Genomic DNA, 71,424 nt, shown 5'->3' on the forward strand with positions numbered 1-71,424 from the left:
TACGGACTTGAGAGAATCTTTGAGGTTCCTGGGATCTGTGAAATCCAAAAGTAGCAGTAAATTTGGAAGCACAACAGTCATGGAAGTATTAAGCAAATTTGATCATGGGCACTCGTCAATTGTGTACATGTATTTATGATGTGGTAGAGGTTATTTTCCTTACATTTTCATCCCTTAATGTTGTCTTTTTTATGTTGGTAGGCAGAATATAGTCTTGTCCAAATGCTTATTCCTTATTGACAGTCTCTCATGCTATGTAACAACCATAGATACAAAGTCACAAATTAGGGAATATGTTTCTTAGATTAGCATATTCTTGGCTTTTTTGTGAAGGATGTGGGTTACATTAGTACCATATATTAACTGGGACTGGAATAATTCAAATACATGCGGCTGTCTCACAATAGGAACCATTGCCTTCAAAAAGAAGAAGAAAAAAAAGGTGTCATTCTTCATGAGCTAACCACAAAGTAGTCTTATATTGTCTTTGTGATTTACGAGTAAGATTGCCGTAGGCACAAATAAAATTTCACGAAGAGTTAATTGTAATAAATTCTAAGTGACTTTTTTCCCTGAATAACCATAACTCAACAAGCTACTCCCACCATGCGCCTTATTGTAATAGTTGATAGAACTGTGGGGGGTGGGAGTCTAACTTAACCAAGCTATAGGTAGAGATAAGTTACGCTAAGTTGACTTGATTGTTTTTTACTTACTCTAAGATGATACACATAAACATTTTATATTTTATTTACTAATCCCAAATGTGTAGGGTGAGGGTGGTGGGGCAAAGGTGTTCCCTGACAAATGGAAACCAAGCGATTTGCTGAAGAAAACAGGATTCGTAAGAATCACACATTGATTTCTGACAACCTTGATTATTGGGTGAGTATAGACTTCTGCGAATCCACTCATGTGGCTTCTTATATCTCTACTAATTTTTACTTTGCCAGTCTCTGGGTTTTTTTTTTTCCAATTTCTGCACTCATTCATAATTTTTATATTTGTTCAATCGTCCATTTTCTTCATTTAAAAATGGTACGAGTTGTTTGTTCTCTTCTCTACTGCATTGTGGATAATGCCTCAGTGTGTTTGTATATTTTCCTAATACTCCTAATATATGAACAAGTAATATACTTTATATCGGAATATTCTAGGAATGGCGACATTGACCATAACCTACAAAATAAAATCTTATGTTGATTCATGCATAAGGTTGCTATGGGGCACAAATACCCATGCAGATTACTTATAACTCAGTTGAATTGGCTGTTTTCACTGAATAACTATAACTCAACAAGCTACTCCAATCGTGCCCCTTGTTTTAGTATTTGAAGAAGGGATGTTGAATCTTGCTTAACCTAAGTGTAGGTAGGGACAAGGATGTAAAAAATAAAAAATATATAGTTTTATTTATAGTCTTTAGGTGGAATTTCCGTCTAATGGTACTTTTCCTGCCAACCGTGATGACACAATTTGCTGTAGAAATAAGTATCAGATTCTCAAAAATCTCTCAAACGTTGATTTATGACATCCTTGATTAGTGTATGAAGTGGCCTGCCTGCGAAAACTTGAGAAAGATTTCTTATTTTCAATATGCTATTTTATCCTACATTATACATCAGTCCCTTTCACATCCTCTCTCTTGATATTATTCATCCAATATTTTGCCTTACTATTTCCTGACTAATTTATACTGTCCCAGTCTCTGTTTTTATTTATTTGTTTGTTTTTATGCAACTCTATCACTTTAAGTTTTTGATCAACCTCCCATTTGTCTCTTCTTCCTTTAAGCTGCTTCTTTGATAAGAGTTGTTTGTTCCCTTCCTCTACTGTTTTTGCAATGCCCCATTATAACTGTATACGCCTGTGTTATTCGTATCACATGCTTTGATGTCGAATTTATTATATATTTTTTTTTTACAGGACGAGGGTAAATATCAACATTTTCAAGGAAAAGGTATCTGAAGATTTCGTATATCCATCATATAATAAAGAGAACCTAGTGCGGTGTCTGCATTACACCTAACGAGTCATCTTAAATAACACATAATGACCCACAATATAAAGAAACCTTTCCAATGTGACATATGTGATACATCTTTCGCACGAAAGAGTACTCTCAAAAATCATGTGATGACCCACACTGGAGAGAAGCCTTTTCAATGTGACCTGTGCGATGCAGCTTTCTCACAAAAGAGTACTCTCAAATATCACGTGATGACCCACACTGGAGAGAAACCTTTCCAGTGTGACTTGTGTGATGCAGCTTTCTCAGGGAAAGGTGCTCTCCAACAACACATAATGGCCCACACTGGGGAGAAGCCTTTCCCGTGTTACCTGTGCGATGCAGCTTTCTCACAAAAGGGTCATCTCAAACGACACATGATGACCCACACTGGAGAAAAACCCTTCAAATGTGACCTGTGTGATGCGGCTTTCTCATCAAAGAGTCATCGCAAAGAACACATAATGACCCACACTGGAGAGAAGTCCTTCAAGTGTGACTTGTGTGATGCTGCTTTCTCACGAAACAGTGATATCAAACGACACATGATGAGCCATACTGAAGAGAAACCCTTCAAGTGCAACCTATGTGATGCGGCTTTCTCACGAAAGAATGATGTCAAACGACACATAATGACCCATACTGGAGAGAAGCCCTTCAAGTGTGACCTATGCGATGCATCTTTCACAGGAAAGACTGCTCTCAAAAATCACGTGTTGACCCACACTGGAGAGAAGCCTTTCAAGTGTGACCTGTGCGACGCAGCTTTCTCACGGAAGAGTGTTCTTAGACGACACATTATGATCCACACTAGAGAGAAACCTTCAAGTACGACCTGTACGATGTAGCTTTCTTATCAAGTGTGATCTCAAACGACACATGATGGCCCATACTGGAGAGGCTTTCCAATGTGACCTCTGGGGTGCACAATTTTCTCAAATGACCCACATTAGAAAAAAAAAATTGTGACCTGTGCGATGAAACTCTCACAAAACTGCTCTCAAATATCTTGCGATGATCCACACTCATGTGATCTGTGTGAGCTTTCTGAGGGGGAAAATCTTAGATATCACGTGGTACCCCATACAGGAAAGAAGCCTTTTTCAGGTATATCACGAAGGACTTGTTTCAAATGTCACGTAGTGACTCCCATTTCCTCACGAAATGTTGATTTCATGTATTGTGTGATGACCCGCGCTGGTGAGTGGCCCCTCCAGTGCGACCTGATGGCACTTTCAGCTACTAATTAATTATTTATCCACAGTTGTTGACCTGTTTGGTCGAGGAGTCGGCGCATACACAAAGTTGGTTGTAAATATTCGTTAGATTACTTTCAATTGTGCTCTTACTTGAGTGCCCTTGTTTGAATGCCACATTGCAAAATTGCATTGTTGCTTGTTCCTCATTAAAGAAGCTTTAGCGTTCCATTAAATGCACGAATGTTCTTGTAATTACGAAAAACCGTGGAGAATAGCAGCGAGTGGAGTAACTGGTGGATATATCTGCACGTCATGACGAATAGTTCTGTTTACCTTAGCATTGTGCAAAGTTGTCCGGAGTAGATAGACAGACTTTATTTGGCAATGAATCAATGTATATGAAGTGCAAATAATGACAAGAACACATAGTTCGGAATAATAAATGTAAATTGCCGAGGATAACACAAAAAGCATGTACGCTTATTTCCATTGTGGTCCTCATCAGATTGTTATTCTACACTAAGTCACACTGACAACATACGTAGGGGGTTAAGGGGACCAGAGACAATCATGAGTAATACCAGTCAGAACACATATGACACATAAACATTGTTATAGTTTAGCTAATATTACTAAAATGTTTGTACGCATAGGAATATTGAGACCAAAAATTTGAGCATCACAAAAAGGAACATTGCAATAAGCAAAGGAACAACAAAATAATAATAAACTGTAACAAAACAGTATGAGTGAGTACTATATCAGAGTAGTACCATTAATGATATATTGCATTATTCTACAGCTGTATCAACATGTATGAGTGAGTACTTGTAATATGTGTTAATGTAAATATAACTACGATAATATATTCACCAGTGTTTATTGAATCCCAGGAGATATAGCACCCACAATTTAATTAAGTCTTTTCAAGATTGATATGAAATGACCTATGATGACTTGCTCATTGTTGTTGAAGAATAAATCCGAGATGTTAACTGATCGTGTTGGTTTTGTTATTATTTTGCTAAAAAGAATTTGTTTCATGGTGTCTAGTTGTGGTTTTGATTATACTTGTTCTTCTTTAGTACCTGCTGAGACAATTTCTGAAATATATCATGACGCCATCATGACTTCTAGTGTCTGCCGGTCTGTATAAAATGTAGTTGTTAATTATTTATTTTTCTGCACATAACGTCCTTTTTTAAGGTCTCTGTTAGGGCAATCTATGGGTAATGCTTTGACCTTACACGCACACACACACCCAACTCCCCGCCCACGAGAGTTGGAGTAATGACTAGAAGCGCGGTGATACTGAAATTATTTTCAGCCCTGGGCAGGATTCGAACCCGGACCGCCGTAGTGACAGTCCGGGACTCTGCCAACCACGCCACCGAGTCGTGTGTGTGTGTGTGTGTGTGTGTGTGTGTGTGTGTATATATATATATATATATATATATATATATATATATATATATATATATATGACAAGGCAGGAAGAGGAAGATGGGCAGATTATTTTAAGGCAATTGCTAAATGTGAAGGAGGATAGGGAGGGAAAGGTAGTTGCAATGGGAAGCGCTAACAAAATGACTGTGATGGGTGTGGAAAATGGAGGAGAAATAAAATGAAGTGATGGTAGTTGTTAAGATGATGAGAGCAGGTAAGGCACCTGGGTTGGATGGATACCATGCAGAATGTCTGAAAAAAAGTACAGTGATAGTGGACTGGCTGGTGAGGTTATTTAATGCTTGTTTAAGAGAAGGTAGAGTGCCGGAGGACTGGACGAGTGCCTGTATAGTTCCATTTTACAAGGGGAAAGAGGACAAGTGTGAGTGTAGTATTTTCAGAGGGATAAGTTTGTTAAGTGTGGTTGAGAAGGCTTATGGAAGGGTCTTGATTGAGAGGATTAGGAGAGGAACAGAATGAGTAATTGCTGAGGAACAGTGTGGGTTTAGGACAGGTAGGGGTTGCGTAAATCAGATTTTTTGTGGTAAGATATATGAGAAAGGTTTAGGAAAAGGTAACGATGTATTTTGGCTTTTATGGATCTGGAAAAGGCTTATGATAGGGTAGACAGGAAGGCACTGTGGGAGGTATTGGAGATATATGAGATAGGAGGAAAGCTTTTAAGAACAGTCAAGGGATTGGAGATGGTTAAAGTAAATGGAGAAAAGTGGGGCATAAGCCAGGTGTTTGCTGGCGACACTGCGCTTGTAGCAAGTCAGAGGAGGGTTTAAGAAAGTTAGTGACAGAGTTTGAGAGAGTCTGCGAAAGAAGAATGTTGAGGATGTATGTGGGTAAAAGTAAGGTGATGAGATGCACAAAGGGTGAAAGTGGCAGGAGCCTGGAAGTGAATATAAAGAGAGACTGGAGGAAGTGGATAGATTTAGATATTTGGGTGCGAATGTGGCAGGAAAGGGTAGAGTGGAGGTGGAGGTAGAATGTAGATTGAGAGAAGCGAGTAAATGTCTTGGGGGTTAAAAAAAAAAAGTGTAATGAGAAATTATTTTCAAGGACTTCCATGCCTTTCATGATTCTGTAAATGGCCAATAGATTGCGTTTTTCTCTTCTTTGTTCCAGGGTTGGTAGTTCCAATTTAGACAATCTTAGCTCGTATGTCAATTTTGAAAGTGTTGAGGCCATCTTTGTCGTTGCTCTTTGGGTTTCTATTTTCCTTATATATATATATATATATATATATATATTATATATATATATATATATATATATATATATATATATATATAATATGTATATGTACTGGGTGTCCATAGTGTCGACTCCAATCTTGGTCTTATCACTGTGTGTGTGTGTGTGTATGTGTGTGTGTGTGTGTGTGTGTGTGTGTGTGTGTGTGTATTAATTCTGTAAGTAGGTCGTCAAATAGGTTTAGAATTCTTTGTGATATGCCTTTGGTGTTTTGCTGGTCTTTTTCTGGGCATGGTTTGCTATTTCTGGATTTAGATAAGCCACGGTTTGTGGATGGTCAGCATTTTTTTTTTTTTTTTTTTTTTTTTTTTTTGTCCTATTCTTTTAGAAACGGCATATCCTATGTCGTCCCGGGCTGCCATTGATCCCATATTCATTATTATCAACCTCTTTCTCTTTGGTTAGTTTAATCGTAGGATTAAGTAAATGGTAGAACGGATAACCTGGTTTTGGGTTTTGCTGATTTTGTGTGTGTGTGTGTGTGTGGTGTGTGTGTGTGTGTGTGTGTGTGTGTGTGTGTGTGTGTGTGTGTGTGTGTGTGTGTGTGTGTGTGTGTGTGTGTGTGTGTGTGTGTGTGTGATTCGATGTGGTCAGCGTCTGTATGTTCACATATTTCTCTCGGTATTTGACATTTTTAATTAACTTCTGATTGCTTCCTTTGTGTTTTCAATAATGTTATTTTGTGCCATTTGATCCGTCGAGATGGACCCTTGCAGGCATTTTAGGAGTTTATTATTGTTTTCTTGTAATTGTCTCTGTGCATATCCTACGTCATCCTGTTTGGCTGCCATTGGTTCCATTATCATCATCAACCACTTTATGGTTTGTCCAGTCGTAGGATAGAAAAAAAAAATATATATATATATATATATATATATATATATATATATATATATATATATATATATATATATATATATATATATATATATATAACCTGGTAGGGTGGGGATTTAATGGAATATTTTTGTTCTTGTGTGTCTGGTGATTCGATTTGATCGGTGTCTGTATGTTGATATATTAATCTCGTGATTTGACATATTTTGATTAGCTTCTGATGGCGTCCATTTTGTTTTCAGTAATGTTATTTTGTGCTTCCTGTCGCTGTGCAGAGGTAGATGTGCTCACCCTGTTTGTTTGCATTCTTCTTAGCAGGCCGCCACTTCATCTTCCTCGGAACGAAAATCCAATGAAAGAAAAGTCGTTTTTAATGCAAGGGATGCGGGTTACAAGTACATTATACATTATTTGGGATTCGAATACTTCAAATAAATGCAATGTAATGTCTCACAAGAGGAATTGTTGCCTCAGGAAATATTAGTAAGTACATACATACATATACCAAGGCTTTTTCCCCCTTACAGGGGAGGTAGCCAAAAAGGAAAAGGCATAAAATCATTCCCACCCATTCCATCCCTGAATATACTCCACACCCCTCCACCCTCCCTCTTATCTTAGCACCTCCTGGATAAGTAATTCACTTTATATCGGATTCCAGAAATAGCGCCATTTCCATAACGTTACAAAGATGTCTTCTGTTGTATTCGTGACTTACTAGTAACATTGCTTGGGGTCCAAATAAAAATTCAGGAAATTTTAATTACAATTCATTTTAAGTGATTTGTTTTGACTGAATATCTATAACTCAAGAAGCTATCCCCATCATGGGCCTTATTTTACTAGAGGGGGGGGGGAGTCTAACCTAACCTAGCATTGAATATAGTTTTATTGATGGCCCACACTGGAGAGAAGCCTTTCCAATGTGACCTATGTGGTGCAACTTTCTCACAAGAGTCATCTCAATATTACTTGATGACCAACATTGAAGAAAACTCATTCCAGTGTGACCTGTCCGATGCAGCTTTCTCACAAAAGAGTGCTCTCTAATAGGACGTGAAGACCCACACTAGAGAGAAGTCTTTCAAGGGTAATCTGTGCGATTAGCTTTCTCACGAAAGAGTGCTCTCAAATATCACGTGATAACCCACACTGGAGAGAGGCCGTTCTAATGTGATACAGGGTTCTGAAAAATGTAATCATAGACTAATAATGAATATTGATATTTTTGTTTTATTAGAATATAAGGATTCATAATGTGCGCATGTGTTTGGTCTGCATACATATTGAATACAAGACAGCTTAATGAATATATATTTTTCATAGATAATGAATATATATTTTTCATAGATATTAGATTAAAGAAAAAATGTACACATTTCATTAGTCTGATATGAAAAAATATATATTTTATGTCTTTTATTCATTGTGAGCAGACGACAAACATTAAGGTCTATAGAGCTGATAAACATTCATTACGTTTATCAAATATATTCTCAAAACAGTATACCATTCACACATCGTGAATCTTCATAATTTGATAATTTACAATTATTCATAAAGCGATAGATAGTATAGGTTTAATCCAACATTCATTATACATGCAAACTAGAAAAATATTTAATGAATCTTCATGTTTTAATAATACATAAATATTCATTGTCTATTCTTCATTATGGTTGTAGACACAAAACAATTGTTATATACTAAAGTTAGATTTTCATTATTTGTATCATTCAACTATGATATAAATATTCCTACTATTCAACAATTATAAGCATTGCCTAATATTGGGTACATACTTAAAGGCTTTGCACATTTTACGGATATCCATAATGTCTAGTAGATTCGTTTTATGCCCGCCCAATTATGAATTCATTATTGGTGATGCACATTCTATAAAGGGTTACAAAAGAGCATGCCGACAGGAGACTTTTTGTTCTATAACCAAGTCGGATGCAGAAAAAAATAGATAAAATTAATCAAACAAATGGGTAATGAGAAATAGTAAACAGAAAATAGCAATATTTTATAACAAAAACATAATAAATGATAGACATTACACTATATTTCTTGGGTGTGTATCTAAATAAATATCAAAACTTCGAACTGTACTACATTGCACTTCCTCTGCAAGAAGTTTCATTAATTTACTACACTATTGCCGAAGTTGTTTCTATCTACCTCCAAAGTAAATCTACTTTCTGACATTTTGACACCGTTATTTCTTGACTGATTCTCATTCAGTGTGAAAATTTCGTCTCTTGATAGCAATTCCCTTTAGAAAATTAAAGACCTGTATCAAGTCACCCCTAAACCTACGCCATTTTAGGAGAAAGAGATTCATATATTTTAGTCGATTTTAGTTTTTGACATTTTGAATCAGTTTTGTGGCTTGCTGTTGTACTTTTCCAATTTGTCAATGTCTTTAATGAGATTCGGTGACCATACGGATACAGCATATTCCAAAGGATGGACTTTTGAAATCAAAAGACCGCACAATCAGTCCTAGAATCTGGTTTGTCTTCTCTGAGACGGAAATACACTACTAACGATTTGAGATCATCACTGATAATTATGCCGAGACCATTCTCCCTATCCACTTTTGTTAACAACTTTCCAAATAACTTGTTATCGTAGGCTACCTATTGTTCTTTTTACCTGTGTGTATAACCTTCCATTTACTTGTGTTAAAATTCATTAGCCACTTTCCAGATCGTTGCTGCAGTTTGTCTAAATATTCTTGAATATATGGATTAAGTGATCATTTGCCATTGCGCATAGTTTTGTATAATCGGCAAATTTGGAGACAATAGATTTCAGTCCATGATCTGTGGAGTTTATAAATACTATGAATAGAAGTGATCCAAGAATGGAACCCTGAAGAACTTCACTTGTAACATTTTTCCATCAAGAAGTTTTGCCATTTAGAACAACTCTCTGTTTACGATCGTTTAAACAATTACTAGTCCAACTTCATAGGCTACCACTTATTCTGTGTGAAGCTAATTTAGTAAATAGTCTTTCGTTCGGGTCGGTATCATGCATTTTATGAATATTCATGTGTGCAATTCTAATGGATTCATTATCTGTGCACCCAACTATGAATTTATTGTTGGTGTTGCAAATTTTTTTGATATTTGTAATATGTGCGGATTTGTAAAATATGCGTGACAGTTACTTATCGCCGGGCAAATTCTAATGAGTTTTCTATATCAAAGAAAACTCGGAATCATGTTTTATTTAGGAATGATATTTAATTTACTGCCCGCATAAACAATTGTTGGCAGACTTTTTTATTCCCAGAGGTGTGCAGAGAGGGGGATGAGACAAACAGATTGGATGTGTTCATCGTCAACAATAAACAATTCCTCACATGACAATTTATATCACTCTTGGAGGGAAAGACTTTATTGAAATGTCAGAGTTGTATCAAAGGATAAAAATAACCACGACTGAATATATTACCATGGATATATATATATATATATATATATATATATATATATATATATATATATATATATATATATATATATATATATATATATATATATATATATATATATATATACAGTATACAGCAACACAGATTACAAATAATGGCGTATACTCCAATTTTTTTTATATCAGATACACCATTCTCTAACATTCTTGACGATTTTTTGTGATTACCAAAAAAAAAAAAATGCAATTAATGGAACACTTAATAAATATAATTACGTAATAAGCCAATCAAAGGTCACTCAAATAATTGCACAACTGAGAGTAAAGCAACAAACATTTACAACTAAAATTTGAGATAAGGCCTTAGTGAGAAAGCTGAAAAGGCTTCTTTCCTCTATGGGTCACAACGTGACGTTTAAGATTGTTATTGGTAGTTTCAGAGGGATCAGTTTGTTAAGTGTAGTTGGGAAGGGTCTTGATTGAGAGAATTAGGTGAGGAACAGAGGGAGTAATTGCTGAGGAAAAGTGGGTTTAGGACAGGTAGGGGTTGGATGGATCAGATTTTTGTGGTAAGACAGATATGTGAGAAAGCTATAGGAAAAGATAACGATGTATTTTGGGGTTTTATGGATTTGAAAAAATCTTATGACAGGGTAGACAGAAAGGCACTGTGGGAGCTATTGCAGATATATGGGATAGGAGGAAAGATGTTAAGAGCAGTCAAGAGTTTTTACGAGAGTAGCTCGTGTTAGAATTGGGAATGGGGAGAGTGAGTGGGTTGAGGTAAAGGTGGGATTTCACCAGGGATGTGATATGTTTTATTGTCTGTTCAATTTATGCATGGATTGGATGGTGCGAGAGGTAAACACAAGGGTAATGGGTCTGGGATTGGAGATGGTTAAAGAAAACAGAAAAGTGGGAGATAAGCTAGTTGTTGTTTACTGACGACACTGCGCTTCTGGCAGGATTAGAGGAGGGTTTAAGGAAGTTAGTGACAAAGATTGAGAGGGTCTGCGAAAGAAGAAAGTTAAAGATATATGTGGGTAAAAGTAAGGTGATGAGATGTAGAAGGGGAGAATGTGGCAGCAGACTGGAAATGAGTATTAAGGGAGAGAGAACAGAGGAAGTGGATAGTTTTAGATACTTGGGTGTGAATGTGGCGGGAGAGAGAGGAGTGGAGGTGGAGGTAGAAGGTTGATTGAGAGAAGTAAGTAAATGTCTTAGGGGTTAAAAAGTGTAATGATAAATAGACATTTGGGAATGGATACTAAGAGAAGATTGTATGAAGGAGTAATTATGCCGACAGCACTGTATGGGGCAGAAACATGGAGCATAAGAAAGGAAGAGAAGAGGTGTTTGAATGCGTTTGAGATTAGGTGACTGAGAACTATGATAGGGGTTACCAGGCTGGATAGAGTGAGAAACGAGGAGGTGAGGAGGAGAACGGGGATGGAAAGGGAGGAGTTGGGAGATAGGGCTGATGAAAGAGTATTGGGATGATTTGGACACATGGGAAGAATGAGAGAAGTAAGATTAGTAAAAGAGGTGTGGAAAGCAGAGGTAGAAGGAGTGAACATGAGGGGGCGACCAAAGATGAGATGGATGGATGGGGTAAAAGGGGTATTGGGAAAGAGGGGAATGTCTGTTGAAGAAGGACGGGAGAAGATAGAGGCGAATGGGGAATGGTTGCGTATGAATAATGCTGTGATGCATGAACAGACCCCTTACATGCAGAAGTGCCGCCCCCTTAAATGTGACGGCTCAGGGAATATGCCCCCCCCCCTCTAGCGGTGACCATTAAAGGTTCTCTGTGACAGACGGCGTGAATCTGTCTGCAAAGATGCCTTCTGGGGATTTTCATGTTGTTTACATGATCCACCTCTCCTTCATATCTTTTTTCTTCCAAAACATCTTCTTATTACTTAAAAAAAAAATTCTGTCATTCTCTTCCCTCATTTCACATCTGCCCTCTTTTTTTATTTTTATTTTTTTTGGGGGGGGGGGTGAGTTATTATTTTTCATAATTTTTTTTTTTTTTTTTTTTTTTTTTTTTTTTTTTTTGTCAACAGGCTGAAGAAATGAGGCCTCCTTTTTGTGTCATTTTGCGAGAAGAAAACGGGGGTGAAGGGGACCTGCTCAAGGTTGTCTGTGACCTTGGGAACGGGAAGGCCAGCTACGCCGGGGAGTTTTGTCGTTGTGTGCTATAGTCAGTAGAGGGTGCCACTAATTTGGCACTCTTCCGGCACAATAGCTTAAGTACCGCCCCGGGGCAAAGTGCCGGCCCCCTAAATGTGCCGCCACAGGGCATATGCCCCCCCCCCCAAGTGAGGGCCTTGTGCATGAAAGTGGGGGGGGGAGGGAGTATGTGTGAAAAGAAAAAGAAAATTGATGCAGCCCGAAGGTATTTCTCCCCGTCTTCTCTTTTACCATAAGGGGACGGAGAGGGGGTCGCCGAATTAATGAAGCGGCCTTGCTGTGTCTTGCGACACTACTTCTGATCCAGGTCAGGGGGCGAGATGCAGGGATGACCCATCATCTGGGAGGAGCTAAGATAAGAGAGCGGGAGGGGGGTGGATGGGAAAGGAGTATGTATTGGATGGGAGTGTTTTTTATTTGTTTGTTTATTTATTTATTATTATTTCTTTGCTACCTCCCTTGTTGGGGGTATGGGGAGGGAGCCTTTGGTATATGTGTGTATATAGACATACAGTATATATATATATATATGTGTGTGTGTGTGTATTTACCTAGTTGTATTTTATGGGAAGGGGAGCTATGCCCATGGTGTCCCGTCTTCATATATCATTTTATCTAAACTATTTTTAAATTCATGTATTGTTTTTGCACACACCACTTTCTCATCTATGTGTGTGTGTGTGTTTGTGTGTATATATATATATATATATATATATATATAAAATATACATATTTATATAATATATATATATATATATATCTATATATTTATGTATTTATTTTATGTTCATAGTTCTTCTTATAGGCCTAAAATTGTGATCTTTGGGTGTCTTCCTTGCTCTTTTTCTGGGCACCCAGGGCTGCACCCTTTCTCTCTCTCTCTCTCTCTCTCTCTTTCTTTTATTTTCTTTTTCTTTTAGATGCGGCATTTCATACGCCGTCTTGTTTGGCTGCCATTGGGTCAATTTTCATCATCGACCTCTTCTTTCCTTTTGGTTGGTTCAGTCGTAGGAAAAAAAATGGTTGACCGGATAACTTGGATGGGGTAAGGATGGAGTGTTTTGGTTGTGTGCATTGCGATTGGGCTTGGTCTCCGTCTGTAGGTTGATATATTTTCCCCTTGATTTGACACATTTTTAATGAGCTTCTGATACCTCCCCTTTGTTATCAATAATGTTATTTTGTGCTTCCTGTTCCTTTGAGATGCACACTTGCAGGCTTTTTGGGAGTTCATTATAGTCTTCTTGTATTTATCTCTGTGCAGAGGTAATGTGTATCCTGCTTGTTTACATTCCTCTTGGCTGGCCGCCACTTCGTCCTCCTCGGTATAAAAATCAAATTAAGAAAGTTACCCATTAATCCCTCAATTCTTGCCAATCTATTTCTTTATATTTACTTCAGACATCCACTTCGAATTACTTGAATACAAACAAGTGCTTTATAGCAGGAACATTTGCATAGTCCAAGCTTGAAAAAATAATTGAGCTGGGACATTTGTGAGATCCTGTAGTGGCACAGAATCTGATAGCACAACAATCATGCAGGTAGTAAGCAAGTGTTATTATGGGCGCTCGTCACACGTGTACAAGTATTTATTGTGTGGTAGAAGTTATTTTCCTCATCAGTTCAGCACATTATATTGCCTTTTTTATAGACTTATGTAAATGCTTATTAATTATTTACAAGCTCTCATGCTATGCATGGAACGACCATAAATACAAAGCCACAAATTAGGGAGTACGTTTCTTAGGTTACTATATTCTTGGTAAGTTCTTAATGTAAAGGATGCGGATTACATTAGTATCATACATTGTTGGGGACTGGAATACTTCAAATAGCCTACATGCAGTTAAATGTCTCACAAGAGGAACCATTACCTTGAAAAAAAAAAAGTTTCCAGTAAAAGTAGTCTTATATTTTCATGATTTACGAGCAAGATTGCTATGGGCACTAATAAGATTTAACAAAAAATTATGGACAATTTATAGTTTCACCCAAAATTGTTTTTAATTAATTTTAAGTGTTTTGACTGAATAACAATAACTAGCCAATCCCACCATGCGGCTTATTTTAGTAGTTGATAAAATTGTGTGAGGTGGGGGAGTCTAACCTAACCTGGCTAAAGGTAGGGATAGGTTACGCTCAGTTGACTAGATTGTTTTTTACTCTAAGATGATAGACATAAAATTATTTATAGTTTATACACCACTTCTGTGTGTCTAGTAGTAGAACTGGGGCAAAGGTGTTCCCTGACAAATGGAAACAACATTATTTGCTGTACAAAACGGTAGAGGATTGGCAAGAGTCACACAAACATTGATTTCTGACATCCTTGATTATTGGGTGGGTATAGACCTCTGCGAATCCACTCTTGTGTCTTCTTATATCTATTAATTTTTACAATACCAATCTGTTGTTTTTTTCAGCTTCTGCACGTATTCATCCTTTTTATATTTGTTCAATCATCCATTTTCTACCTTTAAGCTTGTTTGGTATGATTTTATTATTATTATTTTTTTACCATGCTGCATTTTGGATAATGCCCCTGTGTATTTGTATATTTTCGTAATACTCCTAATATATGAGTAATTAATATACTTTATATCAACACATTCTAGAAATGGCGTCATTGACCATAACCTACAAAATTAAAGCTTATGTTGATTTATGTGTAAAGTTGCTATGGGGCACAAACACACTTGTAAATAACTTATAACTCAGTTTAAATTGCTGTTTTCACTGAATAGCTTCAGCTCGACAATGTACTCCAACCGTGCCCCTTGTGTTAGTATTGGATGGAAGGGAAGGTGACTCTAACCTAACCTAGGTGTAGGTAGGGACAAGTTAGGATAGGTTGACTGAATGTAATTTACTTCTGACCCTAGGATATAAAAAAATCATTATGTTAGATTTTTAATCATAGGTTTTTGTGGTATCTCTCAAATATTGATTTATAACAACCATGATTGGTGTATGTAGTGGTCTACAAAAAATTGAGAAAGATTTCTTACTTCTGACTATGCTGTTGTGTCCTATTACACTCTATATCTTTGAAGTATCTATTCATCCTTATAATTTCCAGACTAATACTGTCAGTCTTTTTTTTTTCGGCGCAACTCCATCACTTTGATCAACCTTTCAGTCCTTTTTTCCTCCTATAAGCTTCGTCTTTGATATGAGTTGTTTGTTCCCTTTCCTTATTGCATTTTGGTTAATGTCCAACTATATGAATGTGTACATCCATGTTACTCGTATCACATGCTCTCAACAAGTTAGAGTTTGAACTTGTTATATATTTTCTTTCAGGACGAGGGTAAATATCAACATTTTCAAGGAAAAGGTAACCGAAGATTCCGCATATTTGTCCTATTATAAAGAAAATCTGGTGTGCTGTCTCCATCACACCTATCTAACGAGTCATCTTAAATAACACGTGATGACCCACACTATAGAGAAACCTTTCCAATGTGACATATGTGATGCAGTTTTCTCACGAAAGACTAATCTCAAATATCATGTGATGACCCACACTGGAGAGAAACCTTTCCAATGTGACATATGTGATGCAGCTTTCTCACGAAAGAGTAATCTCAAATATCATGTGATGACCCACACTGGAGAGAAGCCTTTTCAATGTGACCTGTGTGATGCAGCTTTCTCACAAAAGATTCATCTCAAATATCACATGATGACCCACACTGGAGAGGAACCTTTTCAATGTGACCTGTGTGATGCAGCTTTCTCAGCAAAAAGTCGTCTCCAACAACACATAATGACCCACACTGGAGAGAAGCACTTCAAGTGTGACCTGTGTGATGCGGCTTTCTCACGAAAGAATGATCTCAAACGACACATGATGACCCACACTGGAGAGAAGCCCTTCAAGTGTGACCTGTGTGATGCGGCTTTCTCACGAAAAAATGATGTCAAAGGACACATGATGACCCACACTGGAGAGAAACCTTTCAAGTGTGACCTGTGCGATGCAGCTTTCACAGGAAAGACTGCTCTCAAAAATCACGTGTTGACCCACACTGGAGAGAAGCCTTTCAAATGTGACCTGTGCGATGCAGCTTTCAGAGGAAAGACTGCTATAAAAAATCATGTGTTGATCCACACTGGAGAGAAGCCTTTCAAGTGTGACCTGTGCGATGCAGCTTTCAGAGGAAAGACTGCTCTCAAAAATCACGTGTTGACCCACACTGGAGAGAAGCCTTTCAAGTGTGGCCTGTGCGATGCAGCTTTCACAGGAAAGACTGCTCTAAAAAATCACGTGTTGACCCACACTGGAGAGAAGCCTTTCAAGTGTGACCTGTGCGACGCAGCTTTCTCACGGAAGAGTGTTCTCAAACGACACATTATGATCCACACTAGAGAGAAACCCTCAAGTACGACCTGTACGATGTAGCTCTCTTACCAAGTGTGATCTCGAACGACACATGATGGCCCATACTGGAGAGGCTCTCCAATGTGACCTCTGGGGTGCACAATTTTCTCAAATGACCCACATTAGAAAAAAAAAATTGTGACCTGTGCGATGAAGCTTTCTCACAAAAGTGCTCTCAAATATCTTGCGATGATCCACACTGGAGAGAGGCCTTTCTAATGTGATGTAATGTGTGAGCTTTCTCAGGGGGAAAATCTTAGATATCACGTGGTACCCCTTACAGGAAAGGAGCCTTTTTCAGGTATATCACGAAGGACTTGTTTCAAATGTCACGTAGTGACTCCCATTTCCTCACGAAATGTTGATTCCATGCATTGTGTGATGACTCGCGCTGGTGAGGGGCCCCTCCAGTGTGACCTGATGGCACTTTCAGCTACTAATTATTGATCCACAGATGTTGACCTGTTTGGTTGAGGAGTCGGAGCATACACATAAAGTTGGTTGTAAATATTCATTAGTTTACTTTCAATTGTGCTCTTGAGTGCCCTTGTTTGAATGTCATATTGCAAAATTGCATTGTTGCTTGTTCCTTATTAAAGAAAATTTAGCGTTCCATTAAATGCACGAATGTTCTTGTAATTACGAAAAACCGTGGAGAATAGTAGCGAGTGGCATTATGACCTTAGCATTGTGCAAAGTTGTCCAGAGTAAATGCCATTGTTACTTGTAATTTGTGTCAATGTAAATACAACTATGATAATATGTTCAACAGTGTTTATTGAATCCCTGGAGATATAACACTCACAGTTAGATTAAGTCTTTTCAAGAGTGATATGAAATGGCATGTGATGACTTGCTCATTGTTGTTGAAGAATAAATCAGAGATGTTAGTTGATTGTGTTGATTTTGTTATTATTTGTGCCAAGAAGAATTTGTTTCATGGTGTCTAGTGGTATTTTTGATGGTACTTGTTCTTCTTTAGTACCTCCTGAGATAATTTCATGAGTTCTAGTGTCCTTGTCCACTCTGAATATTTAGAATCACGAGTTCATGTGATTTCTCATTTAAGGAGGACGGGAAGAATTAGAAGGAATGGTAGTGTGTGGTGGGATGATGAAGCAAAGAAGGTTGTGGAAAAGAAGCGAGCATTCACTGACTGATTAAAAAATAGGACGAGAGAATCATATGGGAAGTAAAGCATAAGATTTAGGAAGCAAAGAGAAGGGCAGATGTGAAATGGGATGTGAGTATGACAAAAAAATTTAAAGGTAAATATATTGTTCTGGAAGGAAGTTAAAAGAGGAAGAAGTGGCGAATCAAGTAGAGAAGCAAGTAACTGCCTTGGGGGATTAAAATGTGTAATGAGAAATAGACATTTGGGAATGTATAAGAGGAGATTATATGGAATGATTGTACTAACAGTACTGTATGGGGCAGACACATGGAATATAAGAGAGGAAGAAAGGAGGAGTTTGAATGTGCTTGAGATGAAATACCTGAGAAGTTTGGTAGGGGTTACTAGGTTGGATAGAGTGAGAAACGGGGATATGAGGAGGAGAGGGAGTTATGAAATAGGGTTGATGAAAGAGTATTAGGATGGTTTGGGCACATGGAAATAATGAGTGAAGAAAGATTAGTAAAAGAGGTGTGGAAGGAATGAACATGAGGGTGTGACCAAGAATGAGATGGATGGATGGGGGTAAAATGGGCATTGGGGAAGAGAGGAATGTCTAAGGACAGAAGATAGGGGTGAGTGGAGAATGGTTGTGTATGGATGACACCGTGATGCATAGAAGGGTGTGGGCAGGGGATGAGGGAGTAAGTGTGAATAATATTTCGACGGACTGGGTGGGTCGACAATTAAACGAAGCAGCCCTGGTGTGGATGTGCTGTGTTGTGCTACATTTCTTCTGACCCAGGGAGGGCAGTGGGCGAGTTGCAGGGATGGCCCATCATCTAAGAGGAGCCAAGATAAGAGGGAGGGAAAGGGGTGAATGGGAGTGGAGTATGTGGGAATGGAATGTGTGGTAGTGGATTCTATGCCTTTTTTTTGGGGGGGGGGGCTACCTTCCTTGTAAGGGGGAAAAGCCGTTGGTATATATATATATGGAGATTGGTATGTTATAACACATTTATAAAAGTTCACTGTAAACCCACTATCGGAGAAATAATAACAGAAATAAAGAGAAACTGTTTATTTCGACTACTATCTGTAGTCCTCTTCAGCAGAATGCTTACAGAAAGTTAAGATACAAGTTTATATAGGGTGGTGAGGTGGTACATAAAAGGGGGGGATGGGGCAAGGTGGGGGACTCAGGTTACATGCCCTTGAAATGGTTGGGTCAAGGAAGGACATTTAGGGCTATTTTGTCCGACCGCTCTTGACAATAATTTGTTTACCGCTAACTTCGTAATACAATCTGGGGGCCACTGTCCTTTTTAGGTATTAAAGTTAGGATGATGTTTTTATTAGGGAAGATTCTACAATTTTCCTTCGATAGCTACATTGTGATTTAAAAACAATTGATGCATTATCCCAATCTAATCTATGGTCTTTTTGGCTGGCATGAAGGAACACAGCGGAGTTAACTTGTCCATATTTTATGGAGTTTTTATGTTCCTTTAATCTTGTGGACAAATCCTTGCCAGTTTGGCCCTGGTAAACACTATCACAGTCTATATAAAGACTGTGATGATGATGTATTTCATACTATTGATACTTTTTTTTTTGCCAACACTGAGGTTACAATTAATTTGGTGTAGAAAGAAATATCAGCTCATATACTTCTCAAATGTTGATTTATAACATTCATTATTGATGTGTGTGTGTAGTGGTTCAAATTTCCAACTGTGCTGTTGTATCCTGCATTATACACTGGTCTCTATTCTCTGCATTATACACTGGTCTCATATTCTCTATCTCTTTCCAGTATATGTTCATCAGCTCTTTTGCCTTATTATTTCCTAATTTATACTGTCCCAGTCCCTGTTTTTTTTTTTTTCGGCGCAACTCTATCTTCTTTTAAGCGTCGTCTTAGATACGATTTGTTTGTTCCCTTCCATCATTGGATTTTGGTTAATGCCCCACTACATTTGTATATGTCCCTGTTGTTCCTATCACATGCTCTCAGGAAGTTAGATGTTGAACTTCTTATATCTTTTCTTTCAGGGCGAGGGCAAACATCAACATTTTCATGGAAAAAGTATCCGAAGATTCCGGATATTCGTCATATGATAAAGAGAATCTGGTGTGGTGACTGCGTCACACTTATCTAACGAGTCATCTTAAATATCACATCATGCCCCACACTGGAGAGAAACCTATCCAATGTGACCTGTGTGATGCACCTTTCTCACGAAAGAGTACTCTCAAACAACACATAATGACCCACACTGGGGAGAAGCCTTTCCGGTGTGACCTGTGTGATGCACCTTTCTCACGAAAGAATGGTCTCAAACTACACATAATGACGCACAGTAGGGAGAAGCCTTTCCAATGTGACCTGTGTGATTTGGCTTTCTCACGAAAGGCTGATCTCAAACAACACGTGATGACGCACACTGGGGAGAGGCCTTTCCGGTGTGACCTGTGCGATGCAGCTTTCTCACGAAAGAGTACTCTCAAATATCATGTGATGACCCACACTGGAGAGAAGCCCTTCAAGTGCGACCTGTGTGATGCGGCTTTCTCACAAAAGAATAGTCTCAAACGACACATGATGACTCACACTAGAGAGAAGCCCTTCAAGTGTGACCTGTGCGACGCAGCTTTCTCACACAAGCATACCCTCAAACGACACGTGATGACCCACACTGGAGATAAACCTTTTAAGTGTGACCTGTGCGATGCAGCTTTCTCAGATAAACATAATCTTATGCCTCACATGGTGGCCCACACTGGAGAGAAGCCCTTCAAGTGTGACCTGTGTGATGCAGCTTTTTCACACAAGCATATTCTCAAACGACATGTGATAACCCACACTGGAAAGAAATCTTTTAAGTGTGGCCTGTGCGATGCAGCCTTCTTAGATAAAAGTCATATTAGACGTCACATAATGACCCACACTGGAGAGAAGCCTTTCAAGTGTAACCTGTGCGATGCCGTTTTCTCATCAAAGTATCATCTCAAAGAACACATAATAACCCACACTGGAGAGAAGCCTTTCAAATGTGACCTATGTGATTCGGCTTTCTCACGAAAGAATGATCTCAAACAACACATGATGACCCACACTGGAGAGAAGCCCTTCAAGTGTGACTTGTGTGATGCGGCTTTCTCACGAAAGAATGATCTCAAACGACACATAATGACCCATACAGGAGGAGGAGTAGAAGGAGGTAATCACTTGGGTCAATCGGCACACTGGGCTATAAGTTAACGGAAGCCGTCGGAGCTGGAACACATGCTCACCATCCGTATCGCTACATTATCACCAACATGAGTTCGTTCTTCTGACATCGGCCAACGGAAATTTAACCAATTGCTTCATCTCATCGTTCGGCCTTATGCAGGACCCCCCGCCCCCCGCAACCATTCCAGTATTAAGTATCGCTGGTACTAAATCAACGAATGGTATGTATTCGTGGCTGGAAGAGCCTGTGAAGCATTGACTCTTACAAATTTATATCTCCCAGTGTGTAACTGTGTGACTAAGTGTATGATCAAGTGTGTAACTAAATGTGTGACAAAAATGAGTATTCTGTGAAAAGTTGGGATCATTCTTTGTTAAATGCCATGTTGGCGCAGAGTTAAAGTTTCCAATTACTGTCGTTTCCACTTGTGAGGTTCTGTCCTGAGCAGTCAAGTAACTCCAGATAATTAAACTCGTTACTCATAAGATAATTTATCATATGTGTGCATGTATATATATGATATTAATTTATATTATGAGTATTGTTAATGTGAATGCCTGACTGTGTTTAAATAATAGTTAAGATTATTTAAAAATAGTTTGATTAGGCCCTTACTCTACTAATGTTCATATATGACGCTGTGCAGAAGGAAGTACCCATACATATGAAATTAAATAATGCAGAACCCTCGTAGGCTAGTGAAGCTACCGGAGTAAGTTAAAATATGTTGACCTTCAGTAAAGTTAATCTAGTCCTGCTGAGATATAGAGGGTTCTGACACACGTCATGACACTAAGAATATGACAGTGATGAGTGCGGAAAATGGAGGAGATATAAAGAAAGATGAAGTGAAGGCAGTTCTAAAGATGATGAGAGCAGGTAAGGCACATGGGCTGGATAGATGCCATGCAGAATCCCCCCCCCCCCAAATAAAAAGGAGATACAGTGATGGTGGGCTGGTTAGTGAGATTATTTAATGTTTAAGAAAGGGAAGAGTGTCGGAGGACTGGAGTAGTGCCTGTATAGCTCCACTTTACAAGGGAAAAGGGGACAAGTGTGAGTGTCGTAGTTTCAGAGGGATCAGTTTGTAAAGTGTAGTTGGGAAGGTTTATGGGAGGGTTTTGATTGAGAGGATTAGGAGAGGAACAGAGAGAGTACTAATGAGGAACAGTGTGGATTTAGAACAGGAAGGGTTGCGTGGATCATATTTTTATGGTAAGACATATGAGTGAGAAAGCTTTATGAAAATGTAAGGATTTTTGGGGACCCATGTGGATTTGGAAAAGGCTTGTGGCAGGGTAAAGAGAGGTATTGCAGACATATGAGATAGGAAAAAACCTGTTGAGAGCAGCCAAGAGTTTTTTACGAAAGTAGTAGAGCTTGTGTTAGAATCAGAAATGGAGAGAGTGAGTGGTTTGAGCTAGAGGTGGGACTTCGTCAGGAATGTTTCAAGTCGCCTTGGCTGTTCACTTTATATATGGACGGGGTGGTGCGAGAGATAGATGCAAGGGTAATGGACCAGGGATTGGAGATGGTTAAACAAAATGGAATGGAGAAAAGTGAGAGATAGGCCAGTTTTTGTTTACTGATGACACTGTGCTTGTAGTAGGATCAGAGGAAGGATTGAGAAAGTTAGTGACAGAATTTGGGAAGATGTGCGAAAGAAGAAAGTTGAAGATAAATGTGGGTAAAAGTAAGGTGATGAAATGTACAAGAAAGTGGCAGCATACTGGAAGTGAGTATTAAGGGAGAGAGGCTGAAGGAAGTGGGTACTTTTAGATACTTGGGTGCGAATGTGGCAAGAAAGGAAGTGGGGTGGAGGTAGGATGTAGATTGAGAGAAGCAAGTAAATGCCTTGGCGAATTAAAAAATGTAATGAGAAAGACATTTGGGAATGGATGCTAAGAGGAGATTGTATGAAGGAGTGATTGCCAACAGCACCGTATGGGGCAGAAACATGGAACAAAAGAGAGGAGAAGTTTGAATGTGTTTGAGATGAGGTACCTGAGAAGTATGATAGGGTTACTAGGCTGGAGAGAATGAGAAACGAGGAGGTGAGGAGGAGAACAGGGGTAGAAAGGGAGTTGGGAGAGAGTGTTGATGAATAAGTATTGGGATGATTTGGACACATGGAAAGAATGAATGAAGAAAGATTAGTAAGAGAGGTGTAGAAGGAGTAAACATGAGAGGGCGACCAGGGATGGGATGGATAGATAGGGTAAACGAAGGATTGGGGAAGAGGGAAATGTCTATCGAGGAAGGATGGGAGAAGACAGAAGATCGGGGTGAATGGAGAATGGTTATGTATGGATGATGCTTTGATCCATAAAAGGGTGTGGATGGGGAATGGGGGGGGGGGTGAAAAGTATGTGTGAAAAAATAATTTGACGCAGTCTATTAGCTTCGTTGACACTAACACTTATTAATTTTAGTTCTTCTATAGGCCCATGCTTTGTCCTTCTCTTTATTTATGTTCCACCATATCTTCTGTAACAAGTTAGTAATGTTTCTGGATGGGGTAAGCAAACTGGTCTTAAATATTCTTGATTTTTTTCTTCTTCACTAATTCCGTACATCGCTTTTAGATAAGGTACACCAAGGACTTCCCACCTGGGATCCTCTTAACCCCACCAAGCCAAGTCTGCTCCGACATCACGATTTAATTCATCCAATGACTTTGAACGTTACAAATAAGTGCCGCCCTTTTAGGGCGTGACTTTACCTCCATGCACCAATAATTTTTCTCCACCCTTTTCTCCAATCAGAAAGACTATTATACTGTTTCAAGCAATACTGTTTACGCAAGCACTTTATCGCAAGCACAACAAGCTCTGTGTTTACATTTCGTCAAATCAGCATCTACCCTAATCAATGTTTACAAATATAAGACGGTAAGCGAAATATGCAACTCTGCAACTTGCAGTTGGCCATTGTTTCATAACAACCGAATATAAAATGAATATAAAATTTACATTCCTCTCCACCTACCCCTCTATCTACCTAAATGTCTACCTCTATCTACCGGCCTCTTACACAGCCCGAAGGACTTTCTCCCCATTTTCTCTTTTTCCATGAGGGGACGGAGAGGGGTACCGCCGATTTAATGAAGTGGCCATGCTGTGTCTTGCGACATCGCTTCTGACCTAGGGCAGTGGGCGAGACGGAGGGATGACCCATTGTCATCAAGGAGGAGCCGAAATAAGGGAGAGGGAATGAGGTGATTTGGAGTGGAGTATGTGGGGATGAAATGGATGAGTGTGGTTTTCATTTTCTATTTTCATTATTTTTATTTTATCTATTTTTGCTACCTCCCTTGTTGAGGGGGAGCCTTTGGTTTATGTATGTATGTATATATATATGTATATATATACATATATATATATATATATATATATATATATATATATATCAGATAATTTTTATGACTGTCGCGCAAGGATTCGAACCTGCTACACACGGCGCCTAAGAGGCCCCGTGACTGCCGCCACAGACCGCTCGACCACTGATGCTTAAAATCGTATGAACTCAGAACATTACTGGTTCTCGAGATTGAGAAGGTCGCTAACTGCGGCCATACTCTCTTTTTTACCATACGACCAAGCACACTCGTGGGAGGGGTAAGGAACGTTTGTCGAACGTGTTTGACAACTAAATACCCTATTCACACGGTCAAACATCACTTCAAACACTTGTTTGACAAACCGGGTTTGTCAAACCGTTTGGCCGTCTAAATGCCCCTTAAGATGATAGATGTAAACATTTTATAGTTTATCTACCAGTCCTGTGTGTGTAGGGATGGAGATGGGGTGAAGGTGTTCCCTGACAAATGTAAACAAGTGATTTGCTGCATAGAATAATGAAGGATTCGCAAGAGTCACACAAGCACTGATTTCTGACATCCTTGATTATTGGGTGGGTATAGACCTCTGCGAATCCACTGGTATGGTTTCTTATATCTCTACTGATTTTTACTTTACCAGTTTTTGCACTCTTGTGGCTTCTTGTATGTCAAAAAACACCATGTAACACAAAATTTGTCCATGAGATAAAACAAAAAATTTCAAATTCCCTCTGGCATAAATAAGTACAAATGAGCAGTCACAAAGTTCAGACATTGGTTCTGAGTTCATGAGATCGATTTATTGATTTATAGACATTTTTGCTTATTTATCTATGGGTTTTCCACAGTCTCTTCTTTGAAATCGAATGGTTCCTCTTAAGAATAATTTTAATTGATGTTAACACAATTAATATGATAAATCAATTATAAAAAAGGAAGTTTTCCAGGCCCCATCTTTAGAAATGAAAATAAAATGGAAACGATAAGGGTATAATTATGTATTATAATATGATAATACATAGACAGCGATACAGTGCAGTGATGCAGAGCGTTGATGAAGAGCTCCGGAGAATTGATACAAAAATTTTAGCGTTATAGTTTAATCAAAAAGAAGTTTGTCTACGAGATTGGCGATTGTATTTCAGTTCACTTTCGCGCAAAAGGTTCCAGATATAGTCCCCCATCATACTTTCACTGTACTGTCCCTTGTAGTGCTCCCCGAAAGAGCTGACATCCTGTGTGTGTATAAAAAATAGAGAGAGAGAGAGAGAGAAGGGTCTATCAGAAGATCTACGAACAGTGTGACTATATATATATATAGTCACACCGCATTTCATTACTGTACCTAATTCTGATAAAACCGAAATTATTGATAGATATTTACTGAAAGGTGGCATAAACATTGCCAAGGTATCATGCAATAAAATAGGTAAAATTTTTAAAAACAACACTAATGACAACAACGACCTCAGTGTGATCTACCGCATTCCATGTAGTGGCTGCCCCACGGCTTACATCGGTGAGTCAGGTCGAGGAATCGAGAAGAGGATAAACGAACATAGGAATGATTTAAAAGCACACAGAACGTCCAACTCCCTGGTCCGCCACCTCGAAATATGCAACAACCTTCCCGAATGGAGTAAAGTTGAAATTTTACACAAAGGATTACAAAAGAAGATGAGAAAGACAGTTGAAGCTGCACATATAAATGTCCAAGAAAATAATAACGACAGAGAAGGATTCATATGCCTATCTAAAGCAGCCAGTCTCTTAATAATTATTGCGCTAGAAAAAACCTGACACTCGAAGCTTCACAAGTTCCCCCACTACGGGTATAAATGTTGTGACCAAGATGTTCTGTAACAAGTTCTCTGAGGAAGGTTATAATAACCGAAACATAAGAACAATAAATGTATTCTTAGCCCATCTTCGTTTACCCTTCCCCACCTATCACTCTCTCATATATATATATATATACATATATATACTTAAACCAAAGGCTCCCCCAACAAGGTAGGTAGCAAAAATAAATAAATGAATAAATAAATAAGATAAAGAATAAAAAATAAACAAAAAATAAAATCCACTCCCATCCATTCCATCCCCACATACTCCACTCCAACTCACCTCATTCCCTCTCTCTTATTTCGGCCCTTCCTGGATGACAATGGGTCATCCCTCCGTCTCGCCCACTGCCCTGGGTCAGAAGCGGCGTCGCAAGACACACCGTCATATTCTTAGTGTCATGACGTGTGTCAGAACCCTCTATATCTCAGCAGGACTAGATTAACTTTACTGAAGGTCAACATATTTTAACTTACTCCGGTAGCTTCACTAGCCTACGAGGGTTCTGCATTATTTAATTTCATATGTATGGGTACTTCCTTCTGCACAGCGTCATATATGAACATTAGTAGAGTAAGGGCCTAATCAAACTATTTTTGAATAATTTTAACTATTATTTAAACATAGGCATTCACATTAACAATACTCATAATATAAATTAATATCATATATACACATGCACACATATGATAAATTATCATATGAGTAACGAGTTTAATTACCTGGAGTTACTTGACTGCTCAAGACAGAACCTCACAAGTGGAGACGACAGTAATTGGACACTTTAGCCAACATGGCATTTAACAAAGAATGATAATAATTTGTCATAGAATACTCATTTTTCTCACACATTTAGTTACACGCTTGATCATACACGTCACACAGTTACACACTGGCAGATATAAATTTGTAAGTCAATGCTTCACAGGCTCTTCCAGCCACGAATTCATACCATACGTTGATATAGTACCGGCGATACTTAACCAGCAGCCAATGCCAGCCGTACGACGTGTCGTAATAATACTCGCATCATAATATAGTCACCGCTTATATCGATCGTTCTCTCTTCACCCGTGGATTTTGATAACCATAGAAAATGCGATTACAAAAGAATTAGAAAGAATGTCATTATGGAGGGGCGACTACAATAAATATAATCAAGACGCCGATATGGCAACCTTGCGAATACACTCGCTCCCCATGACGCCTAAGTGTGCGGCACCGTATGGAAGGGGTTAACACTGGAATGGGGGTGGGGGGGTCCTGCATTAGGCCGAACGATGAGATGAAGCAATTGGTTGAATTTGCAGTTCTTCATTCTGACTTTCGTGCCGTACAGGCTAGCTGCACCTACCCTTTCCGTTGGCCGACATCACCAGAACGAACTCATGTTGGTGATAATGTAGTGATATGGCTGGTTAGCATGTGTTCCAGCTCCGATAGATTCCGTTAACTTCTAGCCCAGTGTGTCGATTGACCCAAGTGATTATCTCCTTCGCCTCCTCCTCCTGTGTGGGTCATCATGTGTCGTTTGAGGTAATTCTTTCGTGAGAAAGCCGCATCACACAGGTCACACTTGAAGGGCTTCTCTCCAGTGTGGGTCATCATGTGTCGTTGGAGATAATTCTTTCGCGAGAAAGCCAAATCACACAGGTCACATTTGAAGGGCTTCTCCCCAGTGTGGGTCATTATGTGTTCTTTGAGATCACACTTTGCTGAGAAAACTGCATCGCACAGGTCACACTTGAAAGGCTTCTCTCCAGTGTGGGTCATTATGTGACGTCTAATATGACTTTTATTTGTGAAAGCTGCATCGCACAGGTCACACTTGAAGGGCTTCTCTCCAGTGTGAGTCACTATGTGACGTCTAAGATGACTTTTATCTAAGAAAGCTGCATCGCACATGCCACACTTAAAAGGTTTATCTCCAGTGTGGGTCATCACGTGTCGTTTGAGATTATGCTTTTGTAAGAAAGCTGCATCACACAGGTCACACTTGAAGGGCTTCTCTCCAGTGTGGGCCACTATGTGAGGCAAAAGATTACGTTTATCTGAGAAAGCTGCATCGCACAGGTCACATTGGAAAGGCTTCTCTCCAGTGTGGGTCATCACGTGTCGTTTGAGGGTACGCTTGTGTGAGAAAGCTGCGTCGCACAGGTCACACTTGAAGGGCTTCTCTCCAGTGTGAGTCATCATGTGTCGTTTGAGATGACTCTTTTGCGAGAAAGCCGCATCACACAGGTCACAATTGAAGGGCTTCTCTCCAGTGTGGGTCATCACGTGTCGTTCGAGATCACCCTTTCGTGAGAAAGCTGCATCGCACAGGTAACACTGGAAAGGCTTCTCCCCAGTGTGTGTCATTATGTGTTGTTTGAGAGCACTCTTTCGTGAGAAAGGTGCATCACACAGGTCACATTGGATAGGTTTCTCTCCAGTGTGGGGCATGATGTGATATTTAAGATGACTCGTTAGATAAGTGTGACGCAGTCACCACACCAGATTCTCTTTATCATATGACGAATATACGGAATCTTCGGATAACTTTTCCATGAAAATGTTGATATTTGCCCTCGCCCTGAAAGAAAAGATATAATAAGTTCAACATCTAACTTCCTGAGAGCATGTGATGGGAACAACAGGGACATATACAAATGTAGTGGGGTATTAACCAAAATCCAATGATGGAAGGGAACAAACAAATCGTATCAAAGACGACGCTTAAAAGAAGATGAACAAATTGAAGGTTGATAAAATTCTAAAAGTGATAGAGTTGCGCCGAAAAAAAAACAGGGACTGAGACAGTATAAATTAGGAAATAATAAGGCAAAAGAGTTGATGAACATATACTGGAAAGAGATAGAGAATATGAGAAAGAGACCAGCGTATAATGCAGGATACAACAGCACAGTTGGAAATTTGAAAGCTTTCTCAAATTTATCAGAGGACCACTACACACACACACACACACACACACACACACACACACACACACACACACACACACCAATAATGGATGTTATAAATCAACATTTGAGAGGTATATGAGAAGCTGATATTTCTTTCTACACCAAATTAATTGTAACCTCAGTGTTGGCGAAAAAAAAAGTATCATTAGTATGAAATACCACCAAAACCCTATGAATGAAACTCTAAAGTATTTATTTTTGACATCCTTGTGTGATAAGTAAATTGCTTTTAGTCAATCTATACCAACCTGTCCCTATCTACACGTCGGTTAGGTTAGATTCACCTTCCCTTCCATCAAATATCAAAACAAGGAGCACGGTTGGAGTAGCTTGTCAAGTTATAATTAATCAGTGAAAACAGCCACTTTAACTGAGTTGAAAGTAATTTGCAAGGGTAGGACCCATAGCAATCTTATTCATAATTCAACATAAGGTTGAATTTTGTAGGTCATGATCAATGACGCCATTTCTAGAACATTTTGATGTAAAGTATATTACTTGCTCATATATTCGGAGTATTACAAAAATATAGAAATACACAAACTTAAAGGAAGAAGAAAATGGATGACTGAACAGATATAAAAAAGGTTGAATGAGTGCAGAAACCAAAAAAACAAAAACAGACTAGTAAAGTAAAAATCAGTAGAGATGTAAGAAGCTACAAAACTGGATTCGCAAAGGTCTATACCCATCCAATAATCAAGAATGTCAGAAATTAATGCTTGTGTGATTTTTGTGAATCCTCTACTGTTTTCTACAGCAAATAATTGTATTTCCATTTGTCAGGGAACACCTTCGCCCCACCTCTATCCTTACACACACAGGACTGGTGAGTAAACTATAAAATGTTTATATCTATCAGTCTTAAGAGTAAAAAAGAATCTAGTCAACCGAGCGTAACCTATCCCTACCTATCTAGGTTAGGTTAGACTCCCCACCCCCAAAACACACACAGTTCTATCAACTACTAAAATAAGGTGCATGGCGGGATTAGCTAGTTATTGTTATTCAGTCGAAATACTTAAAATTAATTACAAATAACTTTTCAAGAAATTTTATTAGTGTCCATGGCAAACCTGCTTGTAAACCCACAAAAACATCATAAGACTACTATTACTGGAATCTTCTATTTTTCAGTTAAGGGTTCCTCTTGTGAGACCTTTTAACTGCATCTATTTGAAGTATTCCAGTCACTAATAATGTATGACACTCATGTTAGCCGTTGCATGCATGGCATGATAAGTGTAAACAAATAAGCATTTAGATAAGACTATATTCTGCCTACCAAAGTGGCAGTGCCCATAAGCGATCAGAATTAACATTAAAAAGGCAATATAATGTGTTGAACTGATAAGGAAAATAACCTCTATCACACAATAAATACATGTTTTCGATTGACGAGTGCCCATAATAACACTCACTTATCACCTGCAGTGTTGCCGTTTGTCCGTAGCTCCAATTTCCGTCTTTTCTCATCATTTACAGTGAAAGAAAACGTACTAGAGTCAAATTACAGGGGTGACTGCTGTATCTGAGAAAGCTGTCGATTTGCCCAGTGATATGATTGCAATGTAATGATGCGACATATGGACTTGCATCTGGCCAATCTAGGTTATATTGCACTCTGGATAAGTTTAGGTGAGGGAGTATGGTAGTTTTGTGATATGTCACAGAGGTAAATGCAACGAGAAAGTCTAGCAAAAATACTGAGCTGGCCATTTCCGTAGTCCAGTGCAGGTAATCAGCTCGTACCACCATTCATAGTAATATTCGTACGTGATTAAACCTATTCTAATTTAGGGAATACAACAATAAGACATATCGAATTGTAATTTTATTTTTTCTACCATATTTCTGAATTTAATAAGAAAAGGGACATTACGGACATAATTCCGCTGATGATGCCATGTCCGCTTGATGACGTATCTGTCCGTTTCGATGACGAGTTTCCGCAGGACGGCAACACTGATCACCTGCATGACTGTTGTGCTACCAAGTTCTATGCTACCACAGGATTTCACAGATTTTCCGGCTCAATTAGTCTTTTAAATCTGCATTATGAAAATGTTCATGCTATAAAGAACTTGTTTGTATTCGTTTAATATTATGTGGACCTGTGGAGTGAATATAAAAAAAATTGAGAATTAGTCATTTTATGCCACTACTGGATCTCACAGATTTCCAGGCTCAATTATTCTTTCAAATCTGCATTATGAAAATACTCATGCTATAAAGCACTTGTTTGTATTCAATTAATACGAAATGGAACTGTGAATGTTAAGAAATTGAGAGATTAGCAAGAATTGAGCGATTAGTAAGTGACTTTCATTGGGTTTTTCGTACCGAATAAGACTAAGTTGCGGCCCGCCAAGAGGGATGTAAACAAACGGGATGCACACGTCTTACTTACGTTCTTACGTAGTTGGAGTTTCTCGGCCGTATTCCGCCGCTTACACGGCGCTCATTACAGCCGCCCTCATACAAACTAACACTTGTGTGCCGTTACGAGAGGTAACGGGGCTTTTTTATATGTCCGTGTATCCCCATGTTTACATATCTTTTTGTCGTAAGGCTCGTTTCCCCTCGGAAGAGGTTTTTAAGTTTGTTTTTTCGTAATGTTTAATTTAAGTATGCTGCGAGCAGAAGCTTCGTCTGCTTAAGAATACTATCGTTGTAAGTTGTCTGCAAGCTGTGCTGCAAGATAGCATCTCATTATTTGTACAATGTTCACTTTAAGAATTAGACTTAAGAAGGTGTGTAAGAACCTGTTGCGGTGGTGCGATGTTACGTCGCGCCTCCAGCCAGTGTGGTTTGAAACGCCTTCAGTTGTATACCCCGCTCCCTTCGCGGCCTACTCGGTGAGTTTTGAGCTGAATTTAGTTTTAGATCTGGTATATTGTTTCTTGTATGTCATAATGAATTTAGCCTTAAAGCTGCTCGTATTTCATGTTCAGATTATTTGTAATTCTGTATAAAAGCTGTTAGTAACGAGCGTTGCTCTGGTTTGTTTACAGTTTTTCATCTCCTACTCCTCCTACTCCTACTACTTCTACTTCTACTCTTCCTCCCAATTACTGTGTGCGGCCATGGTTTCAACGGAAGCACCTGTTGTGTGAAGATGAGAAAGTCGTGTTTTCTATTGCCAATAAATGTTAGCGACGAGTACCCCGTGGATCCTTAACCCCGCGTTGTTTACGTTACGTAATCCAGAAAAGAGGGCACTCGTTACGCTAACCCCCTATGCGTCGCAGAGTAATCTGTGACGCCTTAATGAAAAACGATGGCCATTGGCGCTCTCTGCCAAGAAAATCGCTTTCGTGAAGAGGTGAATGAAAAGAGCCGCTGCGAAGGAGTTAAAAGTTAGCCATGCAGTATGCCAAGTCCATCTTGAGGTGTCGGCCAGACCACGCCCTGCACGCCGTTGCCACGTCTAGATTCCCCTCGTCGTCACCACATGAACTTGATGTGTCGCCTTCCTGGCATAAGTTTACGTGTGTGCGCTTGTTTTTGTAGCGCAAGTAAAAGTGTAGTGTAGCGCAAGCCAAAGTGTAGTGATCGTATCGGCGCGCGAGTGTGATGTGGCAACAACGTATGGTTGCCAAGCCCCAACAGTGTTTACATAACACCACGTCGCAGTTAAGCATGTGTTTTTCCTTTGAAGGCAAGCTACCTTGCCTAAATCCTGTCATATGTTAATATAAGCATGCGACTAATGTGCATTTTTAGATTGAACCAAATGTAGGGTTTAATCTGTTGTTGTCTACCTCAATAGTCGTATAGTTAGGAGTGTGGTAACGTACTCCGTGGTTTTCGATTAAGTTCGAGTTTTCCTTGTCTTCTTTATCATATTACTGTCTTGTCTCTCACTGTTTCTCTCGCTTGGCAATATGTCTTCCAACCACAGTATAGATGAAGGACCCGTCTCTGGTAGGGTCAGAGTCCTCACGGCTGAAGGGCAAGAGGCTTTTCAGAGAGCGTCTGATCAGCATGAAGAGAGGGTAAAGGCGAGTAGAGAAGGAGTACAAGCCTTATTGGAAGAACCGAATCATGGTCCTTGGTTGTATGAGGCCCACGCTGTGTACCAGGATACTGTAAAAAGGTACCTGGAATTCTTAATGCGTGAACGTACTCCAGAAAGTCTGGCTCGTGCTGAATCAGTGAAGCACGAAGACAGGGATTTTCAGGCATCTTTTCGTCAGGTAATCAGTAACTATGCTTCCTCTTCCTCAGTTGAAGTCACGGAAGAGGAACACCACACTGAACCGTTTTTACAAGATGACCCGAAGTCCAATCAAGTTCCTTTATCCCTCGTCGACCACTCTGAGCGTTGTATGCCCCCTTCCATGAAGGGCAGTTCAAGAAGGTCGGTTAGGTCAGGTCGTTCCAGTAGCACCAGTGTTAGTGTTGCAAGGAAGCAACGAGCCAAGGTGGAGACCGCTCGTATCAGAGTCAAGTTTGCCGAACAGGAGGGTCAGCTTATGAAAGAGCAGGCTGAAATGCAGGCCAAGTTCAAAGTTATGACACAGCAAAAGGAGTTGGAAGAAGCCGAAGCCGAACTTAGGCACTTAGGACCCGACGATGATTGGGAAACATGCAGTGACTGGGACCAATTAAAAGGTACAGTCGCTACCCGCACCCAACTATATGTGGAGCAACAGGGTGGTATAGTCGATGTTTCCGCTAGTCAGAAGGATCTGGTAGGCTTGAATCCTGAAAGCCCTGTTTTCAAGCCCTGTTCTGATTTCAGAGTTAACTCACAGCCTGCTAACAATGTTCCATTCAGTTTTGAACCTCGTATCGAAAAGGTAAAGGTGAGGTCTGTGCAACCTGCGCAGCAACCTGTTGCTAACCATGTTTCTTATGTGTCACCACCTGTAGTAAAACCTCCTCGGAGTGCATCTCCTAGGTTGGGGACAACCTCCAATTCTGCCGATTTGAGCAAGTTCTTCTTGCGGAAGGATTTACTTCTTAGCAGGCTGTCTACGTTTGATGATACTGCGGAAGACTATGCTGTTTGGAAAGAGAGTTTCAAGGAAGTCGTGCAAGAGTTAGGCACCTCATGTAAGGAGGAAATAGACCTGTTAGTTAAGTACCTAGGTCCTGAGTCTAAAGAATGGGCCCGTACAACTAGAAACTCAAATGCCAAGAATCCAAACCTGGCGTGCAGTAGAATTTGGGAGCGCTTGGATGACAGGTTTGCTGCCCCTTCGATCATTGAGACTTCAATTAAAAAGAAGCTCGCCAACTTCTCTAGGATTTCACCTAGAGACACCTTAAGGTTATACGACCTGTGTGACATTCTGTATCAGATAGAAGCCTTGAAGGCTAACCCTGTATACAGTACACTGTTTGCATATTATGACGCCTCGTCAGGCATCAATCCCATTGTCGCAAAACTTCCACCCTGTATACAGAAAGCGTGGACTGGCAGAGCCATGAACTACAAGACTGCTCACGGTGTGCCGTACCCACCTTTCTCCTTCTTCATTGAGTTTGTGAAGGAGATGGCAAGGGTCGAGAATGATCCATGTTTCTCTTATCAAAGCCTTGGAGCCGATGGTTTTGTGAAACCAGAGAAGCCACCTCCCTCTAAGTTTCCTCAAGTACGTGTGAAGAAGACTGACACCATGTTGTCCAGTGGCAGTAAGTCGACCATGGGCGCTGACAGGTCTGTTGGCGCCGCTAGTCCTACCGAGCAAAGAAAGGCAGAAAAGGGAGATTTTTGCGTCTACCATGATGCCTACGTACACCATTTGGATTTCTGCAGGGCTTTTCGCACCATGTCAGTGAGCGAGAGGAAGGTTTTCTTAAACGATAAAGGAGTGTGCAACAGATGTTGCAAAGGTAACCATCCTCCTTCCAGCTGCAAAGAGAGAACTTTCTGCAAACTCTGTAAGGCCCATACTCATGTGACTGCCTTACATCACGATGAACCCAGGTCGAAGAGGAGTTCGACTCAAGCGGTTACACAGCATGGAAGGGAGGTTGCTCAAGATAAAACACCTCGCTCCCCTGTAGTCAATCAAGTGCCGCTTCCAAATGTTCTTACCCCCATAGTAAAGACTCAGGGAGGGGAGGATGCTGCGGTCAATTCCAAATGTACCTTGATATGCAGTAACCCCACCTCCATGAGTAAGTCCTGTGCCAAGACCTTCTTGGTAAAGGTCTATCCTGAAAGTAAACCAGAGCTCGGAGTGTGGTGTTATGCCATCCTAGACGATCAGTGCAATTGCTCTTTAGCAAGGTCTGAGTTTTTCGATTTGTTTGACAAGCTGAGCAAACGGGTTTCATATCGTCTAGCTACCTGTGCAGGTGTAACGGGCGCTTCTGGGCGCACCACCAAAAATTACACCAAAGAGTCTTGGCATAACTCACAAGAGGTGCATATCCCTAAGTTAGTGGAATGCGACAGCATTCCCAGTGTAAGAGAAGAGATACCCACCCCCGCCATAGCTCGTGGTTATCCCCATCTGTCCGATCTGGCCGAATGTATTCCACCTCTGGTTCCTGAAGCTGAGATTCTACTCATCATTGGTCGAGATGTGCCTTCAGCTCATTACATTTTTGACCAGAGAATTGGACCTGTCAATGCCCCTCTAGCTCAACAGACCAGTCTGGGTTGGGCAATCATTGGGGAAGTGTGTCTCCATGGCACTTGTAGGCCTCCTGTCATTAGCAGTTTCAAAACATCCTTTGTACATGATAGACGTCCCTCTATAGTCGCACCATGTGGTAACCAGATTCATGTTTCTGAAGTAAAGGATGATTTGTTCAAGGTAACCAAAGATGATGACAAGGCCGCCCTGTCGATTGAAGACAGGAAGTTCTTGGATGTTATGAACTCAGAGTTCCGCAAGGATCAAAGTGGTCATTGGGTCGCGCCACTGCCTTTCCGTCCCAATGTGGGTGTACCACCCTAAGAAACCTGACAAGATCAGGGTTGTGTTCGACTCTTCTGCCAAATCCAGAGAGTTCTCCCTAAATGATATGCTGATGTCAGGTCCTGATATGACAAACAGTATTCTCGGGATTCTTCTACGTTTCCGTCAGGAAGCTGTAGCAGTGGCAGCTGATGTAGAACAGATGTTCTACAATTTCAAAGTGAAGACTGAGCAAAGAGATTATCTCAGATTCTTCTGGTACAAGAATAATGACCCTGATGAAAGGTTGATTGAGTATAGAATGGCTGTTCACGTTTTTGGGAACACGCCATCTCCCGCCATTGCCACCTATGGCTTGCGTAAGTCTGTAGAAGATGCCTCTCCTGAAGTTCGCTATTTCCTAGAGAACAATTTCTACGTGGATGATGGGTTAGCATCTCTGCCAGATGCGGAGACTGCTTACAAGTTAATCCAAGACTCTAAGTCAGCACTTCAAGAAGGAGGACGCCTGCGCTTGCACAAGATCACTTCCAACAGTAAGGAAGTGCTGGAAAAGTTTGCCACCAGTGAGCTGGCTGATAACCTTCAGGAGCTGAACCTAACTTCTGACTCTATGCCTATGCAGTCTAGCCTGGGCCTCTTATGGGACATCCAAAGAGACGTTTTCGTCTATAAGTTCATGGATTCAGACAAGCCTTCGACAAAAAGAGGGATACTGTCTGTTGTTAATAGTCTGTTTGACCCCATGGGATTCTTAGCTCCAGTAATAATAGTGGGAAAACTACTCCTAAGAGAGATAACCAATCTAAAGTGTGGTTGGGATGAACCCATACCAGCTAAGATCCATACCAAATGGTCCAGATGGCTAACGTCCTTAAGGGACCTCAAGGATATAAGCATCAATCGTCAGTTTGCTAGTATTTCTTTGTCTCAAGCTCACAGGATAGAGCTTCATACCTTTTCAGATGCTTCCAGAGTAGCAGTAGGAGCTGTATCATATCTTAAGGTTTTCAGTGATACCAAAAGCTACCAGGTGTGTTTTGTGAGGGGACAAGCTAAAGTAGCTCCCAACCATGGTCATACTATTCCCAGGTTAGAGTTGTGTGCTGCAGTGATGGCAGTTAATCTCAGCAATTCCATCTCGGATTGCTTGGACAAACCCTTAGACGCAAGACATTTCTATTCTGACAGCATGATTGTCTTGGGCTATATCCATAATGAAAGGCGTAGATTTCATGTCTACGTGAGTAACAGAGTAGACCACATTAGGTCGTCCACCGAACCTAACCAATGGCATTATGTACCTACAGATTGTAATCCAGCAGACCTGGCTACCCGTGGTCTTGAAATAACCGACCTAAATCAGAGTGATTGGTTGTCAGGTCCCTCAAGCTTATTTGAGGATGTTGTATCCACCAGTGGAAGTTTTCCTCTTGTAAGCCCTGAGACAGATAAAGAAGTAAAGGTATCAGACTACACAATTGAGTCTGAACCCCTTGTTAGTGCAAACAAAAGCAATGTAGAGCCTGCAATTGCGTCATTAGCTCAGAGGTTCTCTAATTTCTCCTGTTGGAGGAGACTTGTAAGAGCGGTAGCTCTCCTTAAGCATATAGCCCGTTCTTTCAAACAAGGTAACAAGTGTTGTTCAGGTTGGCATATATGCAACAAACATAAGTCACCCGATCAACTAGAAGATGCAGCTGATTTCATTGTTCAGACATACCAAAGGTATTATATCTCGTCTGCCATGACTAAATTGCAAGGTGAAGTTTGTTTACCTCCTTCCAGTCCCATTGCATCTCTGTCTCCTTATTTAGACCAGAAGGGCCTACTTCGTGTAGGAGGCAGGTTGAGTCAAGGCGGTGATGTACTTGGTATGCTTGCAAGGCCTATTATTATTCCAAAGGAATCCCACTTAGGCTTGTTGTTGATCCGTCACTACCATGAGACAGTGCACCACCAAGGGAGAGTGATTACAGAAGGAGCCGTCCGTACAGGTGGTTTCTGGATTTTGGGAGGGAAACGTACCATTTCTAAGGTCATTTCCAAATGCGTCACCTGTAAAAGGGTAAGAGGTAAGGTGTGTGTTCAGAAGATGGGAGACTTACCCGTCGATAGACTTACTCCCAATCCGCCATTTTCCTATGTAGGAGTTGACCTTTTTGGCCCCTGGCATATAAAAACTCGGCGCACTAGAAGTTCCTTCCTCGAAAGTAAAAGATGGGGCGTTCTGTTCACCTGTCTTGTTTCCAGAGCTATCCACATAGAGACTGTAGAAGAATTGAGTACTTCTTCCTTCATTAATGCCTTAAAGAGATTCATTTGTATTCGTGGCCCAGTTAAGATGATGCGTTCTGACAGAGGCACGAACTTTGTAGGTGCTGTCAAAGCACTGAACTTGCTTGCCATTACCGATGAAGGTGGTGATGTCAATAGTTTCTTGTCAAGTCAAGGTTGCACTTGGTTGTTTAACCCTCCTCATGCTTCTCACATGGGTGGAGCATGGGAGCGTATGGTGGGGATAGTCCGCAACATCATGAATGTGATACTGACTAACCATCACCCCAAGGCATTAACACATGAGGTGTTAGTAACCTTCTTTGCAGAAGTATGTAAGATCGTGAATTCCAGACCTTTAGTTCCTGTTTCCTCGGACCCTAGTAGTCCTTTCATTTTGTCTCCGTCCATCCTTCTCACTCAGAAAACTGATATTCCTGTAACTCTTCCTGAAGAGATAGATATTAAGGCAGTATACAAATCTCAATGGAAGCATGTCCATCACCTTGCTGAGGAATTCTGGAAGAGATGGAAGAAAGAGTATCTTTCCTCTTTACAACCCAGAAGAAAGTGGGTCAATTCCTCTCCAAATGTAAAGGTGGATGATGTAGTGTTGGTAAAAAATCAAGAGTGTCCCCAAGGACAGTGGCCCTTGGGTATTGTAAACAAAGTATTCCCTGGCAAGGATGATTTAGTCAGGAAGGTCCAAGTAAGAGTTGTGGTAAACAACAAGGCCCATGAATATGTAAGACCCATTTCTGAGCTTGTGTTGCTAGGTCAATAGTTTTGGTAATTTTCCCCCCTAGAAAATTAGGAAGGGAGTGTGCCGTTACGAGAGGTAACGGGGCTTTTTTATATGTCCGTGTATCCCCATGTTTACATATCTTTTTGTCGTAAGGCTCGTTTCCCCTCGGAAGAGGTTTTTAAGTTTGTTTTTTCGTAATGTTTAATTTAAGTATGCTGCGAGCAGAAGCTTCGTCTGCTTAAGAATACTATCGTTGTAAGTTGTCTGCAAGCTGTGCTGCAAGATAGCATCTCATTATTTGTACAATGTTCACTTTAAGAATTAGACTTAAGAAGGTGTGTAAGAACCTGTTGCGGTGGTGCGATGTTACGTCGCGCCTCCAGCCAGTGTGGTTTGAAACGCCTTCAGTTGTATACCCCGCTCCCTTCGCGGCCTACTCGGTGAGTTTTGAGCTGAATTTAGTTTTAGATCTGGTATATTGTTTCTTGTATGTCATAATGAATTTAGCCTTAAAGCTGCTCGTATTTCATGTTCAGATTATTTGTAATTCTGTATAAAAGCTGTTAGTAACGAGCGTTGCTCTGGTTTGTTTACAGTTTTTTCATCTCCTACTCCTCCTACTCCTACTACTTCTACTTCTACTCTTCCTCCCAATTACTGTGTGCGGCCATGGTTTCAACGGAAGCACCTGTTGTGTGAAGATGAGAAAGTCGTGTTTTCTATTGCCAATAAATGTTAGCGACGAGTACCCCGTGGATCCTTAACCCCGCGTTGTTTACGTTACGTAATCCAGAAAAGAGGGCACTCGTTACGCTAACCCCCTATGCGTCGCAGAGTAATCTGTGACGCCAAAACTTGTATTCTTGCTTCATAGTCATATCATCCAGATCATAACACTCGGTAAACAAGTATGTCTTCAGTCTTTTCTTGAATATTTCAACATTTTCGGCCATCTTAAGATTTAAAGGTAATTTATTATAGTCTTGGAGCACAATTTTCAAAGGCTCTAAATCCAATTTCCAGATTATACCGTGGCTCATGTAATTTACGTTTGCACACTGGAAAATACAATAAAACTATAATGAAATAAAAGGCCTTTTATAAGTTTGCATTTCAAATGAACAGGAAGCACAAATATATGAATGAAAAAAGTACCAGAACCTAATTTAGGCAAAACAAACGAGGGGAGTGAAAATGTGCGCACACAAGGTCCAATCTGGTGATTGGACCTTGTGTGCGTCTGTGAGGGCCCCCGAGTGGCTCGTGTGGAGGCCCCCGAGTGGTTCCTGTTAGGGCCCCGAGTCCATCCTGTGGGGGGCCCCGTGTCGCTCTAGTTGGGGGCCCACGCGTCGCTGTAGTGGGGGGCCCCCCCGAGTCGCTCTAGTGGGGGACCCCGATCCGCTCCTGTGGGGTGCCTGGAGCTGCTCCATTGGGGGCCCCCGAATTCACCCAGTGAGAGCCCCCAAGTCCATCCAGTGTGGGGCCCCGAGTGTCTTGAGTGGGGCCCCGAGTCCATCCAGTGTGGGGCCCGAGTCTCTTCAGTCGAAGTCGAAATTCGGAAGATCCTGATTCCCCAGTTCGAATGAACCCAGATAGATATCTTGAGATTCATCCGGTCAGAGTGTTAGTTGTGGTGGAGGAACGAAGGCGGAAGGGGAAGGGGGTGCGGGCAGTGGCGAGGGTGGAGGAAAGCGATGAGGGAGAGAGAGAGGAAGATAGGGCGTGGTGACGTGCTTACGGAGGCTGTGAAGTTAGGAGAAAGGGAAAAGGATAGCGTTTATTTAAAGCTTGCGAAGATATATTGAAGAATAAAACTTCATTCGTTAGATTAGAAATCCCGTAAGAATTCACACGATAAATTAAGAGAGAAAAGAAATGTACGCCAATGAGAACAACTGCTTGGCATTACGAATGAACAGAATCTAAGACAAGTTCAAAGAAACTGGCCATTATCTAAATCTCCTCTTCAGGGGAAGGGATGAAGGATATGCGGAAGGATGGGGGTAGGATGAGGTGGGGTAAGAATGGGGAGGGTGTGGTAACAGGTGGTAGGATGTCGTGGAAGAATGAATTCAGGATTGGTAGTGGTTAGAGCGACGATGGATTTCGTCCTTGTGGTTCTTGAGTGCGAATTTGTAATAGTTGCCGTCTCCTTCTTCCGATTCCCGATGCCAGATTCCCGTTTCCAGATGCAGTTCCGGTAGCTACGCACAGGGCGGCCGCACACACGCCCATCCATTCACTTTCTCTCTCTCTCTCTTTCACCGTGTCCTTCCCCCTTTTTCCTTGTCCCTCTCGTCCCCCCCCCTCTTCTTCCCTCTCTTTCCCGCCTCTGCTTCCCCTCCAGTTTTTCTCTCGCCCTCTCTCTTTTTTCCCTCCATATCGTTCTTCCCCTCCCTCCCTCCCTCCTTCTCCCTCTTCATCTATCCTTCCCTCTCTCTTTCCCCGTCTCTCTCTCCTTCCCCCTCTCTCCTTCCCCCCTCTCTCTCCTTCCCCCTTCTCTCTCTCCTTACCCCTCTCTCTCTCCTTCATTCTCTCCCTCTCTATCTTTCTCCTTCCGTCTCTCCATACTTTTATCTACCCCTCTCTCCCTTGTCTCTTTGTTTCTCCACTCGTGTCCATCACACTTTATTGGCTCCTTTTTTTTATCGTTGCCTATTCTTGCATTTCAGGATCTTCAATTTTACGTTTTCATTTTTCTTCCAGACTTTCATGTGATCGGAACTTCCCCCCCCCCTCCTTTGTGCATGCAAATGTTTACACGACAATATTTTTAAACAGATATTTGTCTAAGCCGCTTAGGGTCACTCCGAGTAAATTTTACCATAGATGCCATAAGGATTACAATGGCGGAGCATGCCGACAGGAGACCTTTTGGTCCATAACTATTCCGGTGGCAAATTTTTTTTTATAATGATAAATAAATAAATAAGTAAATAATATTATGATATAGATAATGATAAATGAAATAGATAAATGTATAGGTATAGTCAAATGATAAACAAACAGGTAAATAGTAAATGATAATTAATTGACATGTAACTAATAACAAATGTGAATGGAACAAATAATAATGAACAAACAAACAAATGATAACAAAACAAATAAACAAATAACATAAAATAAATAACAGTCATCACAGCAACTTGCCATAAGGAGAGTTGAAGTAACTGGTTTTTGCTTTTTTCACTGCTCAAACTCTAGCAGCTTTTTACCTTCGAGTTCTGTGACATAATTCAAATTCGAACCCAGAGCTGCATGTATACGGGGAATCTAAAATTATTTCTTTAAACGAAAAATTTCGAAATGTAGAAAACTTAGACAACTAGAATATTTTACTAAAAATGTGGTATATTTTCGGAAAGCTTTTCAATTCCGAATATTAAAGATTTGCGCATTTTGTTGGTATACACAATATATAGACGTGTGACTCTAAGAAAAGATGGTGCTATTAAATCTAAGCACAATTAAACGTTCAGTCTCCTCAGATTCCCCTTCAGCCGAACAAAAGTGCCTAACGGTAGACAAATTTAATATAACATCAGAGTATTTATAATGTTTTGAGAATTAAGGTTTTAAGTGTATGTATCCTCCTGTATATGCATTTATGTATTCTAGTGTGTATACAATATTTGTATGTAAATATGGCTCAGAAGGAAGGCTGGGTTTGAGAGAACAGAATGGGCTACGAGAACAAAAGATGGATGATTGAATTCTGTCTATAGTTCATCTATTCTTTCCTATGCATACATAGTATGCATTCACCGTTCACACGTTGATGTATCTCAAGATGAAATTTTAGAGAATAGAATTGGGTCACGAAAAAAGAATCTTAAGTCTTTTTGACGGCCTCTTCAGGAGCGACTTCCTCTCCACATTTCAGAGGACGATGAAAAGGCTCTTGGCTTCTTCAGATCGCCACGGGCTTGGCCTGCAGGTGCTTCCATTGCTGTCGAACGTGCTCGTCTCTGCTTACGGAGGGAGTCTAGGGAGGTCCTGTAGAGGATTCTCGATCTCGATCTCGAAAAAGCGAATCCGAGTTCTCCCCCCGGATGATTCTTGAGCGTCTTAAGGTGGCGGCACACTCACTAGGCACTTCTCACTAGCATGCTATTTGCTTTTGCTACTTCGTTTGAGTACACATTCATATTATTTTACTTTTGTCACGCTATCTTATTCAATCTAATAAATAACTCCTCTTATTTTCCCAAGTATTTCTTCACAGTGAAAACTATTCATGAACTATTTAATTCCATATATCAAACGTTGCATTTTTAGCAAATGCGACTGCGCATAGAAACAATACAGTCGAAAGTCAAAGTGGGTGACGGGTTGAAAGTGGTAGGTGGATGGATACAAAATTATTCAAAATGGAAAGAAAATAGTACAAATATCCAAGCATTTAGATTGAAAACCTTCCCCCGGATATTACAGAGGTAAGAAATAGTGACATCAACAATAGCTAACGTAAAATTGAATTATTATCAACAAAACTGAAAATTTATGGAACTACTCACAAAATATTTATATTATTATACAAATGGAGGACCAGTTGATTGCTGTCGATCAATTCATATAGAAATTAAAGTCATGATTCAAATACTGAATATAGGGAGAAAATAAGAATAATACACTGATCTGGCTTACAACATGTAGAAATATCAAATATGTATTTTGTGAATACAGTAATTCTGTATTGTATTGGCTGCATTGCCCAGTAGCTTTCTACTGGTGTCAGTCCAATTTACAAAAGTAAGATTATTTCGATTTAATTAAATCTTTGTACAAAAATGGTAGAGGTTGCAGTTATCAGTGAGAGTGGTACATGGAAGGTTATCCAGTCTTGTCTAATTTTGAAATTAGGTAAATGGCACATTTATATATATATATTGATATGCTGTATTTTGTTCCTTTATTTGATTTTTTATTATTGAGTTTGTGGCCATTGTTAAACTTGCTCAGTTGATATGGGAATAATTTCTATGTATAGATTTGGGTAGGTTTTTACTTCTCTTAAATCTTAATGCAAATATTTTTAGTTTTTTCTTTAGTTCAGTAAAGAAATGATAAGTCAATAGTGATAGCACTGTCTTGTTATCTAAAAAGAAAATAATTAACATCCCCTGCTTTAGAGTAATTGTGTTAAGTGCGTTAGTGACTTCAGAGCCCCAAAGAGCATTTGTAGGGAGATTGTACGATCTGTTACCGGGAATGTCAAAAGAAGTTTTGCACGGCAGTACAAGACCCTTTAAAGGCCCTAAGGCAGTCAAAAGTTTTCCGCAAACTAAAAGATTTGATATCAAGTATGATTAGGCCTACATTGATTAAAAATAGTAATGATGATATGGTTTAACGTTACACACTCCCCCCTATCAGGAGGCTAGGACGGTGCCCCTCACAGAAGACTTTGTAGCGTGGAATTTAATGAACCATAATGCCCTTGCTTGGTTCAACTTTGCCGGTGGCAGGGTTCGAACCGCCATCCCCCTCGACCTTTGCCACAAGTAATGATGCCCTAACCCACTCAGCCAGTGAGCTCCTAATGATTGATAATAATTACTGATGAAAAGAAGTAAGCAGGGTGTGAATACAAAGGAAGAGCATGCCAACATGGGACATTTTGGTCCATAACTAGGTTGGATGCAAAGAAAAACAAATAATAAATGAATAAATGAGTATTTAAATAATAGAAATAGATAATGATTAATACATACATACATACATATACCAAGGCTTTTTCCCCCTTCAGAGGGAGGTAGCCAAAAAGGGAAAGGCACAAAACACTCCCACCCATTTCATCCCCAAATACACTCCACACCCCTCCCACCCTTCCTCTCATCTGAGCACCTCCTGGATGACGGGTCATCCCTGCACCCTGCCCACCGCCCTGGGTCAGAAGCAGTGTCGCAAGACACAGTACATCCACAGCGAGGCCGCTTCATTTAATCGGCGACCCCCCCTCTCCGTCCCCCTTTGCATACAAGGCGAGGACGGGGAGAAATCCCTTCGGGCTGCGTCAAAATTTACTCACACATACTACCCCACCCCCCACTTCCCCGCCCATTCCTCCTCATGCAGTCACAACATCATCCATATACAACCATTCTCCACTCACCTCTGTCTTCCGTCCTCTCCCTTCCTTCCTCAACAGACATTCCCCTTTTCCCCAAAGCCCCCTTCACCCCATCCATCCACCTCATCCTAGGACGTCCCCTCATGTTCACTCCCTCCACATCTGCCTTCCATACCTCTTTTACTAGTCTTTCTTCACTCATTCTTTCCATGTGTCCAAACCATCCTAATATTCTTTCATCAACCCTATCTCCCAAATCCTTTTTCACCCCTGTTCTCCTCCTCACCTCCTCATTTCTCACTCTATCTAGCCTAGTAACCCCCACCATACTTCTCAGACACCTCATCTCAAACACATTCAAACTCCTTCTCTCTTCTTCTCTTATGTTCCACGTTTCTGCCCCATACAGTGCTGTTGGCACAATCACTCCTTCATACAGTCTCCTCTTCGCATCCATTCCCAAATGTCTATTCCTCATTACACTCTTTAAACCACCAAGGCATTTACTCGCTTCTCTCAATCTACATTCTACCTCCACCTTCACTCCACCTTTTCCTGCTACACTTGCACCCAAGTATCTAAAACTATCCACTTCCTCCAGTCGCTCTCCCTTAATGTTCACTTCCAGTCTACTGCCACTTTCACCCCTTGTACATCTCATCACCTTACTTTTACCCACATTTATCTTTAGCTTTCTTCTATCACATACTCTCCCAAACTCTGCCACCAGCTTCCTCAATCCCTCCTCTGACCCTGCCACAAGCGCAGTGTCGTCCGCAAACAACAGCTGGCTCACCTCCCACTTTTCTCCATTTTCTTTAACCATCTCCAATCCCTGACTCACTACCCTAGCATTCACCTCTCGCACCACCCCATCCATGTATAAGTTGAACAGCCAGGGCGACATAACGCATCCTTGACGAAGTCCCACCTTTACTTCAAACCACTCACTCTCTCCATTTCTAATCCTAACACATGCTCTACTACTCTCATAAAAACTCTTGACAGCTCCCAAAAGCTTTCCTCCTATCCCATAAATCTGCATAACCTCCCACAGTGCCTTTCTGTCTACCCTATCATAAGCCTTTTCCAGATCCATGAAAGCCCAAAAAACATCCTTCCCCTTTCCTATAGCTTTCTCACATATCTGTCTTATCACAAAGATCTGATCTACACAACCTCTACCCGTCCTAAAACCACACTGTTCCTCACCAATTACTCCCTCTGTTCCTCTCCTAATCCTCTCAATTAAGATCCTCCCATAAGCCTTCCCTACTACACTCAACAGGCTAATCCCTCTGAAATTACTACATTCACACTTGTCCCCTTTTCCCTTGTAAAGAGGAACTAATAATAAACATAAATAATATGTAAAAATGATAAATAACAATAAACTAATATGTAAAATAAATGGCAGGCATTATAGCATATTTCTTAGGTGTTTATCTAAAGGAATCTTAAAGCTTTGAGCTGTACTAAATTGCACTGCCTCAGCGATGTTTGTGTATGTATTTACCTAGTTTACCTAGTTGTATTTTATGGGAAGGGGAGCTACGCTCATGGTGTCCTGCCTTTGTATCTCGCAGTGTCTAGTTTGCTCTTAAATTCATGAATGGCTTTTGCACACACTATTTTTTTGTCCAGTTTGTTCCAAGTGTCCACCACTCTATGTGGAAAACTGTTCTTCTTCAGATCTCTTGTATAACTATGTTTTTTGACTTTCTTTCCATGTCCTCTTGTATTTCTCATGTCCCAGTTTACCAAGTCCTTTCTATCAAGTATTTCTGTGCCCTTCATGATTCTATAGATGGTCAGTAGGTCGCCTCTCTCTTCTTTGCTCCAGAGTCGGTAACTCCAATTTAGCCAGTCTCTCTTCATATGACAATTTTGAAAATGCAGGGGCCATTTTTGTGGCTGCTCTCTGGATTCTTTCAATTTTCTATATATTCTTTTTTGGTACTGGGTGATCACAATATCGCTGCATATTCTAGTCTAGGCCTTATCAGTGTGACTAATATTTTTTAAATAATCTCATTGTCCAAATATGTAAATGTCACTTTTATTGATTTTAACAAATTATAGAATTCTCCGACAATTTTGTTTATTTGTTTATCATAGGACAAGTTGTTTGAGATAATTACTCCCAAATCTTTTTCAGATCCCACTTTCTTTACCTCCTTAGTTCCAATTTTATATTGTCCTTATATTCTATTGTGTGTGTGTATTTACCTAGTTGTATTTTGCGGGAGAAGAGCTATGCTCGTAGGGACTTGCAGTTGTATCTTTCCGCATCCAGTTCCTTCTTAAAGGTGTGTATAGTTTTAGTACTCGCTGTTTTCTCTTTCAATTTATTCCATGTATCTAACACTATGTGGAAAGCTATTCTTTTTTATATCTCTTCTGTAACTGTCCTTAAGTTTCTTGTGTCCCCTTGTATATATATTGTCCCATTTAAGTAGATCATCCCTGTCAAGGATTTCCATCCCTTTGATACTCAAATTTTGGTTTTATCAGTGTAACTAGGATTTTCTTCACCATCTCCTCATCCATGTAGTCAAAGGCCACTTTCATTGATCTTATTAAGTTGTAGGTTTCTCAAACTATTTTGTTTACATGTTTGTCTGGTGTCATGTCATTTGAAATGATCACTCTTAGGTCTCTTTCTGAATTTACTTTTGTAACTTTTTTGTTCCAATTTTGTATTTACCGGATATTCTAGTTTTGCTTTTTCCAAATTCCATTATACTACATTTTTTAATGTTGAAATTCACTTTGTTCTTTTTACTCCAATTCCAGACGTTGTCCAGATCTCCCTGAAAAGATTTACAGTCTTCTTTGTTACTCACTCTCTTCAGTAGTTTTGCATCATCTGCAAAGAAGTTTATGTCGCATTTAATTCCTTCATCCATGTCGTTTATATAAATAGCGGGGTGAGGAATTTGGTACATCGTAAGTTGGGCGGAGGAGAAAGAGCACAAATATTTTTAGAAAGAATCCAAAGAGCAGCGACAAAAATGGCACCTACACTGTCAAATCTGACATATGAACAAAGATTGGAGAAATTACATCTGTCAACACTGGTACAGAGAAGAGAAAGAGGTGATTTGTTGACCATTTACAGAATTATGAAAGGGATGGAAATTCTCGATAGAGACAACTTGTTAAAGTGGGACAGAAGATAAACAAAAGGACACAAAAAGAAACTAAAGAAGGACAGTTACAGAAGAGACCTGAAAAAGAATAGCTTCCCACACAGAGTGATTGATGTCTGGAACAAACTGAACGGAGGAACAGTGAATGCCAAAACTATACACGATTTTAAGAATAAACTGGATGCGGAGAGATATGAGAACGGGTCACTATGAGCATAGCTCTCGTCCCGTAAAATACAAGTAGATAAATATGTAACCTTTGTGGTTCATCTATTTATTTATTTATTTATTTATTATTATTATTATTTTTTTTTTTCCAGATTTATGGACTCCAGGTCGAGGACACTTGGAATGAGTGCGAATCGTATCCCCTGGGATGGAGGATCGTAAAGAGGAGGTGCAGCAGGATGACAAAGAGGAAGGGAAATGGCAGGAAGGCGAACTGGAAGAGAAGCTGTGGGAAGTGGAGTTCTTGGTGACTTTGGTCGACAACGGTAGTTCGGTTGTTGCGAGGAAGGAGGACTTGGCCCTCCTGCCCAGGAGCACGAAGGACTTCACTCCGTTCCTGACGGAGTTCATGATCGAGAACGTCAGCCCCCTATGCAAGGCAGATCCAGACCTTCTGCGGCAGGTAACGCGACCCACTACGGACTTTCTTGACCATCTAAAGTCTGCTCTAAGGGTTGATGTCAGAATGTGTTATCTCTCTTGTATCTCACTAGCCAAATGGGTTAGGGTGTCGTTACACTGCAAAGTCCTCTGTGAGGGGCACCGTCCTAGCCTTCCGATAGGGGGAGTTTGTGACGTTGAACCGAATCACATCATCACAACCACTCTCTCTCGTATCTCTCTCTATGCCTCTCGCCTCTCTTACTATCAATGAATATAACAGCAGCTGTAGCTTTATATTCTATAGTGCAAGTATTGTGATGCATTGTTGTACGTCAGGTACGAGTATTTAATTTGTATTGAAGAGGTTAACATCAGATGCTGTAAGAACCCTATTTCCATACAGAGGAGGAGGTGTGGCATTTACCCCTCTCGATTCCTCATTTCTAGTTGGAACAAAGTTCGTAGTTTCAGAGCCATTACGTGCCTAAGTGCCTCCCCCCCTTCCCCCCATCACCACTTACCATCTCCACCATCCCTTAATGCCTATTATAGCTGTTGGCTTGCGAAATAATTAAACAGGTTCCCTATTGCAGAAAAGTTAAGGGAAAAGCATGTTGTATTCTGTTGAGTCTAACGCAAAATTCGTACATTACGGTAAAATATTGAGGGTTCCTTTCACATTTTTTTTATTATGATTATTTTGTCAGCCTTCTGGGTGGCATGTCCAGACTAGAATTGCCGCCACCCCCCTAAATATGCCGTCCTAGGGCATATGCACCCTCACTCCGACATTTTTTATTATAATTATTTTGTCAGCCTTGTGAGCGTCAAGATAAGAATTGCCAACCCCCCCCCCCATAAATGTGCCGTCCTATGGCATATGCACCCCCATGTGAGGGCCCTCCTGCATGGTTTTCTTGGGGCGTAATGTCAATGGCCATAAGAGTTACGATGCCAGAAGTGAACGATCCCCATCACTTCTGGACACCGTCACTGTCTTTCACCACGACTTCCTCTCACCACACAGGGACGGGAATGGCTCAGAGGAGGCAAAGAGCTGGAGCTTCATTGCATCAGGAAACCAGATTACAGAGACGGCATTGTCTAGGTAAGTTCTCGTAACATGGACGTATGCTATTTTTCTTAGAAGTGGTATAGCATCAGAAAAAAAAATTAATTTTGTATATTATAATACATCAATGTAATAGATATTTTTCTCGGCAGAAATCGTTATCAGAAAACGTTGTAACCTATACAGAAATTAACAAAGTTGCTTTGACTCCTTTAGACGCCAACTTTGTTTTGATAGATTCGGAGGTCTGGGATGATGACAACCCTAATGACCTCAAGAATTACAGATATTGCATTACTAAATGCATGTTAGGTTAGGTTGGTAGGTTAGGTAAGGTTAGAATAGACAAAAGTATCATACTTTAATTTCTTCAGCCTCCACTGCCAAAACAAAGATGGGGTCTCAACCAACCAAAGTGGTTACGTTTGTTTATAGTTTTTAGCAACCTTTTCTATTATTAATTTCCACCAAGAATGACCATATATTACATTGATGTATTATGATTTACAAAATTAAGATTTAATTTGCTATTGCTATAGTGCGTTAGGTATGCACTTTTATCAATTTATCAGATGTACTGGCCCCCTGCTCTCACTTCCACATTTCTTCTCGTATCTATCCTCGTAACCTGCACTGCACCCCGTACTTCTTAACCTCTTCGATGTGATGACACCCACGTAGGCGTCATGAGGCGTGAGTGGATATACGAGGATGTCGGCGTCTTGATTATATTCATTTTGTAGTCGTAGCCAAGTTAACCCCACATTCTGTGAACTGGTTTGATCGTGTTTTCTGCATTTGTTAATACTCAGTGAAAGAGAATGAATAATACCAGCAGTGACTTCATGTTTTATGAAGCGAGTAGTGTGATGCATCGTGCATTAGGCATCCGATGCTGCGCGAGAGAGGATTTGACTCCTATTGAAGAGGTTAGCCATTTCCTTCCTCTGAATCCCACCCCGTATTATGGATCTTCCTTTCTGTACATACATACATTACATACATCTACCAAAGGCCTCACATGGGAGGTAGCCAAAACGAAAAGGGCATGGAAACCACTCCCACCCATTCCATCCCTGATACACTCCACTCCCCTCCACCCTCTACCCTCTACCCTCCCTCTTATCTTAGCACCTCCTGGATGACAATGGGTCATCCCTTCATCTCGTCCACTGCCCAGGGTCACAAGCAGTGTCGCAAGACACAGCACATCCTCAGCAAGGTCGCTTCATTAATTCGGCGACCCCCCCCCTCTCTGTTCCCTCATGCAGAAAGGGAGAAGACGGGGAGAAATTCCTTCAGGCTGCGTCAAATTTATTTCTCTCACATACTCCCTCACCCCCCTCATCTTCCTTTCTGCCGCATTTAAATACAAAGTCTTCTTGAGCGCAGTGCGTTGGCAGTTGTCCCCAGATACGTATTAACCACTTCAGTATGAGTCAAATTCTCGCACGAAGCATTGGCTGTCATATGTACAATGCATCACACTACTCGCATTCTAAAATATAAAGCCACTGCTGCCGTATTACTTGTTCTCTTTTACTCTGAGTAATGATAAACACAGGAAACGTGATCAAACCAGCTCACAGAATCTGGGGGTAACACATGTACAACTACGAAAAAGAAAATGTATAATCAAGACGCTGACACCAGCATCCACACATACCCACTTGTGACATTTACGTAGGAATTTAATCATTGTACCGAAGTGCTTAAATTCGAAGTCTTCTTGAATGAAGGGCCCTTGGCATTCGTCACCAGTTACGTATTAATTGTGACAAAAATGACCACTCCTCTGTCCGTTGCCCAGAAAGGGGGCATCAGGGGGGGGAGGGGGGGTGCATCCACAGAAGTGTAACGGACTTTGCAGGTGAACGTGGGCGCGCGCGCGTGACATCAGTGGTCAAGAAATCATCGCGAAGGGCTACGGACAGGGTCACGTTGTTGCTGCCCCCAAGAATAAGAGTGGGGACCTGATGAGCAAGGTATGGTCTCTCTCTCTCTCTCTCTCTCTCTCTCTCTCTCTCTCTCTCTCTCTCTCTCTCTCTCTCTCTCTCTCTCTCTCTCTCTCTGTCTTTCCCCTCTCTCCTCTCTCCCCCCTCTCTCCTCCTTTTCTATCACTTGTCTCTCCCCCCTCTCTCCTCTCTCCCCCTTTCCTCTCTTCCCTCTCTCTCTCCCTCATTCCTCTCTCCACCCTCTCATCTATCTCCCCCTCTCTCTTCTCTTTCCCCCCTCTCTTCTCTGTCCCCCTCTCTCTCTCCCCCTCTCTTCTCTCTCCCCCCTCTCTCTTCTCTCTCCCCCTCTCTCTCCCCCTCTCTCTTCTCTCCCCCTCTCTCTTCTCTCTCTCCCCCTCTCTCTTTTCTCTCTCCCCCTCTCTCTTTTCTCTCTCCCCCCTCTCTTTTCTCTCTCTCCCCCCCTCTCTTCTCTCCCCCCCCTCTCTTCTCTCTCCCCCCTCTCTTCTCTCTCTCCCCCCTCGCTTTTCTCTCTCTCCCCTCTCCCCCCTTTCTCTCTCTCCCCTCTCCCCCTTTCCCTCTCTCTCCTATCTCCCCCTCTCTCTTCTCTCTCTCCCCCCTCTCTTTTCTCTCTCCCCTCTCTCTTCTCTCCCCCCTCTCTTTTCTCTTCTCTCCCCCTCTCTCCTCTCTCCTCTCTCCCCTCTCTCTCATCTCTTTCCCCCTCTCTCCTCTCTCTCCCTCTCACCTCTCTCCCCTCCCTCTCTCCTCTCTCTCCCACCATTCCTCTCTCCCTCCTCTCTTCTCTCTTCCCCTCTCTCTCCTCTCTCCCTCTCCTCTCTCCTCTCTCTTTCTCTGTCTTTCCCCTCTCTCCCCTCTCTCCTCTCTCCCCCCCTTTCTATCACTTGTCTCTCCCACCTCTCTCCCTTTCTATCACGTGTCTCTCCCCCTCTCTCCCTTTCTATCACGTGTCTCTCCCCCTCTCTCTCATCTCTTCCCCCTCTCTTCCCCCTCTCTCCTCTCTCTTTTCTCCCCCTCTCTATCCTTCCTTTCCTCTCTCCCCTCTCTCTCTTCTCTCTCCCCTCTCTCTCTTCTCTCTCCCCTCTCTCTCTTCTCTCTCCCCTCTCTCTCTTCTCTCTCCCCTCTCTCTCTTCTCTCTCCCCTCTCTCTCTTCTCTCTCCCCCCTCTCTCTTCTCTCTCCCCCTCTCTTCTCTCCCCCCTCTCTCTTCTCTCTCCCCTCTCTTCTCTCTCTCCCCCTCTCTTCTCTCTTTCTCTTCTCTCTCCCCCTCTCTTCTCTCTCCCCCTCTTCTCTCTTCCCCCTCTCTCTTCTCTCGCTCCCCCTCTCTCCTTTCTCCCCCTCTCTCCTTTCTCCCCCTCTCTCCTCTCTCCCCCTCTCTCCTTTCTCCCCCTCTCTCCTTTCTCCCCCTCTCTTCTCTCTCCCCTCTCCCCCCTTTCCCTCTCCTCTCTCCCCCCTTTCCCTCTCCTCTCTCCCCTCTCTCCCTCTCCCCCTCCTCTCTCTGCTTTCTCCCCCATCTCTCCTCCCTCCCTCTCCCCCCTCTCTCCTCTCTCCCTTCTCCCCCCACTCTCTCCTCTCTCCGTCTCTCCCTTCTCCCCCCTCTCCCCCTCTCTCCCTTCTCCCCCTCTCTCCCTTCTCCCCCTCTCTCCCTTCTCCCCCTCTCTCCCTTCTCCCCCTCTCTCCCTTCTCCCCCTCTCTCCCTTCTCCCCCTCTCTGCTTTCTCCACCTTCTCTCCTCTTTTCTCCCCATCTCTCCTCTCTCCGTCTCTCCCACTTCTCCCCCTCTCTCCTCTCTTCCCCTCTCTCCTCTTCCCCCACTCTCCTCTCTCCCTCCTCCTTTCCTCTCCCCCCTCTCCCTCTTCTCTCCCCCTTTTTCCTTTCTCCCCCTCTCTTCTCTTTCCCCCTCCTCTCTCCCCCCTCTCTCTCCTCTCTCCCCCCTTTCTCCTCTCTCACCTCTCTCTCCTGTCTCCCCCTCTCCTCTTCTCTCTCCTGTCTCCCCCCTCTCCTCTTCTCTCTCCTCTCTCCCTCTACCTCTCTCCCCCTCTTCCCCTCCTCTCTCTGCTTTCTCCCCATCTCTCCCCCTCTCTCCTCTCGCCGTCTCTCCCCCTCCCTTCTCCCACCACTCTCTCCTCTCTCCGTCTCTCCCCCCACTCTCTCCACTCTCCGTCTCTCCGTCTCTCCCCCCACTCTCTCCACTCTCCGTCTCTCCCCCCACTCTCTCCACTCTCCGTCTCTCCCCCCACTCTCTCCACTCTCCGTCTCTCCCCCCACTCTCTCCACTCTCCGTCTCTCCCCCCACTCTCTCCACTCTCTCCTTCTCTCCCCACTCTCCCCTCTCTCCGTCTCTCCCCCCACTCTCCCCTCTCTCCGTCTCTCCCCTCTCTCCGTCTCTCCCCCCACTCTCCCCTCTCTCCGTCCCTCCCCCCACTCTCCCCTCTCTCCGTCTCTCCCCCATCTCCCTTCCCTTCTCGCCCTCTCTGCTTTCTCCCCCTTCTCTCCTTTCTCCCCATCTGTCCTCTCTCTGTCTTTCCCCCTTCTCCCCCTCTCTTTCCTCCCCTTCTCCTCTCCCCCTCTCTCCCCCTCTCTCCCTTCTCTCCCCCTCTCTCCTCTTTCCCCTCCTCTCTCCCCCTCTCTTCTCTCCCCCTCTCTCTTCTCTCTACCCTCTCTCTTTCCCCCCTCTCCTCTCCCCCTTTCCTCTCTCCCCTCTCCCCTCTGTCTCTCCTCTCTCTCCTCTCTCCCCCTCTCTCTCCTCTTCTCTCCACCTCTCCTCTTGTCTCCCCCTCTCTCCTCTCTCCCCCTTTCTCCTCTCTCCCCCTTTCTCCTCTCCCCCTCTCTCCTCTCTCCATCTCTCCCCCACTCTCCCCTCTCCCCCTTCTCCCCCACTCCTTTCTCCCCCTTCTCTACTCCTTTCTCCCCCATCTCTCCTCTCTCCCCCTCTCCTCTCTCCTCTCCCTTCTCTCTCCCCTCTCTTCTCTCCCCTCTCCCTCTTCTCTCCTCTCTCCCTTCTCCCCCTCTCTCCTTTCTCCCTTCTCCCCCTTTCTCCCCCTCTCATCTCTCTATCCCCCTTCTCTTCTCTCCCCCTCTCTCCTTTCTCCTCTCTCCCCTCTCCTCTCTCCGACCTCTCCCCCTACTCTTCCCTCTCCTCTCTTCCCCTCTCTCTCTCTCCTCTCTCCCCCTCTTCTCTCCCCCTCTCCCTCTCCTCTCCCCCTCTCTTCTCTCTCATCTCCTCTCTCCCCCATCTCTCCCTTCTCCCCCTCTCCTTTCTCCCCCCTCTCCATTCTCCCCTTTCTCTCCTCTCTCCCCCACTCTCCCCTCCCCCTCTCTCCCCCACTCTCCCCTCCCCCTCTCTCCCCCACTCTCCCCTCCCCCTCTCTCCCTCCTCTCCCCTCCCCCTCTCTCCCTCCTCTCCCCTCCCCTCTCTCCCTCCTCTCCTCTCCTCTCTCCCTCCTCTCCTCTCCCCCTCTCTCCCTCCTCTCCTCTCCCCCTCTCTCCCTCCTTTCCCCTCCCCCTCTCTCCCTCCTCTCACCTCCCCCTCTCTCCCTCCTCTCCCCTCCCCCTCTCTCCCTCCTCTCCCCTCCCCCTCTCTCCCTCCTCTCCCCTCCCCCTCTCTCCCTCCTCTCCCCTCCCCTCCCCCTCTCTCCCTCCTCTCCCCTCCCCCTCTCTCCCTCCTCTCCCCTCCGCCTCTCTCCCTCCTCTCCCCTCCCCCTCTCTCCCTCCTCTCCCCTCCCCCTATCTCCCTCCTCTCCTCTCCCCCTTTCCCACCCTCTCTCTCCTCTCCCCCTCTCCCACCCTCTATCTCCTCTTCCCCTTCTCTCTCTCCTCTCTCCCCCTCTCGCTCCTCTCTCCCTTCTCTCTCTCCCCCTCTCTCTCCTCTCTCCCTTCTCTCTCTCCTCTCTCCCCCTCTTCTCTCTCCCCCTCTTCTCTCTCCTTTCTCTTCCCCCTCTCTCCCTCCTCTCCCCTCCCCCTCTCTCCCTCCTCTCCCCTCCCCCTCTCTCCCTCCTCTCTCCTCCCCCTCTCTCCCTCCTCTCTCCCCCTCTCCTCTCTCCTCTCCCCCCCTCTCCTCTCCCCCTCTCTCCTCCTCACCCCCTATTTCCCCCTCTCCTCTCCCCCTCTCTCCTCTCCCCCTCTCTCCTCCTCACCCCTTCTCTACCCCTCTCTCCCCCACCTCTCCCCCCTCTCTTCTCTCTTTCCCTCTTGCTCCTTTCTCCCTCTCTCCTCTCTCCCTTCTCTCTCTCTCCTCTCTCCCTTCTCTCTCTCTCCTCTCTCCCCCTCTCTCTCTCTCTCTCCTCTCCCCCCTCTCTCCTCCCTCCTCTCCCCCTTCTCTCCTCTCCCCTCTCCCCCTCACTCCTCTCCCCATCTCTCTCCTCTTCCCATCTCTCTCCTCTTTCCCTCTCCCCCTCTCTCCTCTCCCCCTCACCCCTCTCCTCTTTTCCTCTCCCCCTTTCCTCTATCCTTCTCCCCCTCTCTCTCCTCTCCCCCTCTCTTCTCCCCCTCTCCTCTCTCCCCTCTCTTCTCCCCCTCTCCTCTCTCCCCTCTCTTTTCTCCCCTCTCCTCCCTCCCCTCTCCTCTCTTCCCCTCCTCTCTTTTCTCTCCCCCCTCCTCTTTCCCCCATCTTCTCTCCCCCCCCTCTCCTCTCCCCCCCCTCTCCTCTCTCCCACTATCTCTCCTCTCCCCTCTGTCCTCTCCCCCTCTCTCCTCTCTCCCTGTCTCTCCCCCTTTATCTCCTCTCTCCCTCCCCAAACCCCCTCCCCATCCCTCCCTCTCCCCCACCTCCTCCCTCCCCCCTCCCCCTCCCCAAACAAATGGGAGTGGAGTATGTGGGGATGGAATAGGCAGGAGTGGTTTCTATGCCTTTGTATTTTGGCTACCTCCCTTGTGAGGGGGGAAAAGCCTTTAGTACATGTTTGTATGTACCTTTTATGTTAACTGTGATAAAAAAAAAAATCAGCCATCATATTTCCATGAGCAGCATATTAAAGTTCAAAGAGCCATGGTTTGGCCACCCCTGGTATATAGAGACCTAATGGCAATATCTAAAATCTCCCACAGGTGGACACCTTGACCTTCCAACCTCCATCGGACGACCACAGGGATGGGCAGAGCGGCGGTCCTCCTTCGCCAGAGTCCTTGGTGATGGACTTGTACTCAAGCTGGGAGGAACCTACCCTGTCAGAAGAGGACCTGTTGGAAGGAGAGGAACCGCAACATGAGGAGCCGCCACCTTCGGACACGAATCTCCCGGATCTGTCACGTATCCCAAAGTGTGACGTGATTTCTTTCGTCATGTGGTGGTCACACGCGGTCACCACGTGACGAACTTTCACCCCCCCCCCTCAGCAGGTGTGTCCAAGTTGACCCACACAAGGTCAGGTCCTTGATAATTACATTGGATCAAGACAGACGTAGTCAGTCTACATCGCGTCCCCATATTGTCAAAGGGGATGCGTATATTTAGTTTTCTTTCTGTGTAACTTGTGGTTTTACATGTGTACTCACCATATTGTGTCCAGCGGTTTTTAATATTTCTGTTGTGTTTGTGTGTCCAGACGTGCGCTGCGCGCACGATCCTGGACACCTTTAATATGGTAAAATTGACCATCGTATGGTAACAAGCAATAGCCTGGCCGGGGCTTGGGTCAGGTATCTTGTCGATGTTGTCATATTAACGATTATTCATGTATGTACTTATTTTATTTTTGTTAGTATTAAGGGCTATTTTATTGAGATGTATATTTGTATAAGTTTTCTGTATGGGTTCCCTTAGAAAAGTGTAGTTAGGATTAGATTTCTGTGCCATGTGCACATACATACATACATATACCAAGGCTTTTTCCCCCTTCCAAAGGAGGTAGCCAAAAAGGGAAAGGCATAAAAACACTCCCACCCATTTCATCCCTAATATCACTCCACACCCCTCCCACCCTCCCTCTCATCTGAGCAGCACTGTGTGCACATAGATTAGGGAAACTCTTCCTGTCCTGTCCCTTTCGGCATTCAGACCCATCTTGGGTCATCTCTGTCCTATAAAACCCGGAACCTTCTCGTCTCGGGAGCTTTTTCTATCTCACCGTCTCCGAGGGAGACAGTCCCCCCCCCCCTTTTACCTAAGGATGTAAGACAGCCTAGGTCACACGTAAGTAGTTGGAAATTTTTCTTGTTGGGTGCGGGCTTCTCCGAATTCCAGTGGAATAGGTTTTATTTGAGTTGAACCTGTCTATGTAGACTTTTGTTCATCTCTTTTTCTTTCCCACCCTTTTTCATCTACTTACGTGATTTTATTTCGGGGCTTTTTATTTTTAGTTAGGTCACCCTTTTCTTGGAAGATTGATTTAGGAGTGTCACCCGGGGCTTTTCCGTTTTCTGGCTCTCTTTATCTGTTGTTTTTCCTATTTCTAATCTATACGTATTATTTTCATGTGTACTAGTGTTCGTAGGGTTGAAATTGACATACATTTATTTTACGTGAATTTGTTTTGAACTTTGTTTCTATCAAGTTTTATTTCACCATTGGGATCAAATCTTGTTCATAATCTATTGTTCATTATAGTAAACTTTTTGTTTGTAAGAAATTTGTGTTCATTGTTTATTTTTGTAAATAAAACAAAAAAAATCACCTCTCTGAAAAAACCTGGATACGACCGGGATAGGGGTTTGGGGATTACTAGAAACCATACATACATACATACATATACCAAGGCTTTTTCCCCCTTTCAAGGGAGGTAGCCAAAAAGGGAAAGGCATAAAAACACTCCCACCCATTTCATCCCTAAATACACTCCACACCCCTCCCACCCTCCCTCTCATCTGAGCACCTAGAAACCAATTCCCATTTAATTATCAAATATCTAAATATTCTCCTATCCCCTTTTGTCGATTTATGACAGATCGTAGCGGACAGATGGCTGCAGTAGACGATTGTTCTGTTACAGAGAGTCGTGTGGCATACGAAGAGCCAACTACGAGGGATGGGAGTACGGTTTCTTCTCCAGATATCAAGGTGCTCCAGGAGGAGGAGGAGGATGGAGTACAGCCACAGGCTTCATCCCAGCCCTCCACAGTACACCCTCATCTCTCTGGACCCTCTCCACAGCTGTGCATGCCGACACACCAGGGGTATATTACAACAGGTCAGCCTTGCCCCTCTCTACCCAACCCCGTCGGATCACCCTCGCACCCGTGCCCCCTGCCACCTCTGCTACACGTGCCTTCATCCCAAGGGTATGCATCGGTATTCCAAAGTTGTGTGTCACCACAACTGCAGCCTTGTGTGTCGCCCCAATTTCAAGCTCCTGTCTCGTCACACCAACCGCATGTGTCCCCACCACCACCACTTGTTTCACTGACTCATCCTCACGTGTCATCGACTCAGCAGCTCGCACCGTTGTCTTCAGTCCATTCCTGTGAATCTCGGCCCCAACTGTGCTCGTTACTGTCTCAGCCAAGCGGAGTGTTGGCCCAGCAGTGTGCACAAGAACCATCCCAGGGACTTGTCGTCCAACCGTCCCATCCGCCTGGTGTCTCCCCACCATCGGAGACCTGCTCCTCTCGAGTGCGATCCATATCCCCGTGCCAGAAGGCCTCACCAAAGACAACCAAAGCCAGGTACAACTTCAAAGGGAAGAAGGGACCAGGCAGACAGTTGACATGGACAGAGGGTTGGGGGGAGTGAGAGATGGAGTAGAACTGAGGGTGGAGAAGGAATGGGGATGGTTCAAGGAAGGAGTCACAAGATGTGCAATGTTTGTGTGTGGAATGGGGAGGATTGGGAGGGGGGGGTGAGTGGTGGGATGGTTGTAGAATAGGAGGCAAGCATTTGCAGATTGGTTGCAGAGTAGGATGAGAGAATCATATGCGGGGGAGGTGCAAAGAAGGGAGAGGAGAAGTGGAGTATAGGATAGGGGAGGCAAAGAAGGGAGCAGATGTGAGGTGGGGTAAGAATATGACAGAAAATTTTGAAAGTAATAAAAAGATGTTTTGCAAAGAAATTATGAGAGGAAGGGTAGGCAAATCAAGTGGAGAGGGGGTAAGAGGTGCAGATGGAGGGATGATGGTGGGAGAGATGGTAGTAGGGGGAGGATGAGCCAAGTGTTTTAGGGAGTTGCCAAATGTGAGGTGGGGGGGGGGTTGTGGTGGAAGGCACTAAGAAGGTGACAGTGGTTGGTGGTTGGGGGAATGGAGGAAGGACAAGATGAGAGTAGTCATTAAAATGATGAGAGCAGGTAGGGCACCTGGGTTGGATGGGTGTCGTGCGGAGTGGTTTCAGAGGGATCGGTTTGTTGAGTGTGGTTGGGAAGGCTTGTGGGAGGGTTTTGATCGGGAAAGGAACAGGGGAGCGGTTGGTGAGGAGCAGTGAGGGTTTGGGACGAGTGGGGGTTGCATGGGTCAAATTTTTGTGGTAGGGCAGATGTGTGAGAGTTTTAGGAAAGGGTGGGGATGCTTTTTGGGCCTTTATGGGTTTGGAAAAGGCTTGTGATGGGGGTGGGCACTGTGGAGGGTGTGTGTTGCAGGTATATGGGAAGGGAAGAGGGCTGTTAAGAGCAGTTGGGAGTTTTTACAAGAGTAGTGGAGCCAGTGCTGGAATTGGAAATGGAGTGAGTGGTTTGAGGTAGGGGTGGGACTTTGCCAGGGATGTGTTGTGTTGCCTTGGTGGTGGGGTAATGGGCCAGGGATTAGAGGTAGTTGTAGAGGGTGGAGAGGGGTAGAAGGTGGGCTGGTTGTTGTTTGGTGAAGACTGCTCATGGCAGAATTGGGGGAGGGACTGGGGAAGTTGGTGATGGAGTTTGGGAAGGTGTGCAAGAGGAGGAATTTGGGGATGAATGCAGGTAAAAGTAAGGTGATGAGATGTACAGTAGATTGGAGGTGAGTATTGGGGCAGAGAGACTGGACGAGGTGGATGGCTTTAGATGCTTGGGTGCGGATGTGGCAGGAAAGGGGGGAGTGGTGGTGCAGGTGGAATGTAGATTGACAGATGCAAGTGAGTGCCTTGGGGGATTAGAAAGTGTAATAAGAAATAGATATTTGGGAATGGATGCTGGAGGGAGATTGTGCGAAGGAGTGACTGTACCGGCAGCACTGTGTGAGGAATAAATATAGGAGTATAAAGGAGGAAGAGAGTTGGAGTTTGAATGTGTTTGAGATGGGGTGCCTGAGAAGTATGGTAGGGGTTACTAGGCTGGATGGAGTGGGGAGGAGAGCTGGGGTGGAAGGGGAGATGGGGTTGAGTGTTGGGATGGTTTGGACACATGAAGGGAGTGAGTGAAGAGGGATTGGTGGAAGAGATGTGGAGGAGTTGAATGTGTGGGGTCAACTAAGGATGGGATGGATGGATGGGGTAGTGGAGCATTGGGAGGGAGGGGAGTGTCTGTTGAGGAAAGAGGGGAGAAGGTGGAAGAGGGGGATGAGTGGAGAATGGTTGTGTATAGGTGATGATCCTGTGATGCATGGAAGGGAGTGGGTGGGGGATGGAGGGCGAGGGAGTATGTATGTATGAATGATAATTTGATGCATCCCGAAGGGATTTCTCCCCATCTTCTCTTTTTCTACATGAGGGGAAAGAGATAGGGGGTCGCCAAATTAATGAAGCGGCCTTGCTGTGGATGTTGTGTGTCTTACTACACTGTTTCTGTCCCAGGGCAGTGGGCGAGATGCAGGGATGACCCATCATCCAGGAGGAGCCAAGATAAGAGGGAGGGAGGGGGATGAATGGGAGTGGAGTATATCGGGATGGAATGGGTGGGGTGGATCTTATGCCTTTGTTTTTTTGGCTACCTCCCTTGTAAGGGGGGATAGTCATTGGTATATGTATGTATGAATAAATATTGCATGGTGAAGTAGGATGAAGCATAGGGAGCATTTAAGGCTGTTGAAAGTGGTCAATATGAAAACTTTGCTAACTCGGGTTTGTACACAGTGCAAGAAAGACTTGACACCATGTGAAGTAGATTAAGGAAAGATTTGGAACGGGGAATGGCATCATAAGTTGTAAGTTGCTAGCTGTCAGTGGGTAAAAAATAAATGAATAAATGTAGTTGTTGAAATTTTACAAATCAGGCCTGTGGACCCCAAAAGAGTATAAAAAATTAATACCTCTACATGTTAGTAGTGGGAGGATTAAGGTACAAACCTATGCATGCATGGAAGCAGTGTAACAAAGTTATACATGTACACAGCTTTCATAATAAAAGGTATTTATTTTCATGGGTACTAGGGGTGTGCCGATTCCCTTTTTTTCTGATGCAGATGCCAATTCCTATTTACCATTAATTGCCAATGATCTTTTGATTACCAACAGGACAGAAATGATCCATGCTTTCGACGTAATACCTAGTCCTGTTGCAGACCATGAAATGATAACCATTAATCTGGATATCAAAAAGCCTAAACGTACCCCTATAATTAGAACTCTTCGAACTCTTGCAAACTACAGTCAAAATACGCTGTGTAATTTATTATTAGACAAAACGTGTACTTTAAATACTATTCTAGATACGGACAACGTTAATATACAGGCCAGTATAGTCACTAATGTTCTTAGAAGTAGTCTTGATACTTGTGCACCTTTGGTTACTAGACAGTTAACCCACCCACCTGCCCCATGGTTAACAGATGACATCAGAAGTGTAATGAAAGAAAGAGATGAGTTACAAAAAAACTTGAAATTAAATAGATATAGAAATTCTTTGCAAAATCAGTATAAAACTAAAAAGATACAAGTTAGAAATAGCATAGCAAATGGGAAAAAACAGCTGAGTAGGAGTCGTCTTAACGACAATAAAGGTAACATTTCTGGTACGTGGAATGTAGTTAAACAAATGTTGCCAGATAGTAGAAGCAACTCATGCCAAATCGATGACGAAGATCTGTCGAAAAGGGCGGAAGACCTGAATAATTTTTTTGCAAATGTAGGTAGAGTAACCTATCAGAAAACACAAGAGGGATTAAATGAAAATACGGCTAATATAGACATACAAGGTGGATCACAAAATACTGTTATCGATGTAAAAAATGATTTTAAACCTACTCCCGTAGATTGTGAAACCGTAATTTTAACTGTTAAAGAGCTCAGCGATTCTAGTTCTTATGGCTCTGACGAAATACCTGTGCGTTTTATCCGTGACTCACTACCTGTACTTGCCTTTTATATTACTTTAATTATCAGTACGTCAATTGTAACCAACACTTTCCCTGACATATGGAAAACAACTCATGTCATTCCAATTCATAAAGGTGGAAATAATGCTGATATAAATAATTATAGGCCAATTTCTCTAATTTGCGTCCTATCTAAAATTCTAGAAAAGGTAGTAGCCAAGCAGCTAGCTTCATTCCTCGAGTCCAATAAACTCTTAGTAAACTCACAACACGGCTTCCGTTCAAAGCTCTCTACAGAAACAGCTCTCCTGAAAGTTACCAATACTCTTTTCCATAACATTGACAACAAACAAATCTCCTTCCTTATTCTTCTTGATCTATCTAAAGCTTTTGACAGCGTACATCACGATACTTTGCTTAGGAAATGTGTGGAAGTTAGTATAGACCCTACTTGGATAGATAATTATTTATCTAATAGATTGCAAGCAGTTCGTTTAGGAAAAGTCACATCAAATTTACAAAGCATAAACTTTGGTGTCCCACAAGGGTCTATCCTGGGACCAATTTTATTCTCTATTTATGTAAACGATCTCTCCAAATCACTTCCTAACACTTTAGTTTTTCAATACGCTGACGATACGCAAATCATAATGACAGGAAATATTGAAGGCTTAGACGAGTTGATAAGAAAAGCTGAAAATATACTGCTAAGGGTTAAAACCTATTTCCAAATTAACGGACTGCTATTAAACGAAAACTCAATGTATGTTTGTAGGTTCTAGGCAGTATATATCAAGAATACCAGAAGACACGATCATAAATTTTAACGGCTCAGTCATTAAACCTGTAAAAGTAGTTAAGAATCTGGGGGTGTATATGGACCAATATTTGTCTTTCAATAGTCACATAGATCATATACATAAGAAAGTCACGAGGATACTTATGTACCTCACACGAATAAAGGATTGTCTTGATTATGAAACGTGAGTTATGGTAATTGACACACTGGTACTCGGCATAATAAATTATTGCTCAAATGTATGGGGCTCAGCTAATAAAACCCAGATTGAAAGAGTACAAAAATTACAAAACTTTGCTGCTAGAGTTGCTGTAGGGGGAATAGGTAAATACGACCACGTCTCACCAGCGATTAAACGTTTGAATTGGCTCAAAATAGAAAATAAGTGTTCATTTGATATATGTATGTTTATATTTAAAATATTAAAAAAGAGATTCCCCGAATGGTTGTATAGAAATATCTTCGACATTAGTATAACAAGAGATAGGCCATCAAGGCAAAGACAGAATCTCTATGTTCATCGGGTTAATACTGAAATAGGCACAAGAATGATACCTGTAAGAGGGCCTAAGACATGGAATAAACTCCCTATCGCTATTAGAGACATAACATCAATAAATGTGTTCAAAGATAGGTTGCGTAAATATTTTCTAGATAATCAAATGTAAGTCAGCAAACATTTGTTAGCGTATAATATGCACTAGTAACACAAGGTTTTTAAGCATATTCGATTTTGTAACATTGTGATTTTTTTTTTTTTTTTTTTTTTTTTTTTACACCTCCATGTTCTTGCGTTGATAAGCACTGCTAATACAAGTTTTTAAGCTTATATCATTTTGTACTATTATAAAGTCTTTAGTTTTTACCTTCATGTTTTATGTGTACAAAAATATGTATCACTATGTAATGCTCTTGTGAATATTGTAAATAATGTAAAGAATACCCAATGAAAATTGGAATAAAGGAATTATTATTATTATTATTATTCACTCTTAGCTGCCAATGCCAGTTCCACTTTATTTAATTATGATATATCAGTTTTAATATAAAGTAATTGAACCATGATTTTTACTTGGTTTATAATCTGTTTACCTAGTTGTATTTTGCAGGAAGGGGAGCTACACTCGTGGTGTCCCACCTTTGTATCTCGCAGTGTCTAGTTTGCTCTTAAACTCATGAATGGTTTTTGCGCACACCATTTTTCATCCAGTCTGTTCCAAGTGTCCACCACTCTATGTAGAAAACTGTTTTTCTTCATATCTCTTCTGTAGCTATGTTTATTGATTTCTCTCCATATCCTCTTGTGCTTCTCTTGTCCCAGTTTAATAAGTCCTCTCTATCGAGTATCTCTGTGCCTTTCATGATTCTGTAGATGGTCACTAGATCACCTCTCTTCTTAGCTCCAGAGTCGGTAACTCCAGTTTAGCCAATCTCTCCTAATATGACAAGTTTGCAAGTGCAGGTGCCATTTTGTTGCTGCTCTCTGGATTCTTTCTATTTTCTTTATATTCTTTTTGGTAATGGGTGACCATAATGTTGCCGTATATTCTAGTCTAGGCCTTATCAGTGTGATCAATATTTTTTAATTATTTCTTCGTCCAAATATGTAAGTGCCACTTTTATTGATCTTAGCAAGTTGTAGGATTCTCCGACAATTTTGTTTATCAGTTTGTCATAGGACAAGTTGTTTGAGATAATTATCCCCAAATCTTTTTCGGGTCTTTCCTTATTTACCTCCTTGGTTCCAATTTTATATTGTCCTGATATTCTGTTTTTGCTCTTTCCAAATCCCATTATGCTACACTTTTTCATATTGAAGTCCACTTCCCATTTCTGACTCCAGTTCCATACCTTATTCAGGTCTTCCTGCAGTGATTCGCAATCCTTTTCAGTTTTTCTTTCCTTAACAGTTTGGCATCGTCTGCAAAGAAGCTCATGTAATATTTCACATCATCATCCATGTCATTCACATGAATAGCAAACATTATTAGAGCCAATACAGATCCTTGTGGTACTCCACTGATCATCTCTTTCCAATCTGAATATTTTTCTCTGAGCACTACTCTCATCTTTCTACCAATCAGGAAGTCCTCCGTCCATTTTAGTAGGCTCCCTTGTATCCCTCCTATATGTTCTAGTTTTTAATAATCTTTTGTGTGGTACCTTGTCAAAACCTTTTTGTAAGTCCAGGAAGGCACAATCAGCCCATCCATTCCTTTCTTGCACTATGTCTATTAATCTTGAGTAGAAACATATTAAGTTTGTGGTACATGATCTTCCTTTTCTGAACCCAAATTGTCTTGGGTTTGTTATATTGTTATCTTCCAGGTGTTTTACCCATCTATTCTTGATGATTTTCTCACAAATTTTGGCTATAGTGCTTGTTAGTGAGACTGGCCTATAGTTAGTTGGTTCTTCCTTGTTTCCTCCTTTATATATTGGTACATTGTTAGCATTTTTCCAGTCTTTTGTTTTTTTTCCATCTTTGAGTGAGCAATTTATTATGTTATGTATTTTGTCTGTTAGTTCTTTGCTTTCTTTTAGAATCCAATTTGCAATTCCATCCGGGCCATGTGGTTTCCTGACATCAAGGTTTGATAGGTGCAGTTCCAATATTTCTTTTTGTGCTATTGTTATCTCACTCATGGGGGGAGATCACTTAATACTTTTTATTTATGTAGATTTATACATGTCAGATTGGACTACTTTTTGACTATCTTGTTATGCATCTACTTTTTATTATGTACTTGTTTCCATAAAAAATTCTTGTTTACAAATATTTGAAAAAAAAAAAAAACGTCACTAAGCATAATTAATTAGTGGTTTTATTCTATAATCCAGTAGCACATGATCACTAAAACAATACATAAATGCACAAAACAAAAATTTTAAATAATGCTGTTTATAATGTTGATGAACAATTACGTACTAGACAAAACAAACCTTAATATAAACTTTTAAAAATGCTAATAAAATACATGTGATTCTATTTAGAAAGATGCCAGGTGTTTTTAATTTAGCAATATTTAAGCCTCTAAAGTTACAAAAATTGTATTTTTGAGTAACAAAGAACTATTAAGCCAAAATGCATAATGATATATTGTTGTATATTTACTTGTCAAAATACACAAAAAAAAATCTTTATAAACAATTTGTTTGGCTATAAATTACTGTGGAGTAAGTGGGAATAAATTCATCCGCCCATTTTTCGCACTTATTAGTGGGTAAAATCGACCGAGTCCACGGATGCCTGGACAATTCATTCCCATCTTACTCTTGTTTAATTTCTGTTGAAAAAACTTTGCTCTTTCAAATATATATATATATGTACATATACATTATTTTTAGTTTAAATTTATATAATACACAAATAAAATTGAAATTTTATATAATTTGCTCTGACATATACTCTGGCTTGTGCTGTTATGTTAAAAGCATCGGCATCAGCAAAATATTGCTGATGCCGATGCTAAATCCCATTCTAAAAAAAAAAAAATGCCAGTTCTCACCAATGCCGATGCCAGTTTACCATAAAAGTGCTGATTCCTGCCAATTCTGATGCTGGTTAATTGGCACACCTATTAATGGGTACTAATTATTTCCCATTCCTGTAGTAATCAGTAACCAGCATGCCATGGGCCAACTTATGTAGCCTCAAGAGTTTTGTGAAAACCTATGGGGTGGATTCCTCTTAGGAATTTTGTGGGTTGTTTCTCAGGTTGTTTCTCAGGTCGCCGATTAAATGAAGCGGCCTTGCTGTGGATGTGCTGTGTCTTGCGACACTGCTTCTGACCCAGGGCGGTGGGCAAGGTGCAGGGATGACCCGTCATCCAGGAGGTGCTCAGATGAGAGGGAGGGTGGGAGGGGTGTGGAGTGTATGTAGGGATGAAATGGGTGGGAGTGTTTTTATGCCTTTCCCTTTTTGGCTACCTCCCTTGAAAGGGGGAAAAAGCCTTGGTATATGTATGTATGTATATTTCTCAGGTTGCTTCTTTGTGGCAACCTTCTTGCTTATCTGTCAAAAACCACAAAACCTGCAGGTTTACACTTGGGAACCATAAAGTACAGGTGCTGCCTGCAGAGGGAGCAATGCAAAATTTGTATGGTTCCTCAATTTTAATGGGGCCTTGCCAGTCTCTTTGGGCTCAGCTACTTGACACCTATTTTGAGAGGCCATGAGCACAGCTCCCTAATGCAGAGGTAAGTTGTAGCCTAATGGCTGACCTTGATATTTTGATAAAAATTCACGGTATATATTTTGGGTAAATTTAGCAGTTTGCTCCAATTTGACCACAAGTTGAGGACCATACAACGTATCAAGGATTTTGGTTTAGGACTGCTCAAGATGAAGGTGTAGACTGCAGAGGCAAAAGTCCTATACATGTTCATGCTTGCTGCCAACCAATATAGCAACTCTCATGCCCACAGGTCAAAAGCCATGAGGTCTCTGTCGAGTTAGCTAGTTTGGTGTGGATATATATGGGGGCATAGTATTTCTAAGCTGTGGGAATATTGGTATTTCACATCAAGTGTACTGGTATGGGATAACCATAATTTGGGGAGGAGAGATGATAAAGGTACTTGTGTTAATTCTCCTAAAGTGAAAATTGTGCTACAAGGGTGGGTAGGTGGGAGAGCTGTCTTTGGTCATAAGATGAACATGAGGGAGACCAGAAAGCCTTGTTTTTAATCATATCACTGCTTTGCCAAATTGTTGGTTACAGTGATGTGAAGAAGACCATGAATATATATCAGATCTGATAGTCTTTGTATAGTTCACTGGTGTTCTTCACATTGTTTTTGCCAAAGTTCTGTTGTGTGTGAATTGGAGGGGAGGGTAGGAGTCTGTAGCAGGCAGTTGGGTGGTAGCATCAAAGGAGAAAGCTGCTGCTACATCCTGCAATGCTTTGCTGACTGACTGATCATTGCCAGACAAAAAAAAAAGGGGGGGGAGGACAGCATACTACTCGTGTATCTTCAACTTGCCACACATCAATAGAATGACCCCGCACACACTCGGATCACAAAACAGGCACTTCACAACCAACCAGTAAACTACATTCTTTCAAAAAAATTCCCACAAAGAGAGGAAAGAACCGCATTAGCATGACTGCGTTTAGGTCACCATCCAGCATTAAAAGTATACCAACACAGAGTAGGCTTGGCCACAGAAACTGCCCTAGATGCAGCTATCACACATAAAATGCACCTCATTACACATTGCACTAGCCTTACCCAGACAACTCAAAAAAAAAAAAAATTTGAATGATGTATGGGCTAATCCAGTAGCTTACATAGCAGAAGACCAACACACATCAAGAAACATGAAAAAAGATGCACAAATACCTATATCACACACAAATACTCTCTTCTCTTCCTCCAAAACCACTAAATACCAGCCTCCAGAAACATATTCATAATCACTCACTTCTGCATGGCAGACCCCCTGATATCCATCCCTCTGAATCCTCTCTCCCATGAAAGGACAGAGTCCACTGGGCCAGATTGCGGTGCAGCCACCACCCAGCAGCCCTCCTAAGCAACCAGAAGAGGCTGGATGACTGCATTGTGGACAAATGCCTAGGATGTAACACTTCACCCCATACTATTCTAGTATATTTCATTTTATGGAAAGATGTAGAAGTTAAAAGCAATGACCAGCCTTCTTTTTCAAGTGGATCCCGCTACTCAAATAATAATAATAAATATAAATAAATAAGTGAACAAATAAATAAAAGTAAATTACCAACAATCCCTTGTATAACCAAACTAAGTTATTGTGTTACCATGATAGGCAGAAAAATATTAATTGTAAAGGTACCATATTGGTAACATGCATTCTTATTTGTTTGGCTTTACATGGAAGTTCTATTCATATAACCAATACGGATATTATTTTTACTCGTTAATATTTACTAAAGTTTTCTACATGCAAAAGACCTAGAAGACATGGAAATTTACTTGATCTATTGATCACTATCTGCAAAAGTATGATAATTGTCGACATAGAAGTAGGTGAAACCATTGCAAATAGTGATCACAACTTAGATTCAAACTGCTAAAGTACTAGTGTACTAGGTATTGGTATACTAGTTGTATTTACCTATTTGTATTTCATAGGATGAGAGCTATGCTCATAGTGACCTGTTTTTGTATCTCTCCACATTCAGTTTGTTCTTAAAATCTTGTATAGTTTTGGCACTCACTGTTTCCCCATTTACTTTGTTCCAGACATCAATCACTGTGTGGGAAGCTATTCTTTTTCAAATCTCTTCTGTAACTGTCCTTCTTTAGCTTCTCAGGTCCTCTTGTTTCTCTTCTGTCCCATTTTAACATGTCATCTCTATCAAGAACTTCCATCCCTTTCATAATTCTGTAAATACGGTAGTCAGCAGATCACCTCATTCTCTTCTCTGTTCCAGCACTGATAGATGTAACTTTTCCAATCTTTGATCGTATGTCAAATTTGAGAGTGTAGGTGCCATTTTTGTTGCTGCTCTTTGAATTCTTGATCTTTTTTTACCAGGTGCCCATAGTGACGCAGCATACTCCAAATTATTATCAATGTGATTAATATTTTTTATACCATTTCTTCATCCATGTAGTCAAAAGCCACTTTCATTGATCTTAACAAGTTATAAGTCTCTCCAACTAGTTTATTGACATGTTTATCAGGTGTCAAGTTGCTTGACATAATTACTCCAAGGTCCCTTTCTGAGACACTTGTTTTACTTTCTTGGTACCAATTTTATATTGACCCGATATTCTATTTTTGCTTTTTCCAAATTCCGTTATATTGCATTTCTTAATGTTAAAGTTCACTTCACACTTCTGACTCCATTTCCATATTTTATCCAGGTCTTCTTGTAGTGATCTGCAGTCTTCTTCTGTGCTTACTCTCTTAAGTAATTTGGCATCATCAGCAAAGAAGTTCATGTAACATCACTCCCTCATCCATATCATTTATATATATGGCAAACATTAAAGGAGCCAATACAGAGACCTGTGGGATACCACTTATCATATCTTCCCAGTTCGAGTTCTTGTCTCTAAGTACCACTCTCATTTTCCTCCTACTCAAGAAATCTCTCATCCATTCCAGTAGCTTACCCTGTATTCCTCCTATTATTTCAATTTTTCTTAATAGCTTTTTATGTGGTACTTTGTCAAAAGCCTTCCGCAAGTCTAAGAAGGCACAATCTGCCCAGCCATCTCTTTCTTGTATTATTTCTATTAATCTTGAGTAAAAACATTAAGTTTGTGATACACGATCTTCCACTTTTAAAACCAAATTGTTTAGGGTTTAGTTTTTATTCTCTTCCAAGTGTTTGATCCATTTGTTCCTAATAACCTTTTCACATATTTTTGCTACTGTGCTTGTAAGGGATAACGGTCTGAAGTTTGTAGGATTTTCTTTGTTTCCTCCTTTATATATTGGTACAATATTTGCATTTTTCCAATCTTGCTGTAC

General features: G+C 41.8%; 5 protein-coding genes across 9 annotated transcripts; 4 read left to right on the forward strand and 1 right to left on the reverse strand.

The window, feature by feature from the left end:
* Nucleotides 1–1,152: 1,152 nt before the first annotated feature.
* Nucleotides 1,153–4,057, forward strand: LOC143031330 (uncharacterized). Its single transcript, XM_076195024.1, has one exon. The coding sequence runs from the start codon at nt 2,053–2,055 to the stop codon at nt 2,854–2,856; it is 804 nt and encodes a 267-aa protein (XP_076051139.1). The 5' UTR covers nt 1,153–2,052; the 3' UTR covers nt 2,857–4,057.
* A 9,397-nt stretch (nt 4,058–13,454) lies between these two features.
* On the forward strand, nt 13,455–21,690 carry LOC143031319 (uncharacterized). Of its 3 annotated transcripts, none has more exons than XM_076194999.1 (2): nt 13,455–13,495; nt 19,953–21,690. In XM_076194999.1, the coding sequence occupies exon 2, from the start codon at nt 20,083–20,085 to the stop codon at nt 21,160–21,162; it is 1,080 nt and encodes a 359-aa protein (XP_076051114.1). In that variant the 5' UTR covers nt 13,455–13,495; nt 19,953–20,082; the 3' UTR covers nt 21,163–21,690. The 3 variants fall into 3 exon arrangements, with proteins under 3 accessions (XP_076051114.1, XP_076051115.1, XP_076051113.1); XM_076195000.1 differs by lacking the exon at nt 13,455–13,495 and adding an exon at nt 15,703–15,736; XM_076194998.1 differs by lacking the exon at nt 13,455–13,495 and adding an exon at nt 16,989–17,084.
* Nucleotides 13,505–16,804, forward strand: LOC143031322 (uncharacterized). Of its 2 annotated transcripts, none has more exons than XM_076195009.1 (2): nt 13,505–13,721; nt 15,703–16,804. In XM_076195009.1, exon 2 carries the CDS (start codon nt 15,833–15,835, stop codon nt 16,802–16,804), a length of 972 nt encoding a protein of 323 aa, XP_076051124.1. In that variant the 5' UTR covers nt 13,505–13,721; nt 15,703–15,832. The 2 variants fall into 2 exon arrangements, with proteins under 2 accessions (XP_076051124.1, XP_076051123.1); XM_076195008.1 differs by lacking the exon at nt 13,505–13,721 and adding an exon at nt 13,843–13,940.
* Nucleotides 21,691–27,562: 5,872 nt separating the features above from the next.
* LOC143031321 (uncharacterized) lies at nt 27,563–30,978 on the reverse strand. 2 transcript variants are annotated; one of them, XM_076195006.1, is made up of 2 exons: nt 30,709–30,978; nt 27,563–28,896 (listed from the first exon to the last, which is right to left on the reverse strand). In XM_076195006.1, exon 2 carries the CDS (start codon nt 28,764–28,766, stop codon nt 27,771–27,773), a length of 996 nt encoding a protein of 331 aa, XP_076051121.1. In that variant the 5' UTR covers nt 28,767–28,896; nt 30,709–30,978; the 3' UTR covers nt 27,563–27,770. The 2 variants fall into 2 exon arrangements, with proteins under 2 accessions (XP_076051121.1, XP_076051122.1); XM_076195007.1 differs by having other exon boundaries at nt 30,652–30,715.
* A 12,519-nt stretch (nt 30,979–43,497) lies between these two features.
* LOC143030662 (uncharacterized) lies at nt 43,498–58,214 on the forward strand. The gene is made up of 5 exons (XM_076193837.1): nt 43,498–43,626; nt 48,736–49,046; nt 50,055–50,135; nt 51,970–52,084; nt 57,113–58,214. Exons 2-3 carry the CDS (start codon nt 48,792–48,794, stop codon nt 50,133–50,135), a joined length of 336 nt encoding a protein of 111 aa, XP_076049952.1. The 5' UTR covers nt 43,498–43,626; nt 48,736–48,791; the 3' UTR covers nt 51,970–52,084; nt 57,113–58,214.
* The last annotated feature ends 13,210 nt before the right edge of the window (nt 58,215–71,424 follow it).

Source organism: Oratosquilla oratoria, chromosome 12 (genome assembly GCF_046742065.1).
Source record: "Oratosquilla oratoria isolate Oo_2021 chromosome 12, ASM4674206v1, whole genome shotgun sequence".
In the NCBI taxonomy this organism is placed as follows: Eukaryota; Metazoa; Arthropoda; class Malacostraca; order Stomatopoda; family Squillidae; genus Oratosquilla; species Oratosquilla oratoria.

Excerpts from the sequence above, each read along its gene's own strand:
- LOC143031330 (XM_076195024.1), top strand. The coding sequence starts at position 2,053 with ATGACCCACAATATAAAGAAACCTTTCCAATGTGACATATGTGATACA.
- LOC143031322 (XM_076195009.1), top strand. The coding sequence starts at position 15,833 with ATGACCCACACTATAGAGAAACCTTTCCAATGTGACATATGTGATGCA.
- LOC143031319 (XM_076194999.1), top strand. The coding sequence starts at position 20,083 with ATGCCCCACACTGGAGAGAAACCTATCCAATGTGACCTGTGTGATGCA.
- LOC143031321 (XM_076195006.1), bottom strand. The coding sequence starts at position 28,766 with ATGCCCCACACTGGAGAGAAACCTATCCAATGTGACCTGTGTGATGCA.
- LOC143030662 (XM_076193837.1), top strand. The coding sequence starts at position 48,792 with ATGGAGGATCGTAAAGAGGAGGTGCAGCAGGATGACAAAGAGGAAGGG. Across the intron at positions 49,047-50,054 it reads ATCCAGACCTTCTGCGGCAG|GGACGGGAATGGCTCAGAGG; the intron begins GTAACGCGACCC and ends CTCACCACACAG.